General features: G+C 33.2%; 1 protein-coding gene and 1 long non-coding RNA gene across 3 annotated transcripts; one reads left to right on the top strand and one right to left on the bottom strand.

The window, feature by feature from the left end:
• Nucleotides 1–9068: 9068 nt before the first annotated feature.
• LOC132714321 (uncharacterized) lies at nucleotides 9069–17433 on the bottom strand. The gene is made up of 6 exons (XR_009623549.1): nucleotides 17298–17433; nucleotides 16944–17003; nucleotides 12734–12772; nucleotides 11410–11468; nucleotides 9702–9744; nucleotides 9069–9392 (listed from the first exon to the last, which is right to left on the bottom strand). It is a non-coding gene; the product is annotated as an uncharacterized LOC132714321 (long non-coding RNA).
• A 13403-nt stretch (nucleotides 17434–30836) lies between these two features.
• Nucleotides 30837–48854, top strand: LOC132714323 (A disintegrin and metalloproteinase with thrombospondin motifs adt-2-like). Of its 2 annotated transcripts, none has more exons than XM_060697165.1 (9): nucleotides 30837–30958; nucleotides 32764–32805; nucleotides 33049–33128; nucleotides 34969–35037; nucleotides 36766–36901; nucleotides 38013–38135; nucleotides 38632–38802; nucleotides 47926–48111; nucleotides 48446–48854. In XM_060697165.1, exons 1-9 carry the CDS (start codon nucleotides 30931–30933, stop codon nucleotides 48826–48828), a joined length of 1218 nt encoding a protein of 405 aa, XP_060553148.1. In that variant the 5' UTR covers nucleotides 30837–30930; the 3' UTR covers nucleotides 48829–48854. The 2 variants fall into 2 exon arrangements, with proteins under 2 accessions (XP_060553148.1, XP_060553146.1); XM_060697163.1 differs by having other exon boundaries at nucleotides 48440–48853.
• The last annotated feature ends 8269 nt before the right edge of the window (nucleotides 48855–57123 follow it).

The following is a 57123-nucleotide window of genomic DNA, read 5'->3' as shown; positions in this document are numbered from 1 at the left end:
ACAAAATTAAATTTTGATAAAAAAAAACACCTAAAGAAGCCCATTTTAAAGGGTTTTTACTTAAATTTCAGTAAAAGATTAATTTTTGTTTAATTTAGTCCATTTTTTGAAAAAGTTATGAAACAAGGTTAAGGGGAGGGTTTTTAGAATAAATTTATTTTTAATCAAATATCATAAAAAAAAAACCCAATGTTTTTAAAAATAAAAAGGGGAATATCAGGGTATTGAAGTTTTGTAACTGCATAATGGTTTTTGTTGTTTGTAGGTAAATATTTAGTTCAGTGAGGTATAATTGATATCAAATACTTTATCCAATTCCTTGTAAAGAAAATTTGGTACATGTACATGATTCATCAATTGGCCATCATTGTTTAAACTCTATGAACTCTAGCAGGGCTAATTACTAGCAAAGGTCAAGCCAGCTGGTCAGACTGCACTGTCAGCGACTCAATTATAAGATTGAGATATAGAAATCTCTTTTTTTGCTGGATTTTAATGTGATTAGCCTATACCACCAGTATAAAGCCAAACCAGCCTGCACACAATGGTCAGCAGTTTATCCTGGATATATACTGTTGTAAGCTCAATTTTTGCACTTTGTTACTGAAATCCCTCAAAATTTGAATATACTGTTATAAAAGGCTAATTCATTACATAAATTCAGCAGTTTATGAAGGTTGAATTTGCAATAGATTGCTCTAAATCAGAGAATGGGTAAATCTATAAAATAAATCTAGGGCAGTGCAAGGGTTAAATGAATATGAAATAGGAGTATATCTGATTATTAGTTTAGAAATCATCCCAAGAATTGTTTCTTGTTATCCAAGATAAAAAAACTTTTTTTTTAAATTATCATCAAGTTTTAGAAATGCATTACTTTCTTTTGGTGGTGATATTTATTGCTTGAAAATATGTATTATACTATATTAAGATATATATGAGAGGAAATAGAATTGAATCTGGATATAATGTAAGCAAATTGTTTAACCTTTACCTTGCTGTATTTCTTAAATGGATTTGTCCAGATTTCATTTCTGAAACAGTTCATTATCAATTTCGGGGATATCAAGGTGAAAAAAGTTAAAAGCATGGTCAAACCGCACTCATGTACAGGTTGGTCTGGCTCTATACTGGTGGACAAAGGCTTATTCAGTATGGGAAGGGTTAAAGATATATTTTACATGGGAGTATTGAATATTCCATTTCATTGACTTTTTTTATCACCATTTCATCTATTTGTGCATGTATAAAAAAATTCTGTACTATTAAACACATAATTTTAATCTTTAAGGAAATTTATGAGAAGGGTGTGAGTCTTTTTAGTGTTTTTTTTTTAAGAAAAAGAAGCCAAAGTTAAAATTTAGAAATATCTGTCATCATAATTATGTAATGTTCACATTTGTATGTGTGAACAAAAATAAAGTCGTATTTAAGACTAGATGTGCTTTTACTTTTGGTTTTTGTCTCTGTGTTGGGAATCTTTTATAACACTGGAAAATTTGTAACATAAAATACTATTGCATATAGAAGTGTCTGATGAAGTTTATGGATATATCATTTTATGATCAAGGTGTTTTTTTACAGTGAATATATATTTGATATGGAACATACATATACATTGCTATGTGTAAAATATGTAATTTTCTGTTTTGGAGAGTTATTCATCATATTTTGTATACATTTAAGTCAAGAAAAGGCGTGTATGAGTAGTAATACATTATTGTTTTAGAAGTGTTGTAAACACAATTGTAAACACTTTAGTAAACACTTTTGTGAACACTTTAGTAAATACTGTTGTGAACACTTTAGTAAATACTTTTGTGAACACTTTAGTAAACACTTTTGTGAACACATCAGTAAATACTTTAGTAAACACTTTTGTGAACACTTTAGTAAACACTTTTGTGAACACTTTAGTAAATACTTTTATGAACTTTAGTAAACACTTTGTGAACACTTTAGTAAACACTTTTGTGAACACTTTAGTAAATACTTTAGTAAACACTTTTGTGTTTTAGTAAACACTTTTGTGAACACTTAAGTAAACATTGTTGATACTCATGATACATGTACATTCAGCAAAGTCATGTTTTTAACCTTCACCTGCTGGACTTGAAAGTTATCAGCCATTGCCATCCATACAGAACCACACCAATCTGTACAGACAAGGCTGTTTACTGTGTGTATTTTGATATTGAAATCCTTTTAACTTCAGTAGGAATGATTCAAATTCAAAATTTGGCAAATCCATTTGAGCCGGGTCACGACAAAACCAACATAATGGGTTTGCGACCAGCATGGATCTAGACCAGCCTGCGCATCCGCACATTCTGATCAGGATCCATGCTGTTCACTATCAGTTTCTCTAGTTGTTATAGAGTTGGTAAGCGAACAGCATGGATCCTGATCAGACTGCGCGGATGCGCAGGCTGGTCTGGATCCATGCTGGTCGCAAACCCATTATGTTGGGTTTTGTCATGACGCAGCTCATTTCAAGATTTCGGCAGGTTAAGGGTTAAAAATAATGTATTGTTCTTTTACTGCATTTATGATCTTTTAATATTTAACATACTTGTGTGTTAAAAATGTGTTACATGTTAAAAATGTTGATTTTCTTTTTCAAGAAAAAACAACAACACGCATTTACATGTGTGTTTACATGTTAAAAATGTTGATTTTTTTTTTAAGAAAAAAAAAAGAAACACGCATTTACATGTATATTTATTGCTGTGTGGCATATTATGTATATGTGAAATATTTATGTAGAATTGTATGTTTTTATTGATAGATTGTAAATTAGGAGTTTGTGTACAACAAATAGATGTTAGATAACACCAAAAACATATTTGTTACACTGAATATCACTGATTGATGAAATAATGTAGATGTGTACTTTAAAAGTTATAAATCAAAGCAAACTCTGTATAACAGTTGTGTTAGCATATTGAAAAAAGTACAAAATGAATTGATAGAAGTATACAGTAAAAGAAAAATTAACCTTAGAGGATATTTTTATATGAAATAATGTTTATGGTTACCTTGAACCTTAAGTCATGATTAAAGCTTTTGAAGTGAAGTATACATGTATTTCACAAAGTTTTTGTAAAATCTTCTTAACTGATTCAAACATAGTTGTAGTTCTTTTTTTCATATTTTTAACATTTAGCATTCTCTAAGCACATTTGTTATTTATTAGTTGAAGAATTCATAAAGTGCCATGTTTTGCACAGTTGGTTTGTAACAATTCTTTTTGTTACTTTTGACATTGAAGTTTGAAATTGTTTAGATAAAACAAACAATAACATTCTCTATAGTGTATTGTAAGGTTTAATGTCCGAATCGTTGAGGTAGCTGATTTTGAATCCGCTTCTCACTGCAGTGGGTTGAAATAATGCTAGCTAATTTGGATTTTAATATGAGGAAACTAACTATTCACCTAGTATAAGGAATGTTGTTAGTTTAACCAAGTTTAATTTGTAAGATGGACTTGTTCATTTTTCAGTCTGGACAAGTTCATCATTTTTAGTGGAAATCTATAAAATATGTACTGACTGAATAGGGAAAAGTGCTTTTAACTGTAGATGTCATTTCAAACCCAGATTGAATGTTCTTTTTACAAACCTTGGAGGGAGGGCATACATAGATCGCTACATGACCATATCCTGTTGAATCCAAAGTATGAGATAAGTTGATAACAATAAAAATTTCACCACAATTTATTTGTTAACAGAAGAACGCATATCAATCTTTGTGGTTAAATCTATTGTTATTCAAATTAAAGGTCAAAGTAGGGATCTATCAATTCTTTGTTGAAGTGGTTACAGTTTCCAATTTTGAATCACTTTTCCTACCATTGCAGTGGGTGTGAATCCCTGGAGGGACATTGAATTTTTTTTTTTTAATGGAGCTAACCAGGAATCTTATAGAAATTCCGTGATTCTAACAAGGCTGCTGCCCATGATTCTAACAAGGCTGCTGCCCATACATTAGATAAAGCACAGACAAACTTCTTTCATTTTCCTTTATATAAAAACTTTTAAAAATGTACGAATATCTGTATAAATCACACTCCCAAAGTGTAAAAAAATAGATCATATAGATTATGATACTGATGTTGAATTGTTAAACATTTCATATCATTTGTATTATTTGTTTTCTTTAAAGAAACAAATTCATATAACTTATTTTTATCAAGAATAATGGACAAGTCTGTTATTCATTATCAGTGGTAGAGGGTTTTGATTGGGGTAAAATATACAAGTTGGGTTTATGCTGGACTAATATGTGTCATTATCAATAATTTATACATATATTAGTTTGGCATTGACTAAGATAAAGGGCTGTTTAACCATGCTTAACAACTAATTTGTATGTACATATGAATGCTTTCTGATTAACATCTGTAAATATGTTATCTAAAGATATTGAATTTTTTTGTTTTCTTTTCAAGAATATTTTAGTTTTGAAAAATTTTGACGTTCATATGAATGGATTGATTTTTAACCCAGGAAATATTTTTTTCCTTGCATGCATTTGTAAATTTATCATATGTTTGTACAGAAAATTTTTTTGGGAGTGTTATTTCTAAATTTGTTAAAACGATTTAAATTTCCATACTAAAAAGATGTTATTTCATTTTCCTCATGGATTAACCCTTTTTTAAACACCCCGAAATCGAAAACCTTGTTTAAAATTTTTTGAAAAAAAATTGAGATTTTTCACTACCCTAAAATGAAAAAAGAAAAAATAATTTTCTTTTTTTTTTGCCCGTTTTGGATTAATTTAAAAACCCTCAAATTTATTTTTTCAAATTAAAAGGAAACTAGTAATTGTAGATAAAAAGGGGGAAAACTTATTCCAGATTTTCATCTTTCCCCATCTTTTTCATTTTTCTGAAAATTTGGGCTGTCAATTTTATCCCTGTCCCTCTTTTAAACTGGCCAAATTTAAAGGGAATTTGGGGGGCTGTTGTACTCACCTGGGCATCGCGTTTAACCCTTTTGGGTTTAAATTTTTTTCATTTCAAGTTGGTATCTAAAAACTACTGAAGGAAATAGGGGCATTTCATGGACTTATCCTCCATGATTATCCATCATGATGAACACAGGTCTGATAACTCCGAGATACTTTCACGGAGTAATGCCCCTTTTCTTTCTGTTGAGCAGCGTTTTTGTTTATACTGACATTCACTAGACATAACAGTTGTCACAACAATATTTTAAAACTGAAGCGTTGATTACAGAAACTGATGTTCTAGCTTAACTGTCTTGAAGTAAAATAAAAACTTTAATTAAAGTTTTTGAACATCATTTATTATGGTAATAATTGCTTTTCAGAAACATTGTTATTTTGACATGATTGTATTTTGTAGACATTTACTATCGTGTTAAACCTTTTATTGTTAAGTTTGAAGTTTGATTAATAACTTTGTAGTATTATTTATATTGTTCACTCTGAAGGATCTTCCACCATATGTTTGTACTGGGTATAAACCTACGCTAAATCTCATTTTGTATGAATATTATTATAAATATAATCCCATGTTTTGCATGATAAAGAAATTTAACTACTTAAAACACAAAGCTTGTAACATAGACTCTTTATTCTTTACTTGTGTAACATACAGTGAAGAAATAAAGGACAATGATCTCTTTGAAAAGAGGCTTTAAAAAAGGGAAATATAAATCATTTAGAGATGAGAAGAAAGAAGTGTAGCAACTCTGTAGTCCCATGATGAAGAATGTTGAAAATGTCTGGGGTTGGGAGGGGGTTTAATTGTTTGTGCATAAATATTTTTAGCAGTTAAAAGGTCATCAGTCCATTGACACATTAAAGAACTATAATTTTTATGTTAGATATAAATTCTTAAATATTGTTTCCCTATAATTTTATATAAATGTTACTGACATGGTAAATGTTCTTTTCTAGATTCTAGAAATTGTTGTGAAATGTGTATTTTAAGAGTAAAACACATAGTTTATATAGATTTTGGCAGAGAAATTACACTTTTCACACTTGAAAGTATAGTATTATTTTGACTCTTTTTAGATTAAAGTGTGACCAGTTCCATGGCAATGCCTTCCTAAGTATCATTATTTTAAGTTTCACATTGCTAAGTTTACAGTCCTTATATCTTGGTTAATATTTTTATTAATTCAAAACAAAAACTAGCTCTGAATTTGACTAAAAGTAAAAACAGATACAAACGTATCAAATAAATAACTACAAAATAAATGGAACTTAGTTGTTAGCATTTCAAAATTTGAGACAGGTTTTGTCATGGATTTGATCATTTTATTTCTTTCATGAATATATCAACATGTATAGTCTACAAATACCTTTTTGTACTACTTTTGCTGCCAATCTCTTCTACAAAAAGACACTTAATAAAAACTAATCAAGCCATTTTATCACGTGATCTATGTTACACTTGTTACCAAGAAATAAATTTATTATACCACAGTGTATTTTGTGTTTATTGCATCCATATATTAGTTTGTAGCGGATTTGTGTATGATTCTCCATAAACTTTTCTTAGTTCTGATTTAGTCCATAAAAATTCATTAGGCGAAATATTTTAGAGACATGTGAACATTCTCACATGATAGTTGTAGCTCTATAACAGAAGGGTCAGCTTTTAATACTATCAGTATGGGGAATATGGTCGCTTAACAGGCCAAAGGATTTTAAACAATCTGAATTTTCCTCAAAGAAAATTGATCGAGTCCTCTTTGACAAAGTGGCGTTTAACGACTTCTCATGGAGTAATGGTAAATAATCATATACTTTGAATCATTCCGTTATTGAACTTTTATTCAGCCATTCCTAGGGTCCCTGTCGGAGGCATGCATTTCAAAGGTTTCTACTCGTGAACCATTTGATGGACCATCAGCAAACTTTCACCTTAAATGGTCCTTTATCAATTTTGCTACATAATTTGGTTGGTCCCTTTAGTAGGGAGGGGGGAGCTAGAGCTAAAATGGAAATACCAATAAGTGACTTCTGGTCATTGACTTGATAATGTACCCTCATTTTACTTGGTCTCCAGCACTCAAACATAAAGGTAAGTTCCAACAAATTTGCGGAAATAAAGTTACATGTTCTCGCCCCGACAATACATTTCTGATAATTGTGCACAATAATTATGTTATGTACATATAATTACCGAATACATATTTTATTTTAATATGATTGACATTCGTCATTTAATAAACTTCTCTGTAAACATATATATATTGCACTATTTGATGTAAATCGACTAAATTTAGTTGTTACATAAAAGTTATGTTATCTTATGTTATGTTATTAATGTATATATGGATTTGAGATAGAAAAAAGATAAAAAAATATCTTAAAAATAATGTTAACTTAACAATTACAAGCTAGTCTTCCAACTGGGAATATTTCAATTTTAAGTCAGGCGGTGCTACCAGCCTCCATATCTTGGAAATTGTCATGTACTTTCTATTTATAAATAAGTGTGGAAAATATGAAGACATAAGAATATATAGAATTTCAGATATATCGAACTTTTGCGGTTAACCATACCCATTTTCAAAGTGCTGAAAAATGCAATAATTTGGAATGGTTATGTTCATGCAACTTGTGTTTATTAGTATGTGTATTAATAATAGACATTGGTACACGTAGAAGTTTAGAAAAATCCAACTTTACGATTAAGGTTAACCTCGCACGAACAGACAGACAGACGGTTCAATTACTATATGCCTGGGGTATCATAAAACTAAACTCTTGTGATATTTTGAATTTTTCCTTGTAAAAAAATTTTTCCATGAAATCTATTGTTACAAAACATACCTTTAGATGTCAGTGGGATACTGATTCCCGTTATGGCCATATAAAGTAACATTTCGAAATTTTCCTTGTACATTGTATTCAGCTTTTTTCCGTGAAATCTATTTTTATGTTTTACAGGTGTGGTCATCTATGGTAATATTTTGAAATAATCCTTGTACCAAATTCTTTCCATGAAATATGAGAGTATTTTTAACAAATGGCCTTAACAAATCTTCTAATTTATGGCCGCATATGATTTCATTTTACTATTTTATCTGATGTAACATGATATATCTTATTACCATATATTACGCATCACATGTATTTGTTGTCTGCTCATCCAAAATTTCATATGTTTGACTGTCAGTTTCATTTTTAGCTTAACTATCCATAGATAGGGGGGGGGGGGCTATTTTACTCACCCGGGCATCAGCATAACATTTTGGTTAAGTTTTTGCATGCGATTTGGTATCACCAAACTACAGAAGGAAATGGGTTTAAACTTCATGTACTAATCCTTCTTGATTATCTATCATGATGAACACAGGTCCGATAACTCTTAGTTACCTTTTTACAGAGTAATGCCCCTTTTCTGAGCACTGAGAATAGTCAGACATTTTATGGACATCTGTTGTTTATACTGAGATTCACTGAACACAACAGTGGTGACAACAATATTTTAAAACTGGAATAATCTAATGGAATGCTACTTGTAATAGGAAATGTGGACGGTAACTTGCTCTTTCATGTGCTGTCCATGAACAAGCTCAATCAAACCATTTTCATGTTTCATCTTACTATGTTTACCTATAGGGACACATTGCACTTTATTTACTATATTGAAATGGCTCACTAATGCCAATTTTAAAATCCGTGGTTTATATACCAACATTTTACTATGAGCTATAATGGCATTATTATGCTATTTGTGAAAAAATAAAGCTTCTTCTTCATAAATGAGCCGTGTCACGACAAAACCAACATAATGCGTTTGCGACCAGCATGGATCCAGACCAGCCTGCGCCTCCGCGCAGTCTAATCAGGATCCATGCTGTTCGCTTAAAGTAGAGAAACTGATAGCGAACAGCATGGATCCTGATCAGACTGCGCGGAGGCGCAGGCTGGTCTGAATCCATGCTGGTCGCAAACCCACTGTTGGTTTTGTCGTGACACGGCTCAAATCTTTCAAGAATAACAAAAACAACCATTTTTGTAGCTATTTGTATTAATTGTATATATTTGCATTAAATTCACTCAGTTGTAACATGACATAAATTGAATATGTTTATTTAAGAACCATGAAAGTTTTTATTCATATTTATAGTAAATTTGTTTACAAATATCCGATTTCAGTTGTAATAATCATAAAATAAGACATTTCAAACATTCATTATCAACATTTATCTTCTTTTATACGGCTCATGTTTTGATATCTTATGATGTCAGCAAAATACAAGAATATTACTCTGTAACAAAATTTCATGCTCCTTAAATGTACAACGGACAAGATTCAGAATTTTCCTTTTTTTGCGGCTAGGGGGCTATGAGGTTGCCGATCTCACGGGAATTATGAAAGTTGTAGCCTGCAGCACCACCTGAAAAACAGTAAATAGTTGCTCTGATTATTCTAGCAAGTCTTCTTATTTAAATGTTATATTGTAATTTATTAATTAACTGCAACACTTTAAACGTGAAAAAGTCAGAACAAAATCAAATTTTTCTAAATTTAAAACAGTTCGTTTCTTAACTAATAAAAATACTATTCTAGATAGGCTTAAAATTACATGATAACAAACCATTTATACGATGTGATGCGAAAATCATTTAAATACACGACATCAATAAAACATATATACTTCATAGAACGCTAAATATGACCATAAAGGCATATTGAAATAATTTACCTTCACCTGCTTCTTTTACTTGTTTGTGTTTCTTTCCTGATTTCTACAAACGTGGTAAGAAATTAAGCATTTTTTAACAACAGAAAAATACAACAACACTATTTTTATTTGTACATAAAGGACTCCGGCCCAAATACAGACAACAAAAATGTGTATAAAGTTGTAAAAGGGTCACATACACAAAACATAATAGAGACAATTCCCACAGTTTTATAAAAAAATGTGACGTGCATTTATATGTTTTATAGTAGGAACCGGGTGAAATATGTGTTATTTCACTTGCAATCTTAACTTTTCAAGATTTTGAGAAAAAAAAAAAAAATATTGAAATATATTTGTGATAAAAAAATTCTGTTTGACAGCACAGTCAAGTAGGATAAAGGATACAATTATAACTGAACTCTAAAAATGCATTTTTACGTGTTAAGACTTTTCAGAATGATAATGAACCTCATTATAAAACTTCTTTAGTTTTGATATGAAAAAATTAAAAAAATATATATAATAAACTGACTTCTTTACTTGCCAATAGATATATATTATGTATATTGTCACACTTTTTTTACAACAATAACGTGGTCGTACGGGGGAATTCTTAAACAATCGTCTTTTCCATGCCTTCTAATAGGCAAATTGGCCATTTGCTTTAACTGTTAAAAGCTATTTTATATGATTTTCTATTTTTTTCTTAAACTAACTCGGAATTGTCTACGAACTTCTACTACATTTCTATGTAGGACGATGTTCTTTTTGCCCTACGCAGATTGCGCATGCGCGAGAAAATACCACTTCCGGTCAATTTTTCATAGCAACGGACCGCGTCGTAAAAAGGTCTATAGATATATAGTAAATTCGTCAATTGACCTTAATCGATAAACTATCGATTACATTTAGCTCCTGTCTAGTACTGATCCAGATGTGTTATGTTATACATAAAAGAGAATACTATTAGCATAAACTTGTACTGTACACAGTTTTGTTTGTGTGTGTACGCGAGCGTGCGTGCGTGTGTGCGTGTATGTGTGTGTTGTGTGTATGTGTGTGCGCACATGTGTGTGTATGTGTGTGTGAGAGTTTATTTATACACGGCTTCTCATATGGGCGCGTCCAGACATTTTAGATTTTTGAGGATAGTGCAAGATACAGAAAGATACCCAAATTCCAGAAGCTTCTGCTGCTTCTTTAGCGCGTCAAGTGTTTAAACACGGGGTTTAATTAAGTCTCACCCGAAAGAATGTTTAGTAACTTTATTTGGCCAGCCTAGGAATCAGACGCACAATGTCTCGCGCTCTAATTTTAATCATTTTTCGGAAAGAAAGTACGAACACTGATATTTTCATATGAGATTTTTTTCTTATAGAAGCGTATGAATTTACAACTTCATTCTTAAAAGCAAAATGACGTCATTCTAAGAACGCAATTCATTCATAAAAGGCGCGCGGAATGACGGATTAATTTACGGTGACCTTTACTTACAGGGGGTGTTGTTCCAGCACTGGTGTAAACGGTGTATAATGCCTGTCTGATCAATATGCAAGAAGTACAACATCGTTAACAATTTTAATTTACGTGTAATGCAAATACATATCATTCTACATATCAGGTATTATGATCATATGTTATTCTTCATATTATAGGCTAGATTTTCTAAATTAATTTAGATATCTATTTCCTTTTTGCTATAAAACATTTTTTCTTTCATTCCTACCTTTTGTGGCTCATATTCCACTCTTTTTTGTTTCCTCAACAGCGGACTTTTTTACCATCCTAAAATATAAAACAGTTAAGATATTGATATTTGAAATAAATATATCTAAAGAGACATTATGCCATAATTATGGTTGTCGAGTTCAGCTTTAAAGAAGCCACTAGGAATTTGGGAAAAAAAAGATTTTTTAAAGGCTGCCTTACGAACGCTGGATTTTTAACCTATCCTTGGGCTGGTGACTGTCATTGCTTTTACACATTGCATTACAGTTATTACTCGAAGGTACTCAAATGTTTTGCATGTAGAATACTGTAAAAACGAAGTAAAAATTAGAGACGATGCATGGTGATATGTCAACTGAAAGAATTAAACTGAAATAAGTGTTTTTTTTTTCTTTTTAATACGACGTCGTTAGAAACTCAAGTTATTTATCAATTTTAGCTTTGAGTTGCTTTCAACAGCCCTGACACTGTCGGAATTGTAAATACAAATATAATTGAAGTACCACGAGGGGAAATCTTTAACAAGTAGTCTCTTCATATAAAAGTGTGAAATTATGTTTTAATAAATTTCACTGTGAAATCATCAAATGTAATTTGCACGAATGTTATGATATCAAGATCAGATATCTCTGTGCATGTTTAGTTGTACAGTTAATAGGATTACTTCCCTTTACTTGATATTCATTAGTGCTATGTTATATATATATATATATATATATAATATATATATATATATATAATATATATATATATATATATATATATATATATATATATATATATATATATATATATATATATTATATATATATATATATATATATGATCATGCCTCTCTGATACCTGGTCATTCTCACTTGAGCTCTGGTCTTAACAACATGTATTAAATGATTATAATAAATTGTAGAATAGTTTGAATCTTGTTATCATCCATACAACATAACAACGAATAAATGAGTTTTCCACTCAAAAGCAAACAATCAACATGCATATTTAAAAAGACAGAATAATGTCATTTCAAAAAAAATATTTTTATTGTACTTAAAGTATTTTTAAGTAAATGTCAATACTGACGCCAGCACCCTTAAATTCTATAACTCAAATATTAAAACAAATAATACACCCACTTGATTTCAGGTCTTAAATCTTTTGACCTGGAATTTGTATTTTTAGAATGAAAGGGTAATATAACTGGAAGGCTCGCATTTTATTTGACCAGTCAATCTTCCTTGAGGCAGACTTTTCCCCTGGTATAAACATTTTCAGGTTACTTTAAACAAAGAAAACTAATTAGGGATTAATATTACAAAAGTTTATTTTACCTTATATACAATTCTTTTTGCCTCCATTACAACTTTGTCCTGCAAAATTCAACAATATAGAGATGATTGAGTATTATGAAATAATTAACAACCTTTAAAATACTGGAACAAAAAGTGATCCGTCTTTGTCACCAGTATTGAATCAGGCCAGTCTTCAAATATGTTTTGTCTATCCAGACTCTATACTGTTGTTAGGTGATTTTTTGTATTTTGCAATTGAAATCTCTTAGAATGTGAATGGACTGCTCCGAAATCAAAATGCAGGGAAAATCCATTCCACTAAGTCAAAATATTACGAGTTAAACTATAATTGTAAACAATACATATATGCATATGCTTACTTATTTTACTTTCCCTTCCCTTAACTTTCCTTTACTTTACTTGTCCTTTACTTTACTTCACTTTTCTTTACCTTCCCTTCCCTCCCCATCCCTTCTCTTTATTTACCTTTAATTTACTTTAACTTCCTTTTCTTTCCCTACCCTTTCCATACATTATCTAACTATACCTTACTTTACTTTCCCTTTTCTTACCGTACCTTTACTTAATCTTTTCCGTCTTAACTTTTCGTACCTTCATCTTACCTTCCCTTATTTTACTTCCCCCCTCCCTTACCTTTACTAAACCTTACCTTAACTTGCCTTTACTTTACCTTACTTTCCATTTTCTTTCCTTACCTTAATTCTATTTTAATTTACCTTCCTCCTTAACTTACCTTTACTTTACCTAACCTTATCTTACCTAACTTTCCATTAATTTCCCTTCCCTTCCCTTACCATAACTTACCTTTACATTCCCTTTCCTCTCCTTCCCTTTGCTTTACCTTACTTTACTGTCCCTTCCAATACAGTTACTTTACCATACTTAACTTTACTTTCCCTTACCTCATCTTTACTTGGCTTGACTGTATCTTAGTTTTTATTCAAGTTTACTTTACTTTACTTCACTAACATATTGCTCTAAAATACTGAACAAAAAATAAATTTCTTATGTGATAAAATGGAGATGTAGCGTTCACTCGTTTTGCAGAGGAAACCAACTGACCGCGATTTTCACGTGCATACACGGACCAGTAGCTTCGTGTATATTTTGTGAAACTTTTCATTATAATCTTTTAGACTTTCAAGACGAAAAGAAAAAAAAACGTTGAAATTTTTTTTTATATATATTTGATATGCCTAGAAGTCCTCAAAAATTACGCGAACGTGCGAATGGCATGCTTAAAGGCACTCCACTGAGGTTTAAAAGCCTAAAAACATAACATTTAAATTTCTTACCTAAATGAGCTGGGACACTTTAAATAGAAAATATGTGCAAGATAGTTAAGAAATATAATTTGAAACGAATTGAAAATAGTAGGGGAGACTGGGGTACTCTGGGACAAGGGGCACTGTGGGACTATAGGATTTTATACCTTTTGTTCTTTGATTTCAACCTGATTCATGCAGATGATTGATCTTGTCAAGCTTCTTTCCCTACAAAAGTTTCATGGCGGCAAATTGAGTAAAAATCAGTTTGGCGAGTACAATGTACTTTTTACCTTTCAAAGTGAAATTCTAGGAAAGACGAATATTGTTTTCAAATTCTTTCATATTGAATACTTATTTGTATCATATTAGTAAATGATAATGTGCTAAACATTGACTATATTTTCTGATTTGAAATAAATCTTAGTTTGGTTGTCTTTTTAAATTATTGTCACATAAAAATGGTGGGGGAAGTTGGGATACTCTGACTCGTCAACTTTAAAAAGAAAAAAGAGGCATTGTTAGTGTCATGACGACATTGCCGTTCCTGTTGCCATCCGCAAACTTTAACCTTGATTGTAACTTTTTAAGTTCTTGGTGTATTGGTTTCATACGTGGCCCTTCCATACATATATCCCTTTAAAAGACGTTCAAGTAGACCTGACTTACCTTGACCTTCATTCATAAATAATCTTAACCTTCAAGATCAAATGTTTATTTTTTTGCTGATTTTTGCTAATGGTGACTATAATTTTGTAATTTGAATGGACTGTCGTCAAACTTCAAACATAAAACTTTTAGGATAGACCTTCAAGTTCAGGAGACAAACCTTGACCTTCACTTATCAATGACCTTGACCTTGAAGGTCAAATTATTTAAAACTGCTGTAAGTGGCTATAACTTTGTTTTTCATGAATGGATTGACTTCATATTAAGACACAACATTCTTTTGAAGTGGACCTTCATGTTTATCAAACTCAAATTGACCTTTGCTCTTTAATGACCTTGACCTTGACAGTTAAATTATTGCACTTTCATTGATTTTTTGCTATATTTGATTGTGACTTGGTAATTAATAAATTAATTATCTTCATGTTTTGGCAAAACAAAATTTTGGACAAGAACTTCTAAAAGGTTGAACTAACCTTGACATTTAAATGACCTTGACCGTCATGGCCAAATTATTGAAATTTGATTGTCATATTTTTTTTATTATGAAAGAATTTGATTCATATGTGGACTTAACAACTCTTGTGATCTAACAGACATGTGGAATAATTTAGATATGTTCTTGACCTTTAAATGACAATGAACGTCAAATGAATGAATTTAGATAATATTTTCCTAACTTTGTCATTGAGTTATGGAAATTGTTCATTGTCAAAACGATTGTGACTATAAGCACCTATCAAAATTAAAAAAAAAAGAGAATTCCTAAAGAAAGCCCAACACGGCAAAATTGAAAATGTTGCAGGGTCAGTTTAATTGAGCTTGTTCATTAACAGTAATGAAAAGTGCAATTTACCTCCCCCTCCACTGCCCACCGGCTTAAGCAGAATTCCACAAATAACATGCACTGGAAAAAAATAGATTTTTGAAACAACCGCATATTCTTATTTCCAGTAATTTTTAGTTTCAATGAAATTATACATGTTGTCCTACGTACCCGAGCATGTCCCACATATGGTGTCCCAGAGTGCCCCTAGCTCGGGGCACACTGGGACATTTTAATGACCGTATTCTAATGCATATCTCCAAGTCAACTTAATTGTTTTAGGTTCATTTAGTTATCTGTTACATCCAGTACATATTGTCCTTTTCATCCACGAAAGAGAGCATCATTCCTTAAGATATGTTAAGAATATATATTCTGGAAAACGAAGTGCGCGAATGATCTGAAATTTTGCACAAAGATTAGTGGTCTTAACCTACATCAAATGTTAAATTTATCTGGAAAAATATTTTTCAGTCCCATCATGTCGAAAAACCTCAGTGGAGTCCCTTAAATGCTGCTGACGATGAATGCCGTCGCTATGAAAATTGGATGTTCTACCCGTGCTTTTCGACAGGTCGTACAGACGATCGACCACGTAGTGAACGTCAGGGCGTCATGACACGTGCCCGAGACTGCTATATTAGGATCACACACCTGCGCAATCGCTTCCAAACTGCGATAACTACTGCTGCTGACACCTCTGGTAATGATATCAACCGTATATCTACCCAAACTGTGCGCAATCATTTGTGTTTTGAGGCGACGTCGCCGCGTCAATTGTGTTAACTGGGCACGATCGCACCAACTGGGCACGAACGCACCAACGCTGGCTTAGACAACAATGGAACAGCGTTTTTTTCTCTGGCGAGTCGAGGTTTTCCATTCAGTATACCAAAGAAAAATGAGCGTTATGCCGACTGCTGACTACTTGAACGAAATTGTTTTTGTGTCTAATGGTTCTGTCGTTGTAAATTGATTCAACCTGGAGCTACGTGCCTTATGTGTATACGAAGTACACTAGAACACAGACGCTTGGGGTCATCATCAAGTCTCAATAAAGGACTTTATTGAGACTTGATGGTATACGGTATTTTTTCATATATGTAAAGATTGTTTGAAAACCAGTTTTATCGTTGTAATGGATGTCCCATTCGTGTTTAAATATTACAATAGTTTTGATAGAGTGTTTACAGGGGCGTATCACGTTGGGGCAGAATCTGACCCCTAAGCGTCTGTGGTTATGTGCACAGGTGCTTGAAACAAACTTTTTAAAGTTATATATGGGCTATATACTATAATAAGATAATATACATATATAGAACGGTAATGTAAAATATTTGATTATGTGACAAGCGCCTGTGGTTATGTGTAAAGTTGATTTACTAAAATAAATTATTTAAAAATTTGAAACATTCTCCCATCTCATTGGACAAAAAATAATCTCAAACACTAAAATTTAATAACATACCTTAGGTTTCCTTTCAGACATTGTGATAACAACTCTAGCCAAAGCCACGATATGATTAACCTAGATGTTTAATAAAAATGAATAAGAGCTTAAATCAGTTTAAAAATATCTAATGCACAATAATACATTTACAAAATGTTAACCGACATTTAAAAATATTGCATTTCTTTATTTTAGATGATATCCTATAATTTAGCTAGCAATAATCTCAAATATAGTATGAAATTGCATAAATTGTACTTTAATAACATACACAATTGGACATACAATTCATGGAAATACTTGAATCATGAAGAAAAAATATCAAACAATACTAAAATGGAAATAGTATATTTGGAAAAAAGCAACTCAAACCTTTCAAAATATCCTTGCGAAATGGAACGGTGAGTCCCTCCTTTTCTTTTATCCCCTTGTGGTTTCGTTACACCTCCTGCCATTGGCCAGTTTGTTATTTCAATTTCAATGATATTTTGTTTCATATGAAAGTACAATCACCTGAAAGTACAATCACCTGTTGCTATAAATAGATTTACATTTAATATCATCTTGGGTAGTACCTGCATCTTTAACGTTTATAGATGAAAGGCACTTGGCATGTGCATATTTAGACAAAATCATGAGAATACTGTTTACAATCAATTTCGTATTGTTTTATATACAAATAAGAATGACAAAACTATCATACGTATGCTGACATTATATTATTATATATTTTATGTGAAATATCTCGTATAAACGTTCAAATAATGATTTTTGGCCTACTTGAATTAATTACACCGGAAAAATATTGTAAAATGATGTTAAAATTGTCTTTAATATGAATTGGTGTAAATGTTCTTGAATGACTACGCACAAACAGACGTTTAACTAAAATTTAACTTACCGGCTAAGGCGCGTGTATTTTTTATGTTGTTTTCCCATTCTCCTTTACCTAAACCTATACCCGTTTTCTGTAATAAATTGCCATTTTAAACTGAAAAAAATATTAAATGAATTTCCAAATTTGATAATGAGATAAAATGTAAGACCAAAATTATTTATAAAAGAGATATGTATAACTTTTGTTTAAATTATCTGCTCTTAAATTAAGAATTTCAAATTCAATGGTAAATAAATAAAATACCAGATAGGTAACTCCATTTTTGCTTTTTTCTTGATCACGTAAATTCTTTAGCAAAGTTTATTCTGTCTATCTGTAACTGTAGCATACGCTTTTATTTTTTAAAGTTTTTTTGGCACGACGGAACTACAGATAATTTTTCGAGATAAATGTTAAATCTAGACCAAAAACTTGTGAACAAAATTTCTAATATTTCTCTTACTCCTTTTTTTAGAGTTATCATTTTAATTAAGCGTTGCAATATGCCTTTCAGTGAAATCGAACTAAGAATAACACAAAATATGAGTCAATGAGGTCAATATTCTTAGTACATTTCTTAATTATCTTTTGAATATCTTTTTGTTTTAAGTGCCCCAGCTGATCTATGTAAAAACTCTTGTGAAAAATTTTGTGCTTTGGATTGTTTATAGGTGATGTAGTGAAAATGACTTTGATAATCAGTTTGGTCACACTTATTGCTTATTTTTTTTATATCGAGACATTAAAATACATTTTAACGTAAGATGTGGAGAGAAATATTCGCCAAAAGTATATGATGAAATGTCATTGATTTCTATGGTGGCTGATGTGTGCCGTTCGTGCTTTCGCCCCGCGACCCCGCAAAGCATAAAGTAGAGAATAAACAAATTAAAATGGCGGGGGCGCGGGCGAAAACGCGCTAATTAGCGGAAGCGAGAGACGAAATTTATTAAATAAGACTTCGCCCCGCAGATTCGCGGGGCAAAATTTAAGAAAAAAGCGACGGGGGCGCGGAGCGTAAAGACACTAATTAGCGAGGGCACGGGTAGAAGTTTAATAAATAACAAATTAGATAGTAAAGGTATTCATGGTAATATGTTACAGGCAATACAGTCACTATATAACCCAGTTTCATCTTGTGTAAGGATAAATAGCCTTACAACAGAATGGTTCGATGTAAAATGTGGGCTCCGACAGGGTGTTTGTTATCTCCTTTACTGTTTAATTTGTTTGTAGATGATCTTGTTGTAAAAATTAAAGCTATTGGTAAAGGAATTGATATAGATCATGATAAGGTTTGTATTTTATTACATGCTGATGATATTGTACTTGTAGCTGAAACTGAAAACGATCTTCAACTTTTGTCAAATTGGTGTACATCAAATGCTATGATAGTAAATCATGATAAGAGCAACATTATTCACTTCAGGTCGCAGGCCAGCAGATCCTCATTTGTTTTCACACGTGGCGAGCATAGTCAAAAAATTGTTGGACAATTTGTCTGTTACTTGATGAGTTTCTTGATTATAATAAGACCGCTAAATGTATAGCTCAAAGTGCAGGTAGAGCACTGGGGTTACTTATTGCCAACTCAAAAGCATTAGGGTCCATGCCATATGATGGTTTTGTTAAATTGTATGATTCATTGGTTTGGCCAGTCATTTCATATGGTGCTTCTATTTTGGGTAATAAGTCATTTTCCTGCATTGATGCGGTACAGAACAGGGCAATGCGTTTTTATCTGGAGGTAGGGCGGTATACATCTACAGCAGCTATGGAGAATTATCATGGCAGCCTACACATGTGATACAATGGAGATCTGTAAGTCAACAATGGAATAGATTTGTCAGAATGGATGTAAACAGAGTTAATTATGAGATTTTTTCTACTTGTTTGCGCAAGAGCAGCAATAGGTGGAAAAACTGGCAATTTATATTTAATAATCATATGGGAAAGTTAAATTTAGAAGAGCATGCACGTGATTGTGTAACAGTCTCATCTAAGTCTTTTTGTGAAAAAGTTGTTCAAAAATGTATGTCATTATATAAAGATGAATGAATAGCTAAGCTTAATAGGAATGTTAGTCTAAATGGGAATGGTACGGTGGCATAAAAGTGACATTTGCAAATTTATTTTTTGTTTAGTTTTTGATACTTTTTGTTTTTGTTTTTCGCCAAGGCTCGTTACCGATAGAACCGATCACACTCGGGTTGGGATTTCCCTATCCTCTATCTAACCCAATGATAGATTCTATTATTCTCAAACTCAATACATAATATTATTTTTAGTAGGCATTGAGATATTACTGATAAAAAAAATGTTAAATACAATGCCAAACTGTGTAAAAAATTCTGGAAACAAAGTGATCCCTCGGAAGCATTAATCACAACAAAATAACATAAGAATTGCAGACTCGGTTTGATTGAGTCTGTACATGAGGGATAATGATTAAGTGCAACATCCCTCACGGGCCCTAGCACCGGCTTGAGCGGTACTCAATTCTCAACACTTTACAGTGTTGGCATCAATGATCCCGAAGGACCAGAAAATATAACAACACTGAAGTGAAGTACGGGGCAACTTTTTACGGCTGCCACACGGCACTTGACACCTGCTGTTGTGAAGTACAAAATTCTGGAAACAAAGTGATCCCTCGGAAGCATGAATCACAAGAAAATAACATAAGAATTGCAGACTCGGTTTGATTGAGTCTGTACATGAGGGATAATGATTAAGTGCAACATCCCTCACGCCCCCTAGCACCGGCTAATGAACAGATTTTCTCTTTAAGATAGCGAAGTATATACTCTGCAAAATTCTAATGAACAGTGTTTCTCTTTAAGTTAGCAAAGTACACTCTATGCAGACGACACTATTCTGTTATCGAACACTGCAGACAATCTCCAAATGTGCTTGAACAATTTTAATGATTACTGTAAAAACTGGCATTTAAAGGTGAACATAAACAAAACAAAAATAGTAATTTTTGGTGCTCGACAAATTGGGAATTTTAGATTTTACCTAGGAGATGAAAATATTGAGATATCCGACTCTTACCATTACTTAGGTGTGACATTCTCTAGCAATGGTTCGTTTCTTAAAGCTAGAAAACACGTAGTCCAACAAGCAACTAAGGCAATGTATTTACTATTTACTAAATCAAATAACTCAGACTTACCGCTAAATCTTATTATTTAAACTATTTAACCACACTGTTTTACCTATTTTGACATATGGATCGGAAATATCCAATATCTATCATAATTAAAACTAGGATGATCTCATTTTAGAATCGTCTCATTAAGGGGAAAGAAAACAAAATATCGTTTCAACTTTACAAATACATGACCAGTTTTCCTAATCATAAGTTTAAATGGATCTCTTAAGATAAAAGACATTCTGAATTCTGTTGGCCGCCCTGATCTTTGGCACAACCAGACCCAAATAAATACTTGCATATAGATAAACTTATAAAACAAACACTAATAGATCAATATAAACAGTCTTGGTACGAGTAGCTTCAACAGTCAAATAAAGGGTTAAATTATAAAAGTTTTAAAGAAGATCATAGTTATGAAGAATATTTTTAAATTTTAGAGCAATCAGATTATATTTCTTTATTCAAATTTAGAACATCAAATCATAAACTTCCAGTAGAAATTGGGAGAAACGATGGTACTCCTTATAATGAAAGACTTTGCACATTGTGCAGCGACAATCAAATTGGCACCGAGCAGCATAACTTGTTACATTGAAATCACTATTAGGGTCAAATAACATACATGTGAGCCTCGTGAAATTCATTAATTCTATTACAAAAACTTTTCAGTAATCCCAATGCCTCCATCAGTAATTCAAGATTTCATCTAATATTTTTCACTTGTTAACTTGTTTGTTTCCTTTAAATAGCGTGTTTATTGTTTTTTTCAAAAAAGTGATGAATACAGTAACAGATTGTATGATACTAATGAAATGTTTTTCTCTATTAATTGACTAAGTATGCATTTTGCCAAATTCAATGAAGTGCATATTGAGTAAACATTGAAGTATTTTTGGTACAAGTAAAAAATAAAATAATTAAATGCAATAATAAACTGTATATATGTAAGACCATTGAACAATGCCAAAGTCAATGAAATACTTCTTCAATAAGCATTAAATATTTGGTACAATAGCAAACTTTATAAGATTTAGGAAGAATGCTTCTCTTTAAGTTAGCCAAGTATTTATTCTGCCAAACTAAAAAAAACACTTTCTCAAACTTGATGAAATACATCTTCTGTAAGCATTACATTGATTTTGGTTCAATAGCAAACTGTATAGATTATAAATTAATTAAATAAATTACAATAAAGTCTGAAAGTAATTGCAATTAAATCAATTACTGATCAATGTAATCATCCCCAGGTCTGACACCTATTCTGACAAATTCTATCTTAAAAGTTAGCCTAGTACACATATTCTGACAAACTCTATCTTTAAGTTAGCAATGTACACATATTCTGACAAATTCAATTAAGTAAATCTTCAGTAATCATTAATATATTTCTGGTACGGAAATGATAAATACAAAAACAAACTGTGTAAGACTAAAATAAATGAACAGTATTTCTCTTTAAGTTAGCAAAGTATATATATTTTGCTAAATTTAATTGTACAGACTTTATACTTGATGGCATCAACTTTTCAAACTTATTAAGTGTTAGCAAATGACAAAAATATGGTTTAAAATATTTTCCCCTTAATTCCCTATACATCGGGCAAACCATAAGGAAGTGATACTCTGTTTCTACTACGTTCATCAGGCAACAACGGCATTTGCGTTCAGACTGTGGTATATTATGATATCTTCCTGTTTCGATCGACAATTGATGAGATGAGACCCTCAACTTAGTGAGTGCTATTCGAAATTTAGCAGTCCTTATGGTATCTATGTACTTCTCAAACTTAAAATCCTGTTGAAATGAACTATATGCCTGTAGTTTACTGGAATTGGTAACACTAGAATACAATTGTTGATAATACATATCAAAAATTCTTTGTTTTATCATAGAGTTATAAACCTGTCCCTGGTAATGATTATATGGAAGTGGTCAGTTGTTTTGTAGATGGTTTTCTACATCACTTATGGATCTCTTCAGCACATATGGAGCTCAAATGCAATTTTGAGCACCGATTCCCTTCGTTTGTAGCTAAATCTCAATAAATGTTTAAATCAGGATTTGTCTGAATGTTTACCGAGTTCAGGTCTTTGGTCAAGCCTTATATCAAAAATAGCTTTGTGCTATTACCAGGAATTGTACTTCTTAAAAAATTGTCTTTATCTATATAGTTATGAAAGTAACATCAAGTACATGTAAGAAAATGTAAGAAATGTAAGAATGTAAGAAAAATTGCACAGTCTAGCTTGTACACTGACTTCAATGATTCAGAAGTTATTTACTACCGTGTATCACAAAAACTAAACATAGCCAGGTGTCTCTATTGTTATGAAAATGGGTCTAAGAAGTCTTTTTCCTTGTTATTTTTCTTTTGTTTCACCATACCTTAACATAAGATATAATCAAGGAAAATGTTATTTTAAAATGATCTGTATGACGATAATACAAACCCAATAGCTTTAATGTTTTAGTGTAACAATACGTTATCGTGTTCACATCTAAATTGTAGTATCGCGTGATCATTTAAGTCCTTTAAAAGTATTTCCAACTGCGCATTATGTCAATGTTAAAGAAAATAATTTTTATCTTTAACTGTTTTTCTCAACATGTTTGTTTCAATTTTCATCGAAATGTTTAAGTTAGTTCAGTACATTGTTAAATGCCTAACGCACATAAAAGCATGTTGGTATATAATAAGACTCATTCATCAAAAGTCGGTGAAAATAAAAGAATCTTGATATGACGTGTCTTATTATCTCTTATATAGGTATACATTGTTCTCATTGTATATTTATCTATGTTTCATATGTATAGATGAGACTACGTATAATGACGATCATATGTCATTGTTTGCAGTATGTTGCGATTTATTTCTATAGTCAATAAAATAAGACAGTAGAAGTAACATATTGACATATTTTTAGGTCAAATAAACATAAGTTGACTATGATTTGGGAAGATATATGTGGTCAATAGTTTTGAATGAATATAAGATGAAAGAATGTTACTAACTTAGAAATACTATAATGACTTTAAACTACAAGGTTAAATATAAAAAGGAATTACACATGGTCAACTCCCTTCCGTTGTGCTACAGATGTCAAATTGCAGTTTTGCATATTAAAGCCCCAGTTACATTAGAGCTTACGACCGGTGAAGACCAGTTCACGATCACCAGTGACCTCTGGTCGTGGACAATCTTTAAAACGTCTTACGACGGTCATTGGTGATCTTTGACAGTCGCAGGTTATCTTATTTAGGTCCCACGACCAATTTCAGTCGTAGAGAGGTTTTTGAGCTTGCAGAGCCCTAGTCACATTAGAGCTTACGACCAGTGAAGACCAGTTCACGATCACCAGTGACCTCTGGTCGCGGATAATCTTTAAAACGTCTTACGACGGTCATCGATGATCTTTGACAGTCGCAGGTTATCTTATTTAGGTCCCACGACCAATTTCAGTCGTAGAGAGGTTTTTGAGCTTGCACAAAAACCTCCTTGCGATCAAACAGGTCGCTAGTGATCTTATAAGGTCTTAAGGCTGTCGCACGATGGTCGTTCGAAAGTGCGACAATCTTACGACAGTCTTTACAAATTGCCACTAGTCACTGATAATCTTAAGTAGTCTTTAGTAATCGTGTGATGGTCGTACGACAAGTTGTAGGTGATCGCATGTTATGTCACGGGTAGTCGTAAGTAATCCCAGGCAATCTTGAGACCATCGTACGTTTACTTATGACCTGTCGTGCGATTGTCTATGATGACTTGTCTTACGATATTCGCAAAAGTAAATTTATCTGTGCAAAAATGGTTTCGGTCGCAGACAATCGCTGATGATCGTCAGATCTACAAGTCGCCGGTGGTCGCAAGTAATCGTAAGCTTTAGTGTGACTGGGGTTTAAGCTCTAGTGTGACTGGGGTTTACAACAACCTCCTTGCGATCAAACAGGTCGCTAGTGATCTTATAAGGTCTTAAGCTGTCGCACGATGGTCGTTCGGAAGTGCGACAATCTTACGACGTCTACAAATTGCCACTAGTTACTGATAATCTTGAGTAACCTCGAGATTTCGTGCGATGGTCGTAGGGCAAGTTGTAGGTGATCGCATGACAAAATTCGTGTAAGTTCATTACTAAATGTATTGCACTCGTTGAATAAAATAATATTATGCTCGCCAGAGGCTCGCATAATATAATTTTATTCAACTCGTGCAATAAATTCAGTATTGAACTTACACTCATTCAATATCCTCTATATATTATGTCAGGTAATATAGTAAAATGAAATCATATGCGGATATAAGTTAAAAGATTTGTTAAGACCATTTGTTAAAAATAGATTTCATGGACAAGGATTATTTCAAAATATTACCATATATGACCACACCTGTAAAAATTTAGAATAACAAAATGGATTTCACGGAAAAAACTAAATACAAGGAAAATTTCGTAATGTTACTATATATGGCCATAATTGAAGTCATCATGACTTCAAACTATTCAGGTCATCCTTTATATATCAGGTATCTGAGATCCCAAATGTTTAACAAAATCTGCACAATTTAATGTCCCATGCATATGATAGTGTTCATCCGTGCTGTTCTACAAAAATTAGAAACTTCGACGGGAGTGATATCGATAGCGATTAGCTTATAAAATTATGCTCATCTGGGTTAAAAGCTAACGGTGTCAGGACGATACTGTTTGGGATCAGTGAGTTGAGAAAGTCATCAAGTCATCTGGGGTCGCCAGGCGGCGCCCGGGCAATGATTTTTGGGTCGGGCGATTGTCACACTCGGAAGGGCATCGTACAAGCATCGCCCGGCGCCCGAATAGACACCAGTTGCTGAAAGAGTATCGCTCGGTACCCGGACGATTCATGCACAGACACCGGGTGGTCATTGTTTTGTACGGCGATCGCGCGGCTTGACTTTTGCCTAAAAATGTAAGAAAATTGACCCAACCAGACCTCAGTGTGGAGTGAAATATGGTTCTGACCACCTACTGATCGAATGTCCTCAATTTGCCTAAAAAATGTAAGTAAATAGACCCAACCTGACCTCAGTGTGGAGTGAAATATGGTTCTGACCACCTACTGATCGAATGTCCTCAATTTTCAGCCCAGAGGCAGGAATTGATTGGCCGCATTGGATCAGTGGGACTTGGATTTAATATAGACAATATTTTAAATCCTCCTAAAAACACTACAATAATGTATATTGTGCTCTAGAGATATTCATCCTAGAGTAAAAACAAGAAAAGCATTGATGCAAAGCATCAAAGGGCGTCCAAACAGCAGGTGCAGATGAACTAGTAGATATATGATGACAAGATATTCTTATAAACTTTTCAATGGTTCATTGGGTTTTACCAGAATTGTATATCACTTTTGAATGAACGGACGAAAGACATTGTTCATTATTTATTACTTTGATCGGCATGCTAGAAATTAGAATATTACTTGTTATTTCTTTATGATCGTGGTTATTAATAGCAACGGATATACATGTATACAATCATTTATAATCCATATGTGTAACGCATGATCAACACCATACTTGTGTAATTGTCCCTTATTATGTTATTGCTATTAACGAGGACCCCCTCTTAAGGTATCTGTTCACACTTAGTAACAATATGACACTTGTTATATTACCATGTTAATCATGTTGAGCATAATAGTTTATTATACAATAAATGTAATTTCTATTTTAATAAAAAAAATACAGATTTTATGAATATTGTTTTCTTTTCTTTTTTTGTGTGTGTTTTATGCGCTATTTTAATACTGAGTTTTTACGTTTACTACTATTTTAAGAATTCAATTGTCATAATGATCGACGATTATAAGTCAAAACTTAACTGGAAAAAGTCAGTAAATCATGGTTAATCTTTCAATTTATAATATTGTTTATTCTTAAACCATATACATGTACATTTGTATTTTTCTTTATCATTTTTTAAATTATCAATCAATTGAATAATTCATAAAATCTGATTTGTAACTTTGAATAATTCCTCGGAATCTTTACTAAACACGAATAACAAATTATATAAAATGTTTTAAAGTTGATAGTGTCATATTAATGCCATAAAAATGTACATTTTTTCTCAATTATTGTACATATTTATTGTTTTTATCTCATATAGATAAAATATAACATGCGATTTGTGTTGTTGGTTTTTTTTTCGAATTGTATGTTTATGTATAATAATAATCAATCAATTCGAGAGTTGATCTGTGTTTATTAATTATTTGAACCAAACTAAGTGACAAACATTCATTTTGAAAAAAGCCTAATTTATCTGTAAAATATTTGTTCTGTTCTGTAACGATATCTACTCCAAAACCGGGAGAGACCGGACAATAAACGTGTGGTACTATTCGCCGGTCATTAGTAAATCCCGGGAGAGACCGGGAATTACCTAGGAGTACATCCCTCTATAAATAGATTTTCGGAATATTAAGGTCATCAACTCATCATTCTATTAACAGCTTTCGGAATAACATACCATAATAACCCACTGTGTACTACAAAATGATAAGCAAAAATACCCCGAAGAGCGCGATTTATTGACGGAAAAGGTTATTTCATTTGAAAATGTTTGCATTGCGAAATTCTCCAGTTCGCCATTCATTGTACATATCGCGACTAATTAACAATCAAGCACCCTCATACCGATCGGAATGATCGGCTTTTATTATTGGCAACTATAAAAGGCTCGAGAAGTTGCTGTCGCCCTTTCACAAAATCTCATTTCATTCCAATAGGCGCCGCGCTTCGGCGCGGACGCCAATTATTAACTGACAAAATCTGAGGTACCAACTGACTAAATGTGTCAGTGTCCCCCTCAGGTAATATAAAAATATATAACCTAAACATATATAACCATAAGTAACAAAATTCAATATACAATTTCTTTTGTTTATGTAAGACCTATATATTAATATAAATTTACAATATCAGGTTAATAGAGACCCAGTTTGCATACTTAAGTCCCTTGCTACCTGATCAATTTCAGAGTCAAATTATACCTAATACTTAACTCCCCATAAAATTTAATGGAGTAGAAAACCCAATCAAAATCATCCTTAATAATTAATAGCCATATCTACATGACTTGAAGAAACAAATCCAACTAAATTCAATAAAAAATAAAAATGCTGTAGCAATTTTCCTATGATGGGTACCTATTTAATAAATCACACCAAAACACTAAAATAAGGAGGAATTTTGCATTTTACAACATCAACCCGGCCATTATATTATCTTTTTGACTTAAGTGAGAAAAAAACCCAAAAATTCATTGAAATCTAAAAAGGTTTAAGCAAATTTCCTATGATGCCCAAAAATCTCAAATAATACACTAATTATTCACTAAAATTGGGATAATTTTACACAATTATAACCTCCTAGGAAACAAAACAAATTAAGTTAACCAACATAAATCCCTTATATTAAATAACAGGAACATATAAATGACGAAAACCCCAACAAAATTCACTAAAAAATAACAAGGCCTTGGCTAATTTCCTATGATTCCTAATTTTCTGATTTCCCAGTCCAAGGGAGAGAACTAATCATTCTTGTACTAAATTTTTATCAGATTGTTACTTTAACCTAAACACATTAGGATAGACCAAATCTAAATCATAATATGTTTTTAATGGCTTCTCGGAATAAAACCAATCAAGAATTAGCTAAAACATGCAATAGAATAGATTATACAGTCAAATATATATAAAACAACCAAATAATACGAGTTATCTACTCTCCCCTTTGAAATAAACAATAAATAGCTTATAAATATCTTCTATTTTTCAAATTTTCTGTATTATTGTACTGTTAATATAAGAGATATAATGAATATAGCATATAATTATTTGGGTTAGATATTAAACTATCTTTGATCAATTTGTACAATTTTCCATCATTTTTCATGTAATTAGACCTATATAGCATATGAGAATCCTAATCTATCCCAAACATTTTAATATAAATGACTGATTTGGGTAAGGTGGGGGTTCAGAGAAATCCTGTGCTTTCCTTCAGGTCCATGTTTTATCAGGGAGGGGGATACTTGTATCCTACGTTGCTGGGGAGGGGTTCTGGTTGACTCCAGGTTCCTTTGCTAATCCAAAATAAAAATGAAATATACCATATATATCAAATAATAAATATCAATTTTCTAAAACAATTTCTAATAAAAAATAGATTGGGGCGGGTTGACCTGAGCGTGTGGACTGGCCAAACATCAGGATAAAACCCGTCCCCAGGCTGTTTTAATATCAAATTCTTATTACTTCCAAATAATTGAGATATAGATAACAAAGGTGAACGTCGCATGGCCATGACTTACACTATACCCCCGTTCCCCTTCAACAACCCAAAACCCTTAAACGTCATCCAAACATCATAAGTATTGACAAAAATAAATTTTATGAAAAAAAAAATTTATGACTCTAAAAAATTGATGAATATATGCGCTGATAATTGAGATGCTAGTGATATTTCTATGCAAAATGAAAGTAGAGTAAAATACCTTTATAATTTTTTAGAGTCATAAATTTTTTTTTTCATAAAATTTATTTTTGTCAATACTTATGATGTTTGGATGATGTTTGTATACATACATATTTATTTATATATATTTAATGCACAAATCAGTGAAAATTCAATAATTTAACCTTCAAGGTCAAGGTCATAAAAGAGCCAAAGTCAATTTAAGTTTGATAAACATGAAGGTATTGTCCTTAAGAATGTTCTGTTTTAATATGAAGTCAATTCATTCAATAATAGCAAAGTCACAGCCAGTTAAAGCAGATAAATGAAAATTTCAATAATTTGACCTTCACAGTCAAGGACATTTATGAGTGAAGGTTAAGGTCTGTCTGGTTATTTTAGAGGGCTATCCTTGAAGATTATTATGTTCAAGTTTGAAGACAATCCATTCAAAAATAACAAAGTAACAGCCAATTATAGCAAGAAACAGCAAAATTTGGACTTTGGGTATCGACCAGCATCGAATTTCATAAACTACTAAAATATTTGTTTGTAACTTCACAACCTCCGTGATTAAGGAGATGCAAAGCCACATGGCATGGTTTTTGAAAGAATTATGGACCATTTTGCACCAAAATAATCTTTTTTAGAAAAGAAAAAAAAAACAAAAAAACTATTATTTCTTGCTAATATCGAAAAAGTACGCACAGTTGAAGAGATAATAAAATTCATTAAAAATTCAAATTCTTTATTTCTTTCAGTGCATCATACATGATACAAACATGAGGTATATAAACAGTGAATATTTGTAAAACATGGCAAGTCATTTACAGAGACTAATCACAATACATAAAAATAGATTAACCATCTATTGTTTGTTTCTATTTTCTTGTTTCATTTCGTAATGTAATGATTCTTCGGCATAATTTATATATATTTAATACTTTTTTCAATAAACACCTGATATTTAAAATTATATTTTACACCGTGTTATTTCTAGTCTGAAATTACCACCAAATGAAGTCTATTTCATAGAGCCATCTTTTGGCATCTGTCATATATAATCACCTTACAAGTAAAGATTACACAAACGACAAGATCTATGATCTCTTGCTATATTAAATTACACATCGACTGTCTAAATTAACATGTATCGGATTTAGTATTTTCACTGTTAAGGGTTTATTTGGCTTTATTTGTCTGATGTAGTAGAACTGATAAATAATGCTTCGTATCAGCAGACTTTACAATGTCTTATTGCTGATGTTCAAGGACATGATGCCAAATAAAGGATCACTATCTCATCTTATTATGTAGGCCATAGGGCACTCCCAATAATATGTCACACTAATGATCTGAACTTGTTTAATATTCATTGACCGATAAAAAGGTTGTCGGAGCGAATAAGAATTCTGTACAGCCAAAGGTTTGCTATCAGTAGGGTGTACTTTCCAAAGGAGAGACAATATGATTACATATAGATCTTATTATTTTGGTAAGTAAGGGTTTAATTATAAATATATAAATTTTTACACACAAGTTAAATGATGATGTTGATGATAATAATAATAATAATAATAATAATAATAATAATAATGAATCACGAGCAATACCAATAGTATGAAATTAATATTTATATTGGCCAGAACAGATTTTGTTAAAAGTTTTACGAGTATATATTTACAACTCAACATTTGCTAAGATTCACCTTTTTCAGTCCTATTATCATCATATTTAAATCATATCGATTTGTCATGAACACCTTGCATGATAAACACGTGGAAAATCATACCCATGGAAATTTGGTGTCTTATGGCCATGTGCTTTTTCTTAAACCTTTACAAACAGCAATACTTCTCTCGTTCTAATGTAAAACTGTGTTCGAAATAAAAGAAAAACTAGGGCAAATCTACAGGTTAGACGTCGTCTTAGTGAAGATGAGATGAACAGGGGTATTGGAATGTTGAAGGCTGGCCGTTCACAAAGGCACGTTGCCCATGTCCTTAGGGTATCCCAGAGCGTTGTCTCCAGGACGTGGAACCGATTCCAAATGACTGGAAATGTCTTGCAGGGTCACGCCGGAGGTCGGGAACGTTCAACGACTCAAGCCCAGGACCGATTTATTGTCCTTCAGGCGCAAACGGTTCTCGAACGCTACGACCTTACGCAACGACTTCCACTGGTGTGCGTGTAAGCACGCAAACTGTTAGAAACAGGTTGCATGATGCTAGGTAGAGGTCATGGAGGCGAGCATTTCGCATTCCTTTGACACAACGTCATATTCAAGAGCGTTTGCAATTGTCGCAGATTCATGTCATATGGACGGTTAATGACTGAACCCCGATCCTCTTTACTGATGAGTCAAGGTTTTGTGTGGACTTCACGGACAGACTGGCTAGGGTTTGGAGAAGTCCGAATAAACGCTTAGCTCCAGCATGCGTTGCAGAACACAACCGTTTTGGCGGGGGCTCAGTCATGGTGTGGACTGGAATAAGTGCTCAGGGAAAAACGGACCTAACATCATTGAAAACGGTACACTGACGGCAGTAAGGTACGTTAATGAAATCTAAGACGTCCATGTACGCACGTACGCTGGCGCAGTCGGCCCTGATTTCATTCTTATGAATGACTACGCCCGTACACATAGAGCCCACATCACAAACCGGTGTCTTGAGGCGACAACTATAGTCCGCATGGATTGGCCAGCGAGGTCCCCGGATTTAAATCTAATTGAGCATGCTTAGGATATGCTGCAGAAAGCCATTTTTCACGGCACGTCCAACCGACAATAGTTCAGGGGCTAAGGCATGCAATCATAGAGGAATGGGCCAAGATTCCTTATCACAAGGTCCGCAGGCTCATCAGCACCATGCGGCGGCGATGTCAGTCCGTAATTAAATGCCCGCGGACACCATACTCGGTATTAAAACACCCTACGCCAAACCATTTCTTGATTTGCAAGATTTCTTTTATCCACTATATGATCTCCAAAATGTTGATTTTAGTCCAGCATACTTGTTCCGCAACAGGCACACGTCAAGGAACACTTCCATTGTCATTATTTTCATAAAATCAATTCCTGACTAATTATATTTAATTCCTTTTAATCAATTTTCACATTTATTACAAATACACAAGTAACGCACTGTAGAAAAAAATGATCCTGAGCAAATTTTGAGTAGTATATATTAAAATTGAACGAATACTTTGGTTTTTAATTTATCAAGTTCCATTTTCAAACATTTTAAAATGCACATTTATGCTACCTTATTTAATTTGTTTCATTTCTGATAATTTCAGCCTTGATGGTATTCATTTTCAGTATGGGTGCACGACATGTTGGTAAGTTTACTTTTTTATCATACACTTTTCTTGTCTTTTGCTCATTTTACAAACTTTGCATTATTTATGATTTTCAAATATTTTATCAAAACTTACAACAATTCTCAATGTCTTTTACACTTTTCTGGTAATTTTAGTTACTTTTTTATGCGTTGATAATGCTTAAACCTGAGTTATTTATTATATAATTAACCATTTTATGGTTGAAATGTACACTTGCTGTGAAATTTTGTACCATTTTAGACTGCCTGGAGTGTTATAGTTGTACCAATATATTTAATAAAGACAATTGCACACATACTGCAAAATGTGGATCTGGTCAGGTAACTACTGGAAATCCTGTTATTTGCTAACATAAAGTTCAGCTAGCACATTAGCTATATAAGAGGCATATACGAGGGTTGTTCAAAAAGTAATAGGACTGCAGTTCTACTGTTCACATTTTTTTAATTTACGTGCTTTATATTACAAGATAATTATATCGGAACATATCCTCTAAATACAGTGAAAAAACCAATAAAATATGTTTAAAAATAACGAGTCTGTGAAAATTTCAAATGACAAGGGGTACGCGACCCGGCGCACTCTAACAGCAGAATAAATGACGTTTATGACGTCGTAAAATAAAAACAAAAATATATCAAGCGTCATCCCTTCTGAAAAAAATCTCCCTAGTGTTCTTGGTGTCTAAATCATGTAACTTTACCCAGACCTCATATGTGGAGACGAAGCGAGAAAGAAAACGATCACATTCTCGTTCCACTCGTCGGAAAAAAGCCTGATAGCCGGCCACTCTCCGCTTTTTCTCGTATTCTTGTATCTTATAGTAATCAATATAGATAAAACAGGCATGAACTTATGATGTTAATGAAAAAGCGATTAATAGAATTATTTAACACATATGTACGTTCTTAAAACAATATGATTATGTAAGTAAAATAATAAAGATAGTTATCAACTGAAAAGTATATTTTCTTAATAGGAACAGCGTATCATTTTAAAAAGAAAATTGGGGAAAAATATTAATAATTACAGTTAATCATTATTACATTAATTTATTGATAACACATATTATCTAGTTAAATGAAATAGAATTTTGTTTGAAACAAATCATTTCGACAGAATTGAAACAATAGACCCAATGCATAAATCAAACATGCCGGACAGTTCGTGAACTGTTTATCGTCTATCATTTTGTAGCGCTTTTTCATTGGACGTCACAAACGTCCCGTCAATTTACCGCTATCATTCTCATCCTTTCTATTTGTGATCTCGTATGCGCAGTTTTTGAAAGTGCTTGCGCAAGCTGAATACGAGTATCCTGATAGCCGATTGATTGTAATGTGTTAATTTTATGTTTTCATATGTATCTGAATGAGTATCGCCAATTTGTTGGCAAAGTTTAACGATCGCACACATTTTCAGTTTTTAACGAACGTCAAACTTCCACATTTAACCTTATGACCAGTGCTGTTCAAAACTTGATGATTTAGCCATTTCATGTCTGAATGACGTTAAATTTGGGCATAATGTCACTTAAATATAATAAATTGTGTTTGCGGAATAAATGGGGGAAAAAAAGAAAATACATTATGAATAAAATAAAAGTTCAACTTAGTTTCAATAACTTTTTATGTGCTGCGCCGGGTGCGTGTTACCATGGTTATTAAATAACGTTTAGCACAAGAATTCAATAATTTTATGCTTAAATTGAAGAAAACATTTTTCGATCGTTGTACATATAAAAATATTCTAAATTGAATTGAATATGAAGATGCAAGACTCTTAGTCCTATTACTTTTTGAACAACCCTCGTATCTGTATTTTCTTTATTTGCTTGTTTTTTGTTGTTGTTTTTTTTAACTGAATTTTGTATCTTTTTTAACAAATATCTGTGATATATTTTATTACTATACTTATAGTTTGTCTAATGATCAATGTGATAATTAAGTGTTAAACTGTTAGCAGATATCTGCCACTATAATGAACATACAAATATTTTCCTAAAAACATAAATTACTTTTTTTTCGCAATGACCGGTTTCATTTTTTACATACATGTATATTCGTTTAACGTAAGCTAGTTTTTAAAAGCTCAACGTGTGTCAACAAATTAACGTTAATACCAGAAAGAAATAACGATTTTGCAAACTAAATGTTTCAGTTGTGTTACCAAGACTCATCTGACATCGGACAATCTCCGGCATACAATTTAGGATGCATCGACAAACACGTAAATATATTTCTATGCACGATGTTATGAAAGATTTGGTCATGAACAATACTGTTATAACTTATATTACATAGAAATAGATGATAATGTATATGAAAGGGGTGTTTTTGCGTATGAACGTATCTTACCTAAGCCTAGTTAGTGTATTGTATTTTATAAAATCTAATCAACAACTTAACATAACACTTATTGAAAGTGTTCAAATAAAAAAAATTCACTGCTATAAAAGCCTAATTATGACTTATAATTATTATTATAGTATGCGTTGAAAGGCCAAATAAGCGCTAACAAACTACCAATTTAGTTTTAAAAGTCCAAAAGTCCAAATAAGGACGATGGAAATTCCAATTAGGAGTTACTAAGTCCTATTTAGACTTTTTGAGCTTTTAATGAGAAGTTTAAAAGTACTAATTAGAAGTTACCAAGTTAAAATTAGGAATTTAAATAGTGCCAATTAGGCTATTCAAACTCCCTTTTATGAGTACCTTATGCTTCTCTATTAGATTAAAGTAATAATTCCTTATTAAAAGTTTTGAGTCCTAATTTTGCGAAGTTCAAATAAGGCCTTTGGAACTCAGAATTAGGTGTTATTTAGACCTAATTAGGGATAGCCTCTAAATTAAGGTTTAAAAAGTCCTACTTAGGCTTTCTAACTGTAAATACAATTTGTCGTATGAGGCTTTTATCACTTCGATTTTTGCAGGAATTTATGATAACGCACAACGACGCTTCAGTCGTACTCAGTGTGAAGTTGTTTTATCGTACTAATTAAAATGTTATCTGGCTGAATCAATTTGAATACATGGTATTCAACAAATGACACAATATGTGTTACAGTGTCCAATACAGGCGTTTATTCTACATTTACTAGATGGTACCTGTTTAATCCGAACACGATCAGACCATATTTGAAATATTTACGAATAAAAAATGGGAATGTACATGTAAATCTGCAGTTCGGAATAGACGCAGAAAGAAAGATTGTTTAGTATCTCAAAAGTCTTCTTTCTGCAGAGCAAACTGAGCAACATGTCTAGCCACATTTTTAGTCATATTTTGGCCGTCGGACCACCTAACCGGAATTCCTGGATAAGAAAAAAAAAAGGTTTTGCTATTTTTAGATTGGCGACCATTAAGTGCAGCAAAGCTGAACGTCTCGGTGATATGCACAACTAGACTTTGCACTGATCACTAATGTGCATTTCCCTCAAAATTCCGCCAGCTAATTGATATGTGAAAGCCGGACAAGGATTTTAAAGCTCTGGCGACCAGTTTGGACAGCAAAAATGAACATACCGGCTATATGCGTACTAATTAAGCAAAATATAAAAAGATTCTTGATCATATATTTGATATATTTAACAAGAAACAAGGGGCATAGTACTCACATTTATTTTGTTAAAAATACCATATATGGATGACGAGTAAGCAAATTATATCAAGTTGTTTTCGCCAGAACTTTATAATTGAGCCGCGTCATGACAAAACCAACATAGTTGGTTTGCGACCAGCATGGATCCAGACCAGCCTGCGCCTCCGTGCAGTCTGATCAGGATCCATGCTGTTCGCTTACAAACCTTATAACAAGTAGAGAAACTGATAGCGAACAGCATGGATCCTGATCAGACTGCGCAGAGGCACAGGCTGGTCTGGATCCGTGCTGGTCGCAAGCCCACTATGTTGGTTTTGTCATGACGCGGCTCATATGATTTTATTTTTATATTTAAGAAATGTAGTACGACAAATAGTGGTGGTGGTGCTTCACAACTGGTTGGTCGTGATTTACAGAAACGACAAACAGAGAGCTGTCATGAATGCTGTAGTACTGACAACTGTAACAAACATCTCTGTGAACATTTTAAACGTAATCTCTTTATACAGATAATATGTCAAAAGTATTGCAAGCATAATTTTTATTTCAATTAGGTCTGGATTAATTGATAGGTGGATATTACAAGAAAATTCCAGAGTACCAAATATTATAATTATACAGGTTAATCTCACTAATCTGTATCGTGTCTAAAATCAAAAAATTATAGAACATGTGTTTGTCTCCAGCATGATAGATTATTTTGATAAATGTTATATACTACCCCCCTACAAGATGGATTTAGTTCAAAGAGAAGTTGTGAGATACAATTATTAGCTTTACCCAAGAAGTTAATGATAGTTTTATTTAGACATCAAAAGGAACATAAAAAATTCACATTAAAAGATTAAGCAGGCCGCATGCACAACTTATGTAAGCCCATAATTAGATTATGCTTCTATTATTTGACAGCTTTGGCCATATTTCTTGCATATCATATTGGCGTTCCCTGAGATTTACCATTGCTGGAAATTTCATCTGGCATGGGGGCAGATGAGTTGGCATGCTTAGTATGACGTAATTTTAACGTTATAAATGTTAAAGTATAAATGTAAAAGTTGTATTTTGTTACGGATGTAGACATAATTTCCATGGAAAATTGTTTAATTAAAGTAAAGAGTTTAAAATATAATGTAATAGAACAGTTTGAAAAACATTATCTGACATAATATTGAATATCCGTCCTTCAGAACAGGGAACACGCCAATAGGCGGTAACGCGGCAAGCCTATGGTTACCTATGGTTTTTTTATACAAAATCAACATCATCTAGTCTTTGTAGACCACAATCACTAAGTTCCCACTAGAAATTTCAGTTTTCTCATACCCTTGTCTCGTACCCCATATCTTCTGAAAATCTCTGTCAAGGTCATATCTAATCTTGTCCCAGCCTTCATATCTTCACAGAAAGGCTAAGAAGGGATGACATAGGTTAAAATTCAAAAATCCTACCATAATATTTTAACTGATGCGCCTCCCAACCATAGTCATTATTGATTGTTCGTGAGTATCAATTAAGTGGAAGTTAATGAGATTAATATCATACTATTTATATCGATACCAAAATTTGCAAATGAATTCATATATACATATATTTTCCTTTTCAGCTGCTACTTGTATTGATGATGTGAAAATTGATTGTGGTTTCCTGAACACAGTCACAAATATATGTGCTGACATTCATCATGCGAAAACAATTTGTCCTAAGTTTTGCGACCTATGCTCTTTAGGTATGAAAAAAATAAAATACTTTACATTAATGACAGACGTGTTTTAAATATACGTTATAGACTCAAAATAATCCGAGGAAAGTTAAAGCGTACTGCTGCGAGTGTAAGAATAATAATTTATATGTTCTGTTGGGAAATACTAACATTAAAGTGACATTATAATATTTTTTCCGCTGTCAGATCAAGCTACATTAGCTATTTATATCGTAAAAGACTGTTAATTATAATGGTGATTGACCAGTAACTGATTATTCTAAATATCTAGAACTGCCTATAAAATGAAAAGACTGTCCCATTATTTTTAACGTGACAAGAATATTTATAGAAATTTCAATGGGTATTTATTGATTATTCGTGTGAAATTGGTACACATTCATTGCAAAATGTAAAGTTATACACTCTCGCTACTTACATGTTTATGTTCAAATGTCACTTTAATAGTGAAAATAATCATTAAGGTACCTAATGAAATGAAAAATAAGTTGATTTTCTACAGTTGACGGTATGTGGTCTGACTGGACAGCTTGGTCAACGTGTGACGTCACATGTGATATCGGCACACAGAGTAGAACAAGGACATGTACAAATCCACCACCATCAAACGGAGGCTTAAATTGCACCGGGCATGCGAGAGATATTAAATCGTGTCATAAGCAGCTTTGTCCTGGTATAAATTTCTTTGTGCAACTGTTTTACTTGTTAATAATCGATAAATTTTCAGTTATATTGTAACATTACCGTGTTGTAAAGTATCTCAAGTTAATAAGTCCTATGTACGAGATGAAAAAGGCGTAATTAGGAGTTTAAAAGTCCTACGTATGACTACGTAGGAGATCAAAAAGCCTAATTATGAGTTTATAACTCCTAAGCAGGACTTTATAAGTCCTACGTAAGACTTTATAACTCCTACTTAGGAGATAAACAGGCCTTATTAGGAGTTTATAAGTCATACGTAGGAGTTTATAGGTCCTACGTAGGACTTTATAACCCCTACGTAGGACTTTTAACTCCTTCGTACGGTATAAAAAAAACCTAATTAGGAGTTTGTATCTTCTACGTAGGACTTAATAAGAAATGCATACAGAATGCTTTGCAAATCTCAACATTCCGGAACTATGGAAGGGTATTAACGCAAAAATTACATCTTGCTTTCTTACGTTACATCGTGCTTTCTTACTTGTACATCGTGCTTTCTAACTTGTACATCTTGCATTCTGACTTGTACATCTTGCATTCTGACTTTTACATCTTGCATTCTGAGTTTTACATGTTGCTTTCTTACATGCACATTATGCTTTCTGCTGTGTGCGTCTTGCTTAATTGTATGTTGATTCGTTAATTTAACGATCATTATATTCAAATTTGTTGATGCTGGTATTATTAATTCAATAGACTTTAACTGCAATGTTTGTATTTGAGTCTATTGCACTAAGCTTGAATGAACGAATGTCATAGTAGGTAGAATGACGCATAGCCGAAAGCGAATGCAGCAAGCATAATACGACGCGACATCTAGTGTAATTATATGTGACACCCAAATTATGCTAACAGGTGGCGCTACAGTTATATTCTCGGTAAAGTCCGTATTGCGGTTCGGATTCAGTTTACCAAATTACGTCCCTTTGTTTTAAAATTTCCATTTCCATTATGGAGGAAATAAGGTAAAGATATATACTAAACGATTTAACCATTTTTTTGTATTTATTACTGAATTTCTGTGGGTCAAATTGTATTTCCAGCTGACAATGACATATTGGGCTGAAGATGCCTTTTTATGAAACACTTTGGCAGTTACAAAAATTATCATAAGAACTCCAAGACATATTTTGAGTTATCACAAGAATTACGGGACATTTGAAAAAACGGGTATAACTTTGTTAGCCGGGGCTTTATGTTTGCAATTTTGCATTATGATTAGGTAATTATGTATGGCAAGGATGAAGACTTGAAACAAACAGGTCAATACTTGCGAATTGGCAAATAATTTGTAAATTTTACTCAAAACTAGCAGATTTTATGCAAGAGGCGATGAAAAATGGACTATGAATTAGTTTTTGACACATAATACAATATGTAAGGCAAGCTTAATCATTTAACTTTAATTTAGCACCTAAAACTCACTTTTTAAAGATGAAAATTACCATTTTTGACGAGCGTTTTTGCAGTATATACAATAGTTTTCCGACGAACTCCGTCACAGTTACTACAAGAACTCCTTGACAAGTTATCATAAGAATTCCATCCCTCGTGTACACTTCTCCCCCGTGACCTGTTAGAATAATTTGGGTGTCACATATAATTACAATAGATGTCGCGTCGTATTAGGCTTGCTGTATTCGGCTTTCGGCTATGCGTCATTCTATCTTATGACATTCGTAATTCAAGCTTAGTAAATAGCCTCAAATACAAACAGTTACAGGTTAAGTTACTAAATTAATATACCAGATCAACAAATGAATAATAATTGATCGTTAAATAACGATATCAACATATAATTAAACAAGACGCACACAGCAGAAAGCATAATGTGTATGTAAGAAAGCAACATATAAAAGTCAGAATGCAAGATGTAAAAGTCAGAATGCAAGATGTACAAGTCAGAATGCAAGATGTACAAGTTAGAAAGAACGATGTAACGTAAGAAAGCAAGATGTAATTTTTGCTTTAATACCCTTCCATACGGAACGGTATATCGGCGATGGAATAAGACACTTAAACCCCCCCCCCCCCCACACACCGAGTTTTTAAATCTTAAATATTGAGGGCACCTTTTAATACAGTGTCTCTGGTTTCTGGTGTGTGAAGTGTCTTGGGGTGAGGTGTCTGTAAGCATTGGCGATGTATCCCGAAAAATTAATTGTTTCAATCCCTTCGAAAATCTTACCCGACAATAAGCATTTAAGTGTCTTAAATGTGAATATATCAAATTTCTAAAAGGTTTTAAAGATTACATTTTCAATACGAACTAGCTGAACAAAACGAGGGGGCGGCGGACATCAGCTTTTGGTTTCCGCTCAATACATTTAGTTTGCTTTGGCCTATTGACACCAAACATGATGTTTGGGTAACTTATATCATGAAGCACTTTGGGATTGCTACCTATGTGTCTGTGATCAAGGTCAATGTCACTATTACTAAAAATAGAAATTCAAATTCCGCTCAATAAGTTTAGTTTGCTCTGGCCTATTGACGTGAAACTTGGTATATGGGTAGCCTATATCAAGAGGCAGCTTGGGATTGTATCTCAGGTGTCTGTGGTCAAGGTCAATGTCACTGTTTCTAAAAAGAGTAATTCAGTTTCCGCTCAATAACTTTAGTTTGCTTTGGCCTATTGACACCAAATTTGATATTTGAGTAGCTTTTTATCATGAAGCAGATTGGGATTGCTACCCAGCAGGTGTCTGTGATTAAGGTCAAGATCACTGTTACTAAATATAGAAATTCAGTTTCCACGTACTAACTTAAGTTTGCTTTGGCCAATTGACACCAAACTTGGTCTGTAAGAAGCTTATATCTAGAGGCAGCTTGGGATTGTTGCCCAGGTGTATGTGATCAAGGTCAATGTCACTGTTACTAAAAATAGAAATTCAGTTTCCGCTTGCTTTGGCCTATTGACACCAAACTTGGTGTATGGGTAGCTTATATTAAGAGGCAGCTTGGGATTGCTACCCAGGTGTCTTTGATCAAGGTCAAGGTCACTATTACTGAAATAGAGATTCAGGTTCCGCTCAATAACTTGATTTACTTTGGCCTATTGGCACCTATCTTGATGTTTAGATAGCTTATATCAAGAAGTTACTCGGGATAACTACCCAGGTGACTATAATTTAGGTCAAGGTCACTTAATTGCTAAAAATAGAAATTCAGTTTTTGCTCAATAATTTGAGAAAGTTGAGACCTATTGACAGGAAATTTGGTGTGTGGGTAGCTTATATCAGGACGCAACTTGGAGTGCTACTGAGAAGTCTGTGATCATGGTCAATGTTTCTAAAAAATTTCAGTCTCCGCATTATAACTTGAGTTTGCTTAAACATATGGAAACCAAATCTAGTAATTTGATAGCTTATATCAAGTTGAACTTGGGATTGCTACCCAGGTCTCTGTGAACAAGGTCAAGGTCACTGTTGCTTAAGAAAAGAAATTCAGTTTTCACTAATAACTTGAGTTTGCTTCATCAAACTTGCTGTGTGGCAGCTTTGGATTGCCACTTAGATATCTCAGACATTCTTAGTGTGATTTATGAAAGGGATAAAGCTTTTAATAAATATAAATGTGATAGAAACTGTGATAATTAGGATTCATTTAAGACTCTCAAGAACAAAGTTCAGTATCTTGTTGCCAAAGCAAAAAAGGAATATTTTACTAATACACTTAAGGAGAACAAAAATTACTCAACCTCTTTATGGAAAACTGTTAAAAATCTTGGTTTGCCTTCCAAGAAGGGTTCATTTTTCAACCAGTTTCAAATATTTGTTTGAAATATCGATGATAATGTGTGTTTTGAAAAAAACTTATTGCTGAATCATTTAACAAATTTTATACAACAGTTGCATGTAAACTTTGTTGAAAAGTTGCCAGAAAGTGTGCAATAAATTTGGTACGAATTTTTGTTAAAACTTTTTAATGCCAAATAAGGGTGTTTTTGCAAACAGTTTTTTCTTTTTCCATTGTTTCGAAAGTAAAGTTCTTAAATACTTAACTTCATTAGGTGTCAAAAAAGCTACTGGCTTAGATGGTATACCTTCACGTATTTATCAGAGATGGATCCTCCAGTTATTGCTAGTCCATTTAGCTCATATCATAAAACTTTATCACCTTATCAAGAGTTACAAAGTCCCTGCATGATCATTAAATCTGCCAAGAGTTGTTCCCCGTCTATAATAAGAAACGACAAATTGTCTTGTTCGGTAATTACTGGCCTGTGGTCCATTTTAAATTGTTCGTACAATCTACAGACTTATTAGAAATGTCGAGTTCTATGACCAAGTGTTGAAGCTTATTTTAAGGACTAAGATCTGCCTTGAATATAAATTTCAATCAGGTTTCAGAAGTGGCTTCTTCTACTGATACTTGTCTTTGATTCACCTTACAGACTCTTATCAGGTATGAAAGCGGATAAAAGGTAAGTTGTTGTATGGTGCTGCTGGATTTCCAAGAAAGCGTTTGAGCGACAGTCGACCATTCCATTTCTTTTATGAAACTGGCAAGCATCAAGAGTCTTAGTATTGACGTCACTAAAATTGGTTTCAAATCATATTCATATCAGATATCGACAGCAGCTTGTAGATGTCTCTGGGACTTATTCTTCCAATTCCAAAATAAAATGTGGATGTTCCTCACGGACACTAATCCTTGGACCCCTTCGCTTTTAATTATATGTAAATGATATGTCAGCTCGTAGGTCAAAAAAAAATAAATTAGCTTTTGGTATGCTGATGATTTCTGGTATCCTTGTATTATGGTAAAAGTTTTATCTGTTGTTGAAAAGGCATTGACAGTGTAACTGATATGGAATTTGGTCAGCCAAATGGTTAGTGGAACACAATAAATGTCAGTATTGCACTTATATGGGTAGAAAACCGAAGTTCAATTATTTGGGTAACAAGGCGCAAAAATGCTAGCCGTCACAATCCTAAACCTGTATACCATATACCGTTCTGTGCACATCACATCCATTGAATCAACTTCAATCATATCAAGTATCCCTTGGGTATTACTATAGCACCACCTGTGCACTTTTGCTCCAGACCGAGTCTGTTCTTTAAGAAGGCCAAAACTCTCCGGTTGAATAAATTTCGTTTACCGCAAGAAAACAAAGTCCTCTACTCAGCCATACCAAGAAACTTCTGGTTATGTTCTCTTATTCTAGTGTCAACTATAGATACGCATGCTCTGTTTGGTATATCTAGGCTGTGAACACAGTCTTTACTAAAATAACGTTACACTTGTCAAAATTAAAATAAATGAGCAATTTATGTAACTTGACTTGGATTCAAGAGGCCCATATCGACCCATCCCACTTTAAGTCCCTTAACTGGTATTACCGGTCCACAGAAGAGTTGAAGCAGATAATGTAAAGGAGTGTCATGTTTTTAAGATATAAAAAATGGCCTGTCCCGGATAATATGTCTGAACACTTTAGTTTTCGCAAGAATTCCGTAACATTAATAATTATAGTACAAGACTTAAGTCAAAAGGAACGTGGGACTATTGTCTACCTAAGGTCAAAGGTCAGGGTTCTAAATACCCTTGCTTTCTCTGGTATTAAATTATGGAATGATTTACCCTGTATGAGTTAACAGAGTATCAACAGGTTACAAAGTTTAAACCGGTTGCCATCAAAAGTCAATCTTAATAGAACAGTATTTAATTTTTTTACTATGTTTTACATATTTCGGCTCAGGATTTTAAATTGTCTGTTAATTATCTTTTTACAATTTTAGTAATGTGTTTTAAATCCTTTCTGTAAACAGGAGTATCATTAACTCAAGATTTGACTGTGATATACATTTTTGTGTCGCCTCTATCTGTCCGTCTGTCTGTCTGTCTGTCCATCCGTCCGTCCGTCACAAAACTTGTCCGGACTACTCCTCATAAACTACTGGTGCAATTTCATCCAAACTTTACAGGAATGATCAGTACCAAGTCTAGTTGTGCATATTGTCAGCATTTTCCGGTTCAATGATTTTTGTCAGAGTTATGGCCCTTTAATAATTTTTAATTTTAAAGTTTGTCCGGACTACTTCTCTTATACCACTAATGCAATTTCAATGAAACTTTACAGGATTGATCTGTAGCTCAAGTCCTTGTGCATATTGCACGGGTTTTCCGGTTGAATGATTTTTGGCCGAGTTATGGCCCTTTGATAAAAAGGTGTTTTTTTCTGTTTGTTGCCAGATACACAAAAGCTTGTCCGGACTACTCTTCATAAACTACTGGTGCAATTCCATCCAAACTTTACAGGAATGATCAGTACCAAGTCTAGTTGTGCATATTGTCAGCATTTTCCGGTTCAATGATTTTTGGCCGAGTTATGGCCCTTTGATAAAAAGGTGTTTTTTTCTGTGTGTTGCCACGCAAAAGCTTGTCCGGACTACTCCTCATAAACTACTGGTGCAATTTTATTCAACTTTACAGGAAAACATGATCACAGTACCAAGATCTAGTTGTCACAACTGTCCGATCTGTCTCTGTCCGTTCTGTCACATAAAATTAGTAACCCTAACATGAAATTGGCCATCATGAGGCGACACATGTGATTACTGATCGCTCTTGTTATGATTTATTAGTATTTTTAAACATGATTATATTTAGGTCTGCCTCTCTATGTCATGCCGCCAATACAAAGGACCACAATGGAAAATAAGAGCTGTTTTGCCCTTTTTGTGTTATCCTTGGTTTTGGTGAGCATGTCATAGTTTTCTCGTATGTGATATAGTATTAAATAATGCTCATTATTTTATCCTATGTTATATTGTCAACTATGTATATGCTTCCTTTGCCGAAATAAATCTATCTATCTCTATGGGAGCAAGGCCAATTTCGTTTGCTTACAATAGAATTTCCAGCTTCTACTCAATAGCTTCAGTGCACTTTGACCTTTTGATTGATGTCACATCAAAACTAGGTCGTTGAAAACCTGGTTTTCGTCGCATTGGGCGTTTCTTGTTAATAATTAGGCTTTTCTATCTCCTACGTAGATGTTATGAAGTCCTAAATAGGCTTTTTTATCTCCTATGTAGGAGTTATAAAGTCCTACGTATGAGTTATAAGTCCTAAAAAGGTTTTTTTTATCTCCTACGTAAGTATAAGAACGTCCTAGGTAGGAGTTACAAAATCCTACGCAAGACTTATAAAAACTCCTAAAAAGGCTTTTATTAATCTCCTAAGTAGGAGTGATCTATTTTATATAGAACATGTTAAATTGGCACCAGGACGCTTGCGCAGTTTTGATCCAAATATTCTGGAAATTAGTCAGAAAGGTTTATTTGATGATTTCTATGTCAAGTTTGAATATGGGTCATCTCGGGTCAAAAACTACGTCACTAGCCCAAATATAGAAAAACCTTGCTAACACTCTAGGAGCTACGTTTTCAGTCCGAATATTCAGGAAATTGGTCAGAAATGTTGTTTTGATGATTTCTAGGTCAAGTTCGAATATGGATCATCTCGGGTCAAAAACTAGGCCACATGAGCTAAAAATAGAAAAAAACTTGTTAATACTCTAGGGGCTACTGTTTCAGTACAAATGTCAGAAAGATTGTTTTGATGATTTCTAGATCAATTTTGAATATGGGTCATCTAGGGTCAAAAGCTAGGCCACATGAGCTAAAAATAGAAAACACCTTGTTAACACTTTACGGCTACTTTTTCAGTCCAAATATCCTGGAAATTGATCAGATAGTTTGTTTTGATGATTTCTATATCAAGTTCGAACATGGACATCTCGGGTCCAAAACAAGGTCACACAGCCCAAATAAAATTGGATTGAGCCTTCATAGTCAGGTGAGCAATATGAGGACCATAATGGCCCTCATGGTTTTAGATATTATCATTCTCATTTCAAATGAGGTAAGGTCACACGCAGCGTAAAATCTGCTTTCCCAAGAACGCTTACAAGTTCTAAATATGGCGAAGTCGTGCAACAAGAGGTTGCAAACTTATAATTAAGTACTATTTTGAGCCATTCAGTATCTCCACAAAATATTAGATTTTATGAATGAAATTCCTTTCTGTTTTGTCTGTATACATCAGGTTACATTTACTTGGTTGAAATGTTGAGCTATATACAAGGGATTTTTCAGTTTATTTTTCTACTGTAAACTAGTTTAAAGAATAGTCAATCACAAACTTGTTTACCATAAATAGTACAAATATATTTACTTTTTGCAAGTTTATACTGCACTGTCGAACAAATGTAATGCTATTGTGTAAAAATGTATATTTAGTATTTTTGTACATATGTTTGTATTTCACAAAGAGTTTGTATACCTGAACCACTTTAATTTGCTCCTTTTTGAACATTGTTGTTGGGGTTCTTTTAGTTTATTGGAGTTAAAGATAATTATGTTGTTGTTGAGTTGAGTTGTTGTAGTTTTTAAAAAGTGTTTGATTTGCTTTTAGACTGGTGCTAGTATTATAGATATGATACATAATTCTATTTTAATTGATTTTATTATATGCTTTCACTTGGACTTAATTTATGCAAGAATAGAGTATGCAAGCATAGAGTTCTAAATGATAGACATTTTCAGCAAAAACGTGTTTAGACAAATTTCTGTTAAAACATAGTAGTCAAGTAACAATATCACCGATCATGTGGCCTAGTGAACCATGTATAGAATTTCGCTGCTTCTTTGACATCGGAACACCCGATTATTCCTAACTGAGCTTATCCGAAGACTGACGGAAAGGGCCGAGTAGTTGCGATTGGCAATTCGACCTATTCGAAGTGCTTACTTTCCCACCATTTGAACAATTAAACAAATCTTCAACCGCTGTAATAAGACCTCCCCAATGCTTCTTTTTAAACAAGCAAACTTGCATAGTAAGGTTATTACTTTCAGTTTACAAAATCGTTTCCGGTTTGAGGTCGCACCTGCTTAACGGATAGCAAATCTAATATCTGCGCGATACCGGGTTTTGTAACGGTAATTCGTGAATTTATCCAAATCTTAGGAAAAATACGCTTATTTAAGTATGTTAATTAAAATACGATTAGAGACTAAAAGAAACCTTTAAAATTGAGTCCAGTGACCTATATATATAATGTTAAAAAAATGTATTTAAGTGCACGGTGGATGGACATTGTGGGGAGACTGGGAATCTTGCTCTGTAACCTGTGACACTGGGTTACAAAAACGTCATCGAAATTGTACAAATCCAATTCCTGCTAGGTATGGGGATCATTGCTTTGACGATGCAGTAGACGTTCAACTATGCAAACCTGGACGGTGCTACCAGACCCAGTCAACAGGTAAATATATTTTGTGTATAATTGCATATAAATTTGAACAAGATATTAGATCATATTAAGCGGTATGCTTTTAGAACATCTGAAGAAATGCCTAGCTCAGATACAGGGATATAAATCAAGCGTGGTAATAGAGCTATACTCCAGGAAAACAGAAAAGGAGAGATATTGCATACTTTGTGGAACAAAAGGCTATCAATAATCCCATCCGTCTTTTATGAAAATATCATAATTCTATTTTATTTTAAAATTGTCATTTTATCTAATTCTATATAGGTTTCGGGCAGTCATTTTTTTTATCGATATCAATAATTTTCTTTCTTTTTTTAAGTTTCAGTTTCTTTTAACGCTCGTGATGTGGTCACAAGACATATGGGCCGGAACCAAAGAGTTATCTTCAAGAACATCGTTTTTAATGTAGGAGGCGGTTACAATAAAACAACCGGAGTCTTCACAGCTCCCGTGGATGGCACCTATCAGTTTTCCGTTCATATATGTAAACAGTCTACTTCAACACTTGATGTTGAGATCATGGTTGATGGAGTTTCATATGCTACTGAATCGTTGCGCATTTCGGGTGACTTATGCGGATCTGCTGATACGTTTGCAGTTCTCAGCCCTGGTAAACAAGTTTGGGTACACACATTATATCCCGGTAATAATGATTTTTTTGAGGAAACTAACTATTTTCGTAACACATTTACCGGAGCTCTAGTTTAATTATAATGAAAATAAGTTTTAAAAAAATTATCCTTTTGCAAATGGAAAAAAATAAACGTTAAAAAAATTATCAATGCGTTTTCTTTCTTTTTATTGAATCAATGATAACACGTGTCATTTAAATTCAAATCTAAATTATTCATTCCATTATATGTGAATACTCTTGAATAAATGAAAATGTCTGGTCCTTTAATTTCTTAATATATTTTATAGTAAGGTATATGAAAACATGTAAATTTAAACTAGACAAAACGTCTAACTCACTTCTTTAAAATTTGATAATTATTTTGTGTTTCAATTTTATGAAGGGAATCATCTTTTACTTTTTACTTTCTGGAACAAAAGAGAATAAAACGCTATAATAAATTCCAAAAGTCCTTTATTACAAATGATTGTACAAAGAATACTCAGTATTTATAGCTAACCTTTCCGCCAAAGTTAAGTAAAAAATCACATTTTATAGCGAGATAATAGGTGTATACATTAAATGCTATTGAATTAAAGGAGTTTTATAAATCATGTAAATAGAGCATTGGACAACTTTAAGGCAGTTACTATGATGGGTCGAAACGTTATTAGCGGTACGATTACTTTTTAAGCGATTGTGAAAAAGGGACGATACGGAGTAATGGCGGATTTTCAGCATGTAACACACTAAGAGTGGTATATTTTAACAAAATGTAGCCGTACTTTACTATTAGAATTAGCAAACTTTTGTGGGATCATGTTTTGCGGCTCTGAACTCAATTGTTATCGAGAAACCTTAGGCATTTAGATTCAATTGTAAAAAGATTTATAATTGAGGTAAACTGGCTGCAACTGATTTTGTGTCGGTGAAAAAAGTCATAGATCAAAGCCCATATCTTAAATGTTAGTTTAAACTTGTGTTAATACTCATTATGAAGTTGCATAGCAAATAACGTCTTGTGCAAAGATATTTTTATGGATGTTTGGTTGTCCAAATATTTTATGTTTTACGATGGGTTTTGTACGATGAAAATAACTTACCTACCAAGGTCTGATTAATTTTGACAGTTCTCAATAACTACTTAAAACTATGTACCATCAATGATTTTCTTTAATTGGACTTAGGATCTACTGTTCCTACCTTGCCTGACGTCATGTACCCTGCCTTCCTTTGTCATTTCTAAAGAATTATTCTTCCCTTTGATCTTGGAATTTTAGTCAGGAAGTTTTTTTTATTTCACACTGTAGATTTCGCTCCGACTATTTCTATAACTGAAGTAAAGTAACGAGTACTTCAATCTACGCAGTTTATCTATGGTGCAAAAAACAAAAAATTTCATTTTCATTCCCATTGTTTATGTCTGACAATAACTTTTTCTTCGTAATTAGATTAAAGTAAACTATTTAAACGTAGCTGACAATTTGTATCCTTCTGAAACTAAAATAATTTTTTACTTTAATAAAATATTTCAGAATCCATGAACTGATTTTTCGCAGCACACTAGGGAAAACAGAGAATAGGAAATTAGTGCTGAGAAGTTTGGCTAAAGGCATACGCTGAAACAGACAGATAACACCTTTTTGTTCCAAGGGGCGTGCTTCTTAGGTTCATCAAAAGAAAGGAATTTGATGAGTTTTGATTGAACTTTTAATAAAAGGAGTGTAATGATGTATATCCATTTGGATAGTTTGCCAGTCGAATGCACAATTTTCGATGGCGCTACAAATCCAAATGTTTTTTGTATATATTGTAATTATGTTAATTATAAAGTCATTATAAAATTTATATACATGTATATGATTTTCTCCCTCAATGTCTGGTGGAATGTCCGGGCCAAAAAATCTTTTGTTGCTAAATATCATACATTTTTACATATTCACGAGCTTAAGACTATACTCTGGCAATTATGGCAACTATTTTTACTGAAAAGAAAACACATGACGATTAAGATAGCCTTCCAAAGAGGTAATTTCGTTGTATTAGAGCAGAAAACTGCTTTTCATCATACCGGTACTGTTAGTAATTGCTAATGCGTAAGGAACAGAAATCAGACGGTCATGCATGAAAACTCATCGTAAGGAACCAAACTTTTTGCTTACAGTTAGTTTATCGAACCAAATATCATGCGTACAGTAAGAAATACGGAAATATTGTGGATATATACACATAATTCGTTAAATGTTTTCTTGCATTCCGTTTTGCTATTAATTGTTAACACGTTAGCACTACAAGTAATCAAATGTCTTTAATTGTATTATTTTAACATGTATGTCAGGTTGCCAGTCGCATTTGAACTATTACATGTACCTCAATAACTCATAACCTCCACACTATGAAATTTATTTTTTATTTTGACAGTCATATGTCTGCTCCGCATGCACCATATTATTCGAACAAAAGAACAACATACAACAATTATTTGAAACAAAACGACTCTTACTCGCGTTATTTGTCTCATTCCACCGCCATTATTACGTATCGTAGCTTAAAAAAGTATCGTACCTCTATATTTTTGAGGTCCGTTGCGATGAAAAATCGACCTGAGGTACATGTAGTACTTTCTCGCGCATGCGCATTTTGCGTAGGGCAAAAGAGGATAGCCCTACATAGAAATGTAGTAAAAAAAATCATAGGCAATTCCGAGTTAGTTTAAGGTAAAAAGTAGAAAACTATATAAAATAGCGTTTAACAAAGACACAAAAGACGTCTTTAAAGCTTTTAATAAACATGCATGGAAAAGACGATTGAAGAATTCGTTTTTACGATCACTGACCTGCCATTGTGATGATTGTATAAGAAAATGTGGAAATATATATACATGTCTACATGAATATACGCGAAACACTTGGCCCCAAACACTTGTTTTCATTTGAGAAAATATATTACTTTTTAGGCGCCAACCCCTATCAGAAAGATACATCAGGGGATGCAAGAGGGGGGATGTGCCCCATTCTGCTTAGGGGTTTGAAGGGGGCGTCAAATCCCCCACATCGCCTAGAAGATTTTGGACTTGTGAGCCTCAGTTCGATCAGAAGGTAACGTGAAACCAACTCTGAAAAGCCTTTGACTCTATCTCAATCCATTTAGAAGTTGTAGCACTTTGAAATCAGTTTGGATGGAAAAAATCAACGCAAAATAGTAAATTTTGGCCCATTGTTGTCATGCTAACAGGAAATCTAAGATTGAGCATGCCTTTACAAAGGCAATGGTCCAGTCAACATTTGTGCCAAGTTTGATGAATATTGAAGAATCTTTTATAGTTTCATAGCAATTTGATCTTGTTACAGGAGGCTTTTCAATGAAAACAGCAATTTTTATCAAATGTAATGGGATATGGAATATATATGTATATAGATACGATATGGGATAAGTCATACTGATGGCAGGGTGCGAATCTATCGTCACAAAAATGAGCATTTCGCACAATCTTGCATCCGGGAAAGGAATAGGTTTGGTGGGAGAAGTGTGATGGTAAGAGGGGAGATTATGGGGTACCGAAAGACAGAGCTTGTGGTTGTGCGCGGCCACCTTACAGCACATGCTAGTGTGCATATTTTTTACCATTCATGCAGGCTCACGGTCCTGGGTTAACTTTCCAGCAAGACAATGCAAGACACACACTTCCCGTTTAACAGCCACTTTCTAGTTTGCAATCACTTTAACAGTGCAGTTCCCCCGGTTATGAATCCCATTACATTTATCTGGGATCAACTTGGGCGATTTCTGTGACGATAGATTCATGGATTCGCACCCTGCCGTCAGCGGGACTACTCTAAAGCGACATTCGTCGCTGAAAATAACCCGACCTCAATGTTTCGTGTCTGGGGGTAAGTGGACGCTGTGCCAAGGCCAACCCTATGGCGGAGTCTCAGTATCTGAACAGTATACGGAAGTGTGCGGGTGATTCAGCCTTATGACGTGGTCGTCCCTTAGTGACGTCACACGAGGTGCACATGATCTCGGATCATGGTATTACCGAGCCGTGTACTAAGATAAAGAATTGATTGCCTAGAACAGCCAAAATGCTGTGCATCGGCCATAACCCTAGTACCCGCTTGCAGCATCCCTAGAGCCTGATTACGTTGATTTTTTCTGACACCCGTGACATGGTTGCTGAAGATTTTACAATTAAGTTTTTTTTTGCGAAGTTGTGAATAACACCAAAGTCCAAAGTTTCTGTTTACGTTTTACTCAATATGGTTTATTCGAGGCGTGCTGCGTAAAATATCGGAAATCGGCGTTTACGTGGCCCGTGCATGATACAACTGCACGAGTGTTGCTTATCACGCATGATGAGTACGCACTGAAATTCAGGCTAACATGATGAAAAGTGTTTTTCCGTGTGTATATGCATTTAATTAAATCAGTATTATCGAGCCGTTTTCGTGTCTTAATACGAAAAAAATTAGCTTATCCCTTTCGGGAGATAGCAACATTTCAATCCTGTTTAAAATTTTTATAGTTACATTAAAGTATATTGTTTTATTTAATAGTTTTCAGAGACAAGTGCTGATCCAGTAATTGTTTCTAGATTTTGTTTGTTTTTGGGTCTTTACGTCACATCGACACAGTATATGTCATATCGCGACGCTCCAGCTTTACTGGTGGAGGAAGACCTCAGGTGCCCTTCCGTGCATTATTTCAGGCACGAAACGGGTACCCGAGTAGAACCACCGACGTTATCGTAAGCTAGCTGGATAGCTTCCTCACATGAAAGAATCCAATTCGAACCACAGCGGTGAGGGGCAAGTGGTTTGAAGTCAACGACCTTAACCACTCGGCCACGGAACGCCCCAATTGTTCTTAGAGGAAAGGCTGCAAGTAACACTAGCGGTAGAAAAGGAAATCGTGGTTAGGTAAAGAAAGTTCGCATATTACAAAGGACTTAAGAGGGGCAATACCCATAGTGCGTTATAGGCTTTTGGAGTTTTAGCAATTTCTATTTGAAAACAAAATGTTCTTAGTTATTAAATTCTGACTGTTCCGAGTTAGGCGACTTTTACTGGCATTTATTTCATGCTTTCCCGTGTTTTATTGTAATATATCAGATGATTATATTCTGATAAACCACTAGTGAAATTTATAAAATATAATTTTCACTGTAGCCGGACTATATCTGAATGTGGAGGAAAAGAAAATCATAACTAAATGGAATATCAGGCAGAAATAAATGCCGTCATACGTAAATTTTGCTTCTTTAGGAAAAAAAGTCGATGTCACCATACACCATGTTAAAAATGTAACAAAATTAGAGAAATTTAACAGACCTATATTTCAAAATTGATGATGTAACGTCATGATGTGATGACGTCACAAAGGAGAATGCGCGACGTTACGCGGCAAAATCAGTAAAAAAAATACTAAGAGGATATTTTTTCGTTTTCGTGAAATATGGAATATATTTTCACGAAACATGATAAAATGCCACATATTTTCACGAGCCGGTACGGCGAGTGAAAATATGTGGCATTTTATCATTTTTATCATTTTATCATGTTCTTAATGTGTAACCTTCTTTAAATAAAGATATTATTATTATTATTAAAAACGAAAAAATAACCTTTTTATTTAATTTCATTATCAAAGAAAATGGTACCGAAACCCCTTGCTTGCTACCAACTGCAATTGTACAGCGCGCAGTAATTTATGCGTAAGCACGTGCTGTTTGGCGCTACATTGTGACGTCATGTAAACAACTCTTTAAACGTCTGTACAGCGTTAATTACTGAATAAAAGATATTGGTGTTCGGATTAATTTTCTTAGTTAGACCATTTTCAATCATGCTAGATAGTTTTCAAAACAATATTCAAGAAAAAAGTTGTTTTGTATTTATCAGATTTTTCAAACAAAACGGCGAAAGAAGTCCCTTAAAATAAATATGAGTTTTGACTCCGCCCACTTTCATATTTATTTTTAAAGAATATGAAATATATTTGACTGATATAGCACCATATTTCATGGGTAAAATTAAATAATTAAAATTACTTAAAAAGCATGAAATAAAAAGAAAATTTATTTGTTTTACATATAAGATTGAAATATATTTCATTCGTGAACACCAGCTATTATATTTTCACTCGTGGCTACGCCACTCGTGAAAATATTGCATCTGGTGTTCACTCAGTGAAATTATATTTCAATCTTACATGCAAAACAAACAAATATCCTCTATATCTTTTATTCGACAGTATTATATCGAAAGTTCATATGGTTGAACAGATGCAACATCATAAAATTATTATTGTGCCAAAAGGATTATTCATGATTGCTACACTTCGCATTCAACTCATTTTATACAGCCAGATTAATTTTTTCTCACTTCAGTTTGCAAACGATACTGTAAATGTCAAGCCATGTTCAGATAATCTTATTTGTGACCTCACCAATGACTGCTCAACATAATTAATGATACCAATAGATCTCAACTGTTCATTCCTGCTGGATCTTTTTGTTTCAAACTGGTTTCTCATCCTTCGATTTAACACTATCTACTGGAGACTTAAAATTAACTGAAGTAAATAAACTGACAAAATACTTCAATATCACTGACAATTTAGTAGTTCTCATTTTCAGTATTATCAATTCAAGTAATTTATTTCACAAGACACATGGTGATATTGTTCAATTTCTATGGTTATTTATATAATATAGGTAAAATGTGTTATACACTCATTCCTTCTATCTCTACAAAAAACAACAACAACAAGATTATGTATAACTACAATTATTTATTGAATAAAAAGATGTTAATAAAACTATGTCACACAATTTAAAGATTTTTAATGCAACAGTACATTTGAATAATTTGACTTTAATGAAAATTTCAAGTAATTTTTGATCAATGATTAAAATATGGGTCAGCGCGAAGACTTGAGGTAAATAAGGCAAATATATGTTTCTTGTCTGATACCTTAATGCACACTTGATCATATTTTTTTGTCCATATTTTTCAGAATCAGATACGTCTCTGAAAAAACATATTCCTCATTCCATTCATTTTCCTATCATTTCCCCGAAAGTTTACAAATAAAAATATATAAATAGTACCATGTGCTCTTTTTCTTTACCAGAGACAAAAGCTAATTTTTTTGCCTGAAATAACATGTTTAAAATTCTCAGTACCATATAATTTCATGTCAAAAACCATTATCTACTAGTAATAATAAAGCATGTTTCTGAAAGTAAAATTGTAATAAATGTGTTAATTAATGGGAAAAACTATTCTTTGTTTGTTTTTTGTTGTTTTTTTTAAACAATAATATTTTCTGTAAATTTAATTATTTCACAAATTCTGAAATTCATAAACATATTGACAAGCAAATTATTAAAAATGTTAGTACTTACAAAATTCATCATGAAACACAAGTGATTTTTGCTAGATAAAAATTACTAACAAGTCTTATCGATGACGATGGTTTTAGTTGCTGCCTGTGATAAAATCACTTTCAAACATTAAAAAAACTTATAAGAGTTAAAAAAGTAGATAAATATGTGCAATCACATGATTAACCATTAAAAAGCTAATGTTTTTTTTTTTTTACCAAGTAGACACTATTTTTCTGTCTATTCTTAATCAGAATCTTAAAATAAATGTTCATGCCAGAACAGAGGGTAAATTTATTAACTTTTCTTTTTATGTTTGACATAACAATGTACATGATAGATTTTTAACAAAAATACAGAAAAATGACGACAACATTGATACATATTGACAAACTTCAGAATGATGAATGATAAAAATAATGGATGTATGTGAATGACGATGATGATGAATGTTGGACGGAAGCTCGCACTTTTCCCCCCTTTTCCCTAAATCCACCCCTTTGCCCGCGCCCACCCCCCGGGACCCAAACCCCCACCACCCCTCCCCTCCCCCGGAAATTCCTCCCCGCCCTCCTTTTCCCAGAAAAAAACTTACAAAATATTTTTATTGTGACTAATTTTCCCGTGATAAAAAACCCCTTTTGAGTTTTGAAGGACCCAAATGTGTTCCCCGAAAAACCCTTTAATTAAAGAAGGGAAACTGTGGGCAAACAGGCTTTGGTTTCCTAAAATCGACTCCCGGGAAAAAGGCCCCCAAGCCCTGGCGGGGGATGCGGAGGCTGGTCTGGATTTTTTGCTGATCAAAAACGCATAACTTTTGGGTTTTTCGTCGTGACACCCCCCAAAACCTATTGTAAAAATTTCCAAGTGAAAATAATAAAAAAGGCAAATTGGCCAAACATTTGTCTTTACCACCTTTATATATATACTTTACTAGAAAAACCTATCATTTAAAATACTTCATTTTTTTAAAAAAAAAAAAATATTACATTTAATAAGAAGC

The sequence above is a fragment of the Ruditapes philippinarum genome, unplaced genomic scaffold (assembly GCF_026571515.1).
Source record: "Ruditapes philippinarum isolate M1 unplaced genomic scaffold, ASM2657151v2 ctg3932_1_1_1_1, whole genome shotgun sequence".
NCBI classification, from domain to species: domain Eukaryota; kingdom Metazoa; phylum Mollusca; class Bivalvia; order Venerida; family Veneridae; genus Ruditapes; species Ruditapes philippinarum.
Note: the sequence above shows the minus strand (reverse complement) of the source record. Positions and strands in the feature narration are given on the sequence as shown.

What these genes read in the sequence shown, in the direction of transcription:
- LOC132714323 (XM_060697163.1), top strand. Translation starts at nt 30,931, where the DNA reads ATGATTACATATAGATCTTATTATTTTG. An exon ending in TATGGGTGCACGACATGTTG is followed by an intron (nt 32,806 to 33,048) that starts GTAAGTTTACTT and finishes GTACCATTTTAG; the next exon opens with ACTGCCTGGAGTGTTATAGT. An exon ending in TTGCGACCTATGCTCTTTAG is followed by an intron (nt 38,136 to 38,631) that starts GTATGAAAAAAA and finishes GATTTTCTACAG; the next exon opens with TTGACGGTATGTGGTCTGAC.